This window comes from Phalacrocorax carbo, chromosome 5, assembly GCF_963921805.1.
Source record: "Phalacrocorax carbo chromosome 5, bPhaCar2.1, whole genome shotgun sequence".
Classification (NCBI taxonomy): domain Eukaryota; kingdom Metazoa; phylum Chordata; class Aves; order Suliformes; family Phalacrocoracidae; genus Phalacrocorax; species Phalacrocorax carbo.
The window spans coordinates 11087590-11141802 of NC_087517.1; the positions used below are offsets into that span (position 1 = coordinate 11087590).

Below are 54213 nucleotides of genomic sequence, written 5' to 3' on the forward strand. Positions count from 1 at the left end.
ACAGCCTCTCCTCTTTTTAATGCTACATCCTCTTCAGTAATATTTCTCTGATGTGTTTGCACAGTGTAGCACTTTAAGAAATTGTGCTATACAAAAAAAGAAATATCACTTTCCTCTGGCAAGGTGGGCAGGGCTTTGTTAACAGAAGGGAAAAACTGGGGAAAATAATGTGGTGACTAAAGCAACCAGATGAGTGCAAAGACCCAGAGGGAATGGAAGTCAGAAGATGCCCATGCACCACTGAAAACAAACAAACAAAACAAAACAACCCCCCCCCCAAAAAAAAACTCCAAAGCCTCTGTGTTTGAACAAATTCAGAATAACACATCAATCCCTTCCCAGCAAAGCAGCAAAAACCAGTTCTGTTTGCCCACTCATTTTCTGTTCTAGTTTGGTTTTGTGCACTAACACTACACGTTGAAATAGTCTGGTAAGAGAAAGATGCAAGAAAATTAAATATAGGCTAAAACAACTTTCAAAATACCAAGAACAAGTATTCAGATGTTCAGAATAACAGGGATCACATTCCCATTCGGAAGTTTGCTTCCATACCACTCTGGCCCATTTTGAAGATTTTATTGACACCGTTACAGGTCAAAATTCCTCTGTATTCCCACTGCAGAGGTCGCTGAAGAAGCAGTCTTAGCATGCTCTACTAATTGCAGTATTAAAAGCAAGACACACATTAAATTGCAGTTTCTAGATCCATCTTCCATAGAAGCACTGCAAAAAGACCAGGCAATCATAGCAAAAATATATTGCAGCCATGAAACCTTTCTACCACAGCAAATACAATCCCACCTCTGCCTGTTAGTTTTAAGCTTCTCCATCTAGTTTCTCACATCCCCTTTTCTCCAGCCTTTGCCCAGTCATTCTCTGAACTGTTGTCTCAATTTTACTTCTTCACAGCTCAACCACTGGCACCCAGCAGTTTACCATTTCTTTGTCTGTGCTATTAAATGGCTTCCCTAACTCTGTTACAAAAATGACATTACAGTCTGTTCTCTGTTCACATTCTAGCTGAAAAGCCTTATACCCTCTCAATTGCCTTTGCTATTTCATCCCAATTTAGTCCCACTCAATCATATTCCCAGACTTTTACCTTTATTTTTCTGGTAATAGATCTTCCATGACAACAGGTGAGAAATCACTTTCTAAGTCTGATTCTGTGAAACATCTACCATATTGCTCCACACTCATGGAAAAAATAAACAAATTGAGAAGCAGCTTATGAGACAAGTTGGCACCCAGGCTGCCATCAGCAGTGAAAAGATGGCAATGACAGGGTAGGGAGATGAGAAGATTGACTGAGAAAAGTTCTAGACCAAGGACAAGAATGATGTGTACAAAGAAATGAAGAGAAAATGGAAGTCCTAAGCTTTAAGATGTGAGGTAAAGCACCAAGCAAAGAGGAAAAATGCGATGGCATTATATACGATGTTGAGACAACAAAGTGGTGCTGGATTCTGGAGAGAAGGAAGCCGAAACAGGCACAAGGCGAGAGACAGGTCCAGCTGAAACGTCTTGCACTGCCAAACAAAGCAGAAGGAAAAAAATCTGACTCTTACTAGCACTATGTATGCAGAATAGTGCCACTGCCATTTCATCACCACAATACGAGACAGACAGTAGAGCATAAGAGATGTCGAAAACATGAACCTGGATGATTCACACCCTGAGGGGAAGGTGAGGAACTTGGCTTTGGTTTTTCTGTGTGAAAATTTCCACGCAGCTAGCACCATCCCACTCAAAGTAGGCAGCCACTTACCTGGTGTAACAGGTTTTAAAGTTCCACAGTGGTTTTCACCCACATTATGTTCAGTCCTACACAGCACAATCAGGTGCTCAGCCACAATATATGCCTTGGGAAAAACTACACTGATGCTCTAAGTGATGAAAGAACTACCAGCAGGGATAGGCAGCACCAGGAACACAGCTGTCTTCCATAGAATCCCCTCATCTAGCCATAGCCACAGATATTAGGGGGAGGAATGTCCAAATTCAAACTTACAGTTACCTAGATTTTAAGACCTTACGTAATATATTAAAAATAATATTTATGCTCAAGTCCTTGCCACTGACATATCATAAATCTTAATCACTAACGCTTTTTTCTGCTTTCATTTTGCACTATCTGTTTCACCATCAGCAAGAACACAGAATGAAATGCTTGGCTTTTTTTTTTAAATAGGCAAATAAAGTCTATTACCACTCACACGTATTAAGTAGGTTTCTCATTCAGTTCTTTGAATCACTGTAGAGGAAGGAGTTTGTCAACTCCAAGAATATGGGAGACAGAGGATCACTTGCACCAAAAGTCCAATTTCAGACTTGCCAAGTTTAGGAAAACATGTTACTGACATCTGAGTTAAACTCCAAGAAAGGAAGTCATTTAGTCTATTTTGAAAGTATATTCTGTCCCGAACAGATGAATTCCACATGTTCATGTCAATCTTCACAAAAAGAAACACATAGCTTTACATTAGAGGATAAAGTCAGCTAAATTTCACACCAGGCTATTTCATTCTGTCAGCTTGTATTTAAGAGCTTTCATATCTGCTTTGAGCAAAGTTCCCCTGGTTCTCTTATATTGTGTAAACTACTTAAACTATTTAAATATATAAGCCTTAAGCATTTTCCATTTACTGCCTTCAGGTGCCACTTCACCATCCTTTCTGACTTCACAATTAGTAAATAGATACTGAAATACATAAGCACATAGAGAACTACAATTTCAAAGCGTTTGAGATCACACGATGCTCACTAGAGTAAAAACAGAGTTAAAAGGCACTTACAAAAATAAATTTTAAAAAAAACAAACAAAAAACCATCAGTACCAATTAGCAAATAATGTATGCAGCTTAATTAAAAAAAATACAGAACTTTAAAATAATGGTCAATTTCTGTAGATGTGATCCCAGTGACATAGCCCCAGCTAAAAGAGCTGGATGGAGTTGCACATGTAGGCAGGTATACTGCCACTAGCATAAGTATTTTACAGCAGTTGTCTTCTAAATTGCATAGAAACTGGTATAAGATATTATGTCTGCATTTTACAGGACAAAAGAAAAAACCCACATACCGTACTTGTAATTTTTGAATGGAGGAGGAAGTTCTGTTCTTGAAGGCACATCTATTAAAGTAAAAGCACCCAGTTAGAACAAATGTATCTCTTTTTTAATTATTATTTCTAGTATTATATTTTCCATTATTTTATGCGTGCATCCTGGAAATCCTTTTCATCAAAATAAACCCACAACACAGGAAACTTTTTTGAGCATCAAATATTAAAATACATTTGGCTCAGATTCTGTAGTTACTCCATATCTGATTAACTTGACTTAGGCATCAAGTCCCTCTGAACAAAAGGACCCACAATGAGTCCATGCAATTAGGATACAATCACAGGCATCTGATCCTTCAGAAATCTGCCAGGAACATCTTGTTAATGGTTTGCATAGCATCTCTCTCCACCTTATACAAACAGCTGACAACTGTCATTTGTAAGTGAATTGTTCAGTAAACACAGCCATGTGAACCAGCCACAAAAAGGAAGCCAAACTATAGAAAATTAACTCTTTAGCCGCATGCAGGACACAGCCCACCAGCAACTGCAGGAACACTAACACTTTCCCTGGTGCCAGTGTTCCCAGTGACACCCAGGCATTTAACCCGGGCCTTGGAAGGCCCAGCCACTCATGGGGTGCTGGGCAGCAAGGCAGCTGGAACAGTAATTTCATCAGTAGCTTAACAATTTGTCTCAAAGCCCCGCTTCAAAATATAATATAGTAAAGGAAGGAACACGGCTCCTTTTGGGCCAGGAACAGCACTACCCATCCATCTGTGGGATGAGTTCCAAAAAGTCTTGTTCAAGACACTAGCTTTGTCTCAAATACCAGCAAGTTGCCACACTGCACACATCAAGAGAAGTTTATTAGCATTGGTTTTTATTATATTTTTCATAACAGCAGCTGTACCATATGCTCTGAAAGTGCCTGTAGTTTTCTAAAAGCATCCTAAAATCTTGCCTATCACTGTCTAGAAGCATGGAAGTTGCTGAAAACACAATACAGCTTGAGGCCCAGGGCAATGTCCTAGGAGTTGCTCAAATGTTATCAGCTGTAACAGTTCAAGACTTGTTTAAGCTGACTTCATGCAAAAATTCGAATTATATTATTCTGCACCCTTTGAATGTCTCCATTTAGTGGGTAGAACTACACCTGCAATACCAGGGTAACACCCTAACTATTGAATTGCTGCGTGGGCTGGTCTACATTCATTAACTTTTAGATACACTGTCACTTTCAACCAGGCTTCTACAACATAAAACCCATAGATGAGTAATCTGCACTATAAAGCTCAAGATTGAGACAGAAACTCAGAAGCAAACATGCACAGTGAGATCTCACAGTGTCAAAAACAATTTTTCAAGATCCTCTCTTCTCACAAATAGCAAACAGACTTGCATTCCCACATTCCACATAATGGTATAGTTCCTAAGGATCAAAGGCTCTCTAAAGTCTATTAATTTACTCCTGTTAATTTATGAATAGGTGCCTGACAGCACCACTCAAGGAGCCTGAGGCACTGAGCCAGATGCAGCAATGCCTTCCTCTCTTTTTGTCTGAACATGGGGATTTGGGCAGGGGAAGCAGTGTTCCCAAATTTAGGCATGGCGCACTGACCATGGAAGCTCTTATTAACTCCAGACCTCTCACCCAAGGGAGGAGAGCACACAGGGGATGCAAATACAAATCTGGCATCACTACCAAAGCCACAGAATTCCCATTCATTTGCTTCCCTCGACTTTCTTGCGCAGAGACATTAACACATGGGACTGAAGCAAATGAATACAACAACTGCCCCTTACCCTTCCGCACAAAAGTAATGAACTGCTTTACTGTCTGATCCAAGTTAATTCCATGATACACCACAGGTCTGAAGTTCCGGTGTTCAAAAGAGCGAACGAGACGGACTGTGATGGTTGAGTTTTCTGCTGACATGAGAATTAATTCTCAATAACCTGGAAAACATTAAAGAGAGGAATTATTGCCTTTCCTCTGTGTACAAGCACAGCTAGAAAACAAGGTGCAGGTGGGCCTCATGCAAAGATTAAAACAGGGCAAGAAATTCAATAGCGTTATGTCTTTCAGAACTTAACTTCTATTATTTCTACAGAAGCAGTAACAGGATCTCAAAATAAGCAGGGTTACCCACGATATTATTGATACTGCACATCAAATAATCCAGTATTTGTACCTGTGCTGGGCACTACAGCACCAGACTCCCTACTAAACACACAAAAATGTCATGGATAAATGCAAGTATGTCGCTTGCATTTTAAGTGACTGAAGAACTTTACCTGCTGTGTGAGTAACCTTGTGTTCTGAAAGAATGCACCAACATGAACAAAGCCAAAACCTTTTTAATATACTTATGTTGCAGAGAGCATTAATACCCTGAAAAATGCCTAAGCTGTTACACAATACTCATTTTCACTTCCCTACAGAAAGTGGGAAAAAACCTCCCCCATATATACATGCAAATAATTCTCCTGGTATATTACTACGTAATTAAGGGGTTGATTTTAATTTATAATAGTAGGTCTTTAGAATGGCTCTACAGGGCTTATACTACTTTACCAGATAGCAGAACCTACAACAGAATTGCCTTATCAACCCGAGCCCTGATTCAAACAAGCCCACACATTGTTCTGTTGGGTTTTTTCTCTCCACAGGAAAACAAGCTATTTCATACTCTGACAATCTTCTCTGGTTTTGGTGCTAGGTATTCTTCAACAACCTTGTTTTCCAGTCACACACTAAATTGCCACAGCTGTGGCAGTAATGAGCAAAGGCTGCTGTCTACGTGCTGCAGCATCAGCCAGGGGCACAGCACGACCTCTGCATCTCCTGTCCCTTAGCAGACGTTTCAATCACCATTTCCAGTCCCACAAGGGATTTTCTCACCTGTTAATCCCTTTGGAGAGCTGGGGAAGTGACTTTTTTGTTGTGGGGGGACATTGTTTAAGTGCCCCACCATCATGCAGGTCTCCAGGTACCTCCCACTTTTTGCTGTGTTTTTTCTAGGTGTATCCTAACAAAATAAACCAGCAATATTTTCTGCAGAACGGGGGGGACAGACCTTCCACATCACAAGGCTACTTGTTTTTGCATCTCCTTAGTTAATAATTCACAGAGCTCTAATTCCATTTTCATTGTAAATAAGCTGTGATAGGCAAATAAAAGATGCCAATCAAGAAAAGCATGCTCCTCTGCACCTGAAAATAATTAGATTTATATTAAACAGCAAAGATGGATATTTTCTTGATGCTATTCCACAGGGGCTTGAGATCTGGAGGGCACAGAAAAGGGGACAGCATTCAATTCACTTTCTCCTGAGTAGCATGGAAGAACGTTGTAGAAATAGAGACTTGGGAGCCCGGACAATTAGAAATCGCCGATTTTCATATTTTCTGGTCAAACCCAACCGGCCGACCGCACCTAAGGCTGGGACCAGGGACTACCCACCGCCTCCTCAGGGACAACATGGCAGATTCTCCTCCTCAGAGCACTAACAGGCGACACCTCTTGTGAGGAAGAGCCTCCCCCGGAGCGCCACCCGCCCCAGCACATCTCCCCAAGACAGAGCGCCCTCTCGTCTCCTCTCCTCCCCTCCCTTCAGCCCTCACACCGCCACCCCGCCCGAGAGGGACCGTTAACCGCCCTCAGCCGTACCACCGACTTCCCCGCCGACACTTCCGGGTCTCTCTCCTCACCCCACCTCACACAGCCCCACCAATCGCGTTCGATCTGTGCCACCCACCGCCCCGAGGGATTGGCTGCGGGACGCCCTGTCCCCGCCTCCTCCCCGCCTCCTCCCCGCACCTCGGGGCAGAGAGGGGCCGCCCGTGCCCCACCCCCGGGTAACATCTAAGGCGTCCCCTCCCCCCGAGCCCGCCCATAGCGCGCCGCCCTCGCATTGGCTCTTTGCCTAGCCTCTCCCCGCCCCCGGAGGGTGCTGATTGGCGTCATGCTGCCCGCGGCGCTGGGATTGGCCAGCGAGCGCTCTGGCGACGGGTGAAGGGGACGTGCGGCGAGGGCGGCACGGCAGACGCCGGAGGGGTCGCGATCGTTCTGGGTTTGTCGCCATGTCTGAGGTATGGGGTGTGCTAGGGGCGGCTGTAGGGAGCTGGGGGGACTGTAAGGGGCTGTGGGGAGCTGGAGCGTGGTGGGTACCCTTCTCTTCCCCCCTGTCGGGGCAGCGGCAGCCCGCAGGTGCTCACTCCACCCCGCCCCGGGGTCTCCCCTCCTCTCCAGGCCGCGTTCCAGAAGGCCGCCGAGGAGGTGAAGCAGCTCAAGTCCCAACCCACGGACCAGGAGATGCTCGACGTCTACAGCCACTACAAACAGGCCACGGTGGGCGACGTGAACACGGGTGGGTAATGCCTTGAGCCCCCGGCGGGCGGGGGCGATGCCGGTGAGGCCTGAGGCTGAGCTGGAGGAGCTTCGGGAGGCAAAACCTCTCCCCTGTTGCGTGCCTTGCTTCGCGCAATCCTGTGGTTTGGCAAAAATGACTCAGTACCGACTTGGCATGGATTTGTAGGCAGACAGGCGTAAGCTAACCTGATAAGGGTTTGTGCAACTCTTAGTTTTTAAACGAATCCGGCTGAAGTTATCTAAATCGTTTAGCAACAGTCTGAGAATCCTTTGTGTTAGCTTTGTGCAAGTGTTAGGTCTAGGATTTTTGGAGACCTGTCGGTAAGTAGACGCCTAGGCCAAGGGGTGCTGCTTTAATACAAACACTTCTCAGTTAAACAGGCTTAAACAGCACTGCAAGCTGTACACGTGTGGAACCGCAATACTTGGTGGGGGGCAGTTGAATTGGCTACTAAAAATAGTATCAGAAAGCCAAACGTAAGAAAATGATGCAGATGTGTGTAACAGGAGAAACTTCTGTAGGATCTGCAATTAAGTATCACATATTGGAAGGACTGTAGTAGAAATATCCCTGCAGGTATGCTATGCAAACCCTTTCCTGCTCCTTCTGTTGCTATACTTCTGTCGCTGGCAGCTCACACTTCAAATAACATTTAGAATGAAGCTCGGCTCTATTGACCTTATGTAACACTTGAGTAACTAGAATTAGAAAGGAAAAAGGTCATTTGTTTGGAGCACTGGCCTCCTGACCCAGTTGCTTGTGAAATTTAGTGGGTGCTGACTGTATTCAAAGCCGGCACCAAAGTGTGCAGGAAATGGTAAGTATGGGTGCCTGCAGCCTCTTTTCCCCCCCCCCCCCCCCCAAGATGGGCAGCATTGAGGGAGAAAAGAACTGACTTTGGTTTAAGATATGATCCTTTTGGTGTGGCTGGACCTTAGCATTATTAATGTTTGACATGGTGAAATGGTCCTATAGAGCTGTAAATGTACCAACATTCTGTAAGTCACTGAATTCCTGTGAGGTAGTAGCTAACAGGAGTTGTCTAGGAAAGGAATCTGTGTAAGAGTGAACTAGTAGGGATTTTGTTGGAGAGAAGTGGAGCTGCCAACTAGCTCTGCAGGTCACGCTGCCATGGGAGTAGCACAAGGGTATTTTTGTGGCTAATGTACAGGCTACTGTCCAGTTCCATCTGTTAATGCTAAGAATTGTCTTTAAGGAGACGAAGTAGAAACACAGAGGGGACTTTATGTGAAGAATAACCATATACACATACATATCTCATTCATATCTTCTGTATTTGGCTACAACGTGGCCTGTAATGAAGCGAGTTAGAACTCAGTGCTTATACCCCTAGATGACAGAAAAAAATGAAGAGTTAACGTTAGAAACATGCCATTAACTTGATGATAATGAGTTCTAAGCTGTATGCTACTAGCTTTTTATTTGATCATCTCTGTGTGTAATGGACCTTAGGGCATTTCTGCTTTACTTTAGAGTCAATGATGTTCTTAATCGGATAACTGTCATGCAACTGCAGTGTCTTCAGAAAGTGCGATAAAACCCGGCCACACAATTTGGTGCTCTTCTGTTCAAATGCTGCTGACTTAAGGGAACTCAACAGAGAATATCTCTGTTGCCACCGAGAGCATGCCAATGTGCTCCCTTCAGCATCAGAGATGATCTCCTGACTAGAGGTTAGTCAGTAAGAGCTGCAGAGGTGAACTGCTGTATTTTATTGTAGTTAAGAGCTAAACAGTCTTCAGGAAAGGAGTAGGTATTACCTACACCCAGGCCACACAAACTAATTCTGCTGCTTATCCTGTCTCTCAGACCGCCCTGGTATGCTGGACTTCAAGGGCAAAGCAAAGTGGGATGCCTGGAATGCATTGAAAGGTAAGTGTCTGCTTAAAAATAAAAATGAGTAAACAAAAGCACAGGCAAGCTAGTCAGAAAAGCGTATGTGGTTCAGCAAGAAATATAATACTGTTGCCTTATAAGACAAGAGTTCTAGAAGTCTAGAATGCTGTGATAATAAACCCTTACTTTTGATTACCCCTGCAAGGCACAAGCAACAGTGAAAAATGTAGCCTTGCGTGAAATGGAATTAAGGTGCAAAATGCCCAGCTGGCTCAAGATCTTACACAAAAGAGAACTGTAGCAGCAGCAGAAACCTAAATCTGTTTTCCAGGTCCCAGCCTAGTACCCCAGAGACAGAGTTGTCCCTCCAGTTACTGTGTTTCTTCTAAATCTTTCCTAACTGGAAGGTGCAGCTGGGTCCTCTGCTCTAAATGAGGAGCCAAACAAGTGGTCTAATCTATGAAAATGGGATTTTTCTGGTGTTTTAAGGAGCCAGCTTGACATCTAAATGCAGTCTAAGTTGATTGAATAGCTTTCCTGTAATAATTGTGAATGGTGTAAATAAACTAATACGCTGTTTTGTTGCTGTTCATACAAATGTAACTTTGCTTCGAAACACTGTTTTCTCATGACCGCTGACACACTTGTTTAAAACTTCAATGCTGTGTTCACAGGCAAGCGACCACCTTCTTTCTTCTCTGGTAGCATGCTGCTATGTGCTATAGCAAGGGATTGTGGCTTACGTGTGAAAGGTATCTGACTGCTTCCTGTGTTCTGTCCTTCAGGAATGTCCAAAGAAGACGCAATGAAAGCTTACATATCAAAAGTGGAAGAACTAAAGGGCAAATATGGCATCTGAGGACTGGATATAGCAGCCACTTGCACACCTGAAACATGCCTTACTTCTAATACTGTGGAAAACTGGTTTCTGCAAATAATTTTAAATACCTGGTATATTACAGTCGGTTCTCCTCATGCCTGTAGTTCAGGGGAAGTTGTGTACCCGCCTAATGTACTGACATGTTATAAATTCCTTCTGGGAACAAAATCTGGAACTCATTAAAGTGCATTTGGTACTTTAGCTGTTGTGATGGTCATCCCTTGGCGATTATTCTGAGCTCATCCCTTACTTGCCGCGCTGCAGCTGTCACACTTCCTTGCAAGGCACAAGGCAACCTCTGCAGTCCTTGTGCCACTAGAGGGGGCTCAGCAATCTGTTTCCTGCAATGCGGACTCTCGTCCAAACCAATCGGTGATGTCTGATACTGCTTTGCCTCCTTTTCACGTTAGATGAGTGGCAACCCACAAAAGCTGGAGCACCGCAAAGATTATCTTGAGGAGACTAGGTCTAATGCTGTGTATACCAAGAGCAAGGTGCTTGATATTTGTTGCCTGGGGCTTTCAGAGATTTAGTCAACAATTGCCAAATCATCTTTCGTAAAACACTTCTTGGAGATGTTATTCCTTAGCAACAATGTCAGGGTTCTGGAGAGAAGGCAAATATTTGGCAACTGAACACAAAGCCTTCCCTGTGAAAGAAAAGGTTCTGGAGACAGCGGAGTTGTTGATGCCCTTCATGTTATACCTCTGTAAATACAGAGTGCTGGTGTTGCTGAGTACTGAGGCTACAATAAGGAGTGAATCATGTATAGGTGGTCTTAATGCTTAAAGGCTCTTCAAACAGGACGACTTACAGAGAGAGATCAGCAAAAGTTTTACATGAAACACGCAGTTGTGACCATCTCTAGTAGGCCTTTAGCTATTTCTGTCTGTTGAGCGTAGTCTGTTAGAGTTGCTGAAGCCAGAAAGGGACACTTTGCTTTTAAAATGTGGCACTGGACTATTCCAGCAGAGATCATGTGAGAATAAAGTCACAACCTTATACAGGAGTAAGGCATTTTAATTCCTGCATCTGAACAGCTGAGGGCCTCAAATCAAACTGCCTTCAGACAAGCAATTGATTTTCAGAAATACATAGGGATGAAGTCTGTCTAGGTAATTACATAGTTCTGTAGTAAGTTACACGAGCTTTGCTGTGTGTAGTATCTAACTTGTGTTTTCTTATGCCACTGGTAAGAGATGGAGGTAACTTTACTTCGCATGCTTTCCAAAACCATAAATTCCCCCTTTGCTGCTTTCAGTGGGAAATGCTCTTGGAGCTACTTGTTCACCCTTTAAAATGTGTTAGGATAAAAAATCGTTTGTTCCCCGTAATAAAGAAAAAGGTTGCTTATTCTCATTCTTCCCTGTTCTAGATAAGTAATATAAGCATGTGGGGTTTTTTACCTGCTCTTGTATCCTCTGTTAGTTACTTGAGATTGTGCTGATTGCATTCACCTTGCAAAAGGGGGGTAAGAGCAGGTGTTCAGCATAAGAAATGATTTTAGCTCTTATCCAGCCCTAAATTCCACAACCCGCTTCACCTTCACAGCTGTATATCCCTGGAGGATTCTGCCAATGGCAGTGGAATGTAACTCATCCTGGTAAATGCTTCCACTTCTGCTCTTGTTTGCTGGAAGCTGATGTGCTGTGAGCGTGCGGTGCTTTGCTAACATGCTTTCTGTCAAAACAGGTTTTTTCAGAATTTTTCATTGCCAAAGCAGTGGAATTGGATTCTGTCTAAAGAGTGGGCTGAAGAGAGCAGCAAGTTCTATATCCTACTCCTTATTCAGCTTTATTTTCCCCGTGAGACTTAACTAATGGTTACAGTGCTGCTCTCCTTTCTCGTACCTGTCTGGCATTAGGAAAACGTTGCTATGTATGCAGCGCTTATCCCAGAGAGGGGCTGGTCTTGGCCAGACTTTTATACATCACCTTGTACTTAAAATTAATGCTGTTTGCCACGCTATATGAGTGACAGAGAACTCTGCCTTGAATGTCTTTATTTGGATACTTAATTTTTACTGTAGTAACACTTTCTTCCTGCTTGCAGCTTCATCTTCCTTAGGAAAGTAACATCACTGGTCTTACCACACGGAGTAAGCTGAAAAATTCAAGTTGTGGAAGCAAGAGCTCTGCAGTAAGAGACTGTACAAAAGGCACTAAGGCAGAAACAAAGGTACTGATGTCTGTGCAGAGTGTTAGTGACAAAGCAGCAACACAAAGTCATTAACTGTGGGTACTTCCACTGCAGGGAGAGTGTTGAAAAAGACTGAACTGAGTGGAGGGCATTGTTCTGTAGCAGCAGGGTGAACATCTGTAAATGCGTGGGATGTTGGGCTGTTGGGAAACATTGCTGACTTACTGACCACAGGGTGTTTGCTGGTCTGGAGTGAGAGACTCCTGGGCTGCATAAATAACATATTGGCAGTAGGGCTGATAGAGCAAGAGTGGCTTAAGGACATCTAAACACAGATTTGTAGGTAGGGGTAATTGCTTTTATTAAACTAATGCAGTGGTATAAATGGACAACTGTTAAGATATGTAGTCTTGAGATTTGAAACAGAAGTAGCAAGCCTCGAACCAAAATAGACCTTCAGAGCCATTGGTTTGCCTGTAGTAAGGTAGTCTGGATGGAGGAACAGATGCTTTTGATGGCTGTGCTGCAAAACGGGATTGTTCTGACACCCATTCAGGGAGTTGCTGCTATTTCCTCTGCGTTAGATCAAAGAAAGGACAGCAACATCCTGATCCTTGCAGCGCTTGCAAAGGGGAAAAGACGTGAGCTGAAACAAGCCCAACAAGCAGGAGGTCAGAAGCCAGCTGGCACACACGCACTCAGGTCTGGCTTGCTGAGTTTGCAGAGCATGCAGGACGGAATCTGGACTTTGGATATGGCAATAACAAATGTTAACTTGTGTCTGTGATAAGACAGTGTTCCTTTTATCATGCTGCTTCTTGCACAGAGAAACTAGTTGATTGGTACCCAGTGCAATTAGAGATAAGCTGTAAAGGAGATGTTGTTTTCCTTGGGTTTATTTTTTTTCTTGTGGGTTTTGCTTGCTCTTAACAAACACATGTGAAGGTGCAACACCCCTAGCACAGATTTAACAAATCACTATTGGTGTGCTGCTTATGGCCCATAACAGATTTTTCAACACTGCAAAGTTCTATGACTAAAAAGCACTCCGAGGCTTTTGAGGCTCTGAGTCTGCAGTGTGCAGCTATCTTTCAGTCAAAATTCTTCAGTCCTCATCTGGAGTGACCTTGTTTCACAGTGGAAGTATTTTAACCTTTGAACTTATTTGACCCTGATGATACTGCTAAAAATAAATTACAATTGTATTTGCTGCTGTTTAAAATATTTGCTCTGCCCCCTGAGTGGTGGGAGTAAACAATATTGGGCAATACCACTTTGGGGCGGTTGGGTATCTGAGCTGTCTTGTGGGATTGATTATAAACTGGGGGAGACAAAACAGAAAATGCTTTTTGGCTTGGATAGGTTTCTAAATACCACAGCTGTCACCCAAAAGGCGTTATGCAGTCTTCCAAGTTGTCAAAGCTACTTAGATGTAAGGCAAGTTGATATTACATAGACATAACCCATTTGAGTGAGAGTCACAGTAATAAACTCAGAAGTGTGAAAGCTGATAGAACAAAAGATAGAATCTGACTTTTTTCCCCCCACCCCTTACCCACAAGTATGTGAAGTATCTTCAGACTCAGATAACTGATCTAGAAATTGGTCAATCTTCAGATGCTCATTTAAAGTGCAAATAACATTGATTCACTCTAGGCATGAGTCTGTCTTCATGGTTTATAAGATGAGCTTATATTTCCTCTAGAACCAGCATATCTGGGAAAGTTAAACCCAGCTTGGTTGTGTTAAAATAGAGAATTCACACAGAGTTTGGCCGCAGTGGTCTTTTAACTTTCATTGCCCTTCCCATCTGTGGCTTCTAGATTTTTTGTTAATCCCAGTACATTAGTACATTTATTTTTCAAGGTCTGACCCTCTTAATGCTTGGTAGAGCTGATTGATCTCTTACAACCATCCCGCCATCCAGTGTAGTTCTAGAGCAATCCTTCGTTATCTCAAGAATACCTGAGGAAGTACACAGAGTTGTTTTCAAAATCATTCAGGTTGTCTTGCCTCTAAAGTTTGAAAACCTTCCTACGCTTTAGACTCCCTAGAATAATGGAGAAGCCATTCAAAATACAGTATTGTTAATGAGCAGGGGCCTGAGGAGGAACAACTGGTCAAAATTCCTGGAGCTTGTTGAGCTTATGAAAGAGGTGATACAAAAAAACCTGCCTCAAAGTGGTATCAGTGGCTCAACAAATCCCTTTCAATCCTTATTTTAGCAAGGATTACTTGATCTCTAAGCACTGCTGCTGCAAGGAAAAGCTCCTTACTGTTATGTAAAAGAGCCCAGAGCCCATGCTGGGTTATGGAATGATATCTCTGCCCAGTCTGTCCTAAGCCAGGAGCTTGTTCTGTTTGCAAGCCTGGATTGCCTTGGACAGGTGATTCCACACCTGGGAAGAATGAAGATGACATTATTTGGCCAAGGCAGCCAGGGAGACAGCTTGGTTGTCTCCACCAAAGTGTGCAAGGACTTGCACCATGCTCCCCAAAAGGCAGATAGCGGTATGCCATCTCCTCCTAACACACCCTGCACATTTGAATGAGTTCTGCATCTGGAAGGTGAGCTCACAAGTTTAACGTACTTGGTATTTTTAAATCCAACTATTTAGCTGCATGATCTGAGCTTTTACTGAGAGAAGAAACAAACACATAACGGCTGAGAAACTGAATAGCATGATTTCCCCCAGCTTACGTAGTATTGAAATATGGACCCAGATTTTCCTAGCAGTGCTAAAAGGGCCAATGTCTTATTTTCTATATTGAATGTGTATTTTAAAGCATCAATTTGTTGCAATGGACAGAGGAAAATTGTTTGAGGCATGTCCTAAGCCAGTGTAACTGTTGCCAGAAGTCCCTGAAAAGGGCCAAATCCAAGCAGAATGAGGGAGCACCCATGTTGGGTCTCTGCAATATGATGCTGAGGTAAGTCCAGAAACTGATCAGAAGTGAAAAGCCAATTCTTTCCAGGATACAAAATGTATTCCTTAAAGCCCATCTTCCTGCTTAAAGTCTCTTCTTGCTCTTAGAGTTAGCCGGGGTGGGGGTAAAGTCACTGTAATGAACTGGCGTATTATCAGCGTGTTTCTAACCCAGTTGTGAGTGCCTTAACAGGCACTGTTTGATTCAGATGGACAGCAGGATCCCAGACCTCGGCAGCGGGTACAGTTGCAATGTCCAGCAGCCCAGGTCTCTCATGCAGGTCCAGCAGCGAGTGGGGGAGCCTGGCGCTGCGGGGACACATGGCAGCCCCTGGCTGGGTGTGCAGCCTGCCTTCCGATGGCACCCGAGGGGCGTCCAGGCAGGAGGCAAAGTGAAACCATCTGGCCCAGGAGCTGCCGCCTCTTTATGTGCTTAACTACATCTCTTTTGCATGCTGGGAGGAGGCTGTCCACTTGGCTGCAGTAACCTGCAGTGGTGGGAGGGAAATTGTGAGCTAAAGTCGTTGTGACAAGGGGTTGGTCCGAGCTGTAGGGCCTTGCTACAATCCAAAACCCCCCTATTTCACTCGTGCTGCCTGGGGCACTGTTCACTGAGGATGACTGTGCCTGTGTTCCCAGAAGCTGCTGGTCTTGAGCAGCTTGCCAGCAACTTGCTGACATTTTGCCCCATTCCAGAAGCTCTGTTTCAGCCCAGCTAGGCTGAACCCAGCTTGAGGTGAACGCAGCTTCAACTTGGATTTTCAAGGTACTGCTAGAAAAAAAAGCTCTGCAAAAGAACAGTGGCACAAGCAGCTAGCCTCATCCTTCTTCCTCATAAAGTTTTCTACATGCTCCCTTTTTTGGGAGTACACGAGTAAAACCATTTTGCCCCTCATACAGGCCTTGGGCATGTCCCAAAGTCTCAATCCACAAGATACTGAAGGTCTATTTGCCTCCAAGATCAGGTCAGACACCTTGAAATAGGGATCTGATAAAAAAGAATATTTAAATGCCTAGCCAGATCAGTTGCTATGCCAAGAGTTAAAGATATGACTGGAAAGAATTTTATTCAGCAGACAAATGCATTTACAGAAGTAACCGACTTTGAGATCAGCTGAACCTGTACGCGTGGTGACTCTGTCACTTGCGTTCTCCTTTACCCTGAAGTGAGATACTTCATCGGGTAACCGATCCCTAAGCCCCAGTGACTCGGGCTTCAGTCCTGAACCTTCTCCAGGCTTCTGCGGGAGAAAAGCTGGAACACATTCTCCAGTGTCAAGCTTCTCATAGTTTTAAATGAACAAGATAAAACTATTTCCATGTTTTAGAGCAGTCTCTGGTAATTTCCATTATTTATGAACACATTTCCCTGAAAACTTTCTCTCCAGGGATAGGATGTGAAATACCCACTTAAACAATAGAGAAAAGGGACTTTCTAAACAAAATAATGAAACTGGCAGTATACCAAGAACTCTAAATTAACACAGCTGAACCAAAAATACATCTGAAGTGCTTCAAAGGTCATTTACGATGTCGCTATGATGTAGGTAACATATGGGGGAGGAATCTTATTTTTCTTTTTAGAGCACTAAGCTCTTTTCATTGTAAAACACTGCTTTCACAATTTTCAAAAATAATCTTAAGTCATTTTTCCACAGTTTGTCTTTTTCTTCAATCAATTCTGTTCTTTTATCTTGAAAAGATGGAAAATTTATTTGGTTTGTTTTGTTACAAAACAGTGAAGATAAACTCATTTTTCCATTTGCAAAAGGCACATGGTTCTAGCAGGCTTCATAAATCCAGATGACTTTACCTGAAGGTATCTCCAGCCAAGCAACAGCAGAAACGAAGAGGTCATAAGCTGCAAGTAACTGTTCTATTAACACAGCCACTGCAGTCGTCCTCCCCTCGGTGACTTCAGTGAAGAGTAAATCTGAAAGTACCAATAGATTCTGATATTAATTACAGGTCAAGGTTAATTCTGGCTTGTATTTTATATTTGGGGAAACTAAATTAAGTACAAAATATTAAAGCAATTTTGTGTTTGCAGCAAAAGCGCCATCCCCAAACCGTCCTTTTCCTCAGTGAACCAGCCTGGTGGATAACGACGTATCTATGAAAGGATCCAAGTACGACAGGGAGCAATTTAGTTTCAAAAGCAACCACTAAGTTATTCATTCTACAAAGCTGCTTATGCACAATTTACTCATGTGAGCCTTACCACGGGCTTTTACAGAAAAATATTATCTTGTTCAGCAGGATACACCTCACTATTTTTTTTTAATTGCTGAAGTGCTTAGGATGACTCACTTGTTTTAAAGGCAGATCTATGCTTAATAATTTTGCTAATTGGGGGCCAAATTGCCTAACGTTTTTGCCCAGGACTGAGCCTATGTTACAGAAAGTGTAAGTCGTGAGGTTTTTGCCAGATAGGAGTTGGTGTATTTTGTCTGGCCTGAGCCTGCATTTGCTTAGTGCAGTTACGTGCAAGCAGCATTTGTTCAGTTCACGCAGCGACTGAGACAACAAGACCTGCCTGTGCTTTTTGAGCCAAAAGTACGTAAATATTGTTAAATTTGGAACTTAGAAGTGGAGGGGTGTAACAGCAAATGCATGTGATCGATCCAAACACAGGGATACAGAAATGCTGTTCAACCTGAGCCCAGGATGTTCATAAACTATCATCTGAAGAACCTAAAATGAAAGGGGTGTGGCAAGCATCAGGTCTGCCAGCTTGGATAACATGTCCAGAAAACAAAAAATGTGGCAGACCACAAACCCACAAAAGAAGTTTTAACAACAAACCTTGCAAAAATTTTTATGTTGCAAAAGCGGAAAATCCCAATTCAGTGTTTCATAGAAATATAATCTAATGATGTACACAGCTTTGAAGAGAAACAAACAAAAGATTTTGCAGGAAGAAAGAAAGAAAAAGGACAGGGTTTATCATTAAAATGTAAAGTACAAAAACCAAAGTAAACACGTTCAGAGCACTGGCTCTTACTAGAAGTAGTGTTACAGAAAATACACCAGCCAAGTCAGAGCAGTTATGTATGTATTTTTAAAGGAAACATAGAAAGCCCTCGGGAAATTGCGTAGAGATTAAACTAATGAGACAGTCTGTGTTGACAACTGATTTGTTCAGAAACAGAAGCTGGAAGAGGGATGAAGTTAGGATAACTTCTACCACCCCACGTTGGAGAAGGAGATCCTTCCAATTCCTTTCAGCTAGAAAGGGAATGGGCAAATTCTGACCCTGGCTACCCATGAGGGGGGCCCAGAACGACCCGTGAGTCCACCCGCTGGAGCCCGTGCAGTCGCTGCAGACCTCTCTGCCAGAACCGAAATCAGAATTTGGCAGTAAAACAGAGTTTCTGATGACACAGCAAAACCCAGCTTCCTCGGGCTTTTTTTTTTTTTAAGCTGTTTCTGACAAAAAAAAAAAAAAATAAAGCAATCAGTAATTCATTAGAGGATGGCAAAACATGAGTGAGAAAAAAAGCAAGGGCATAAAACTTTATGAGCACAGACCTTTTGCTGACGGCAAAGGTAGAGATATGTACGGTTGAGTACTCTGGTAGCAGATAAGAGCACGCACAGAGCTCAAGGTGAGAGGCTGCAGCACGGCGGGCAAGGAGGAGAGCCGGTGTCCCGGTGGCTTCGGAAACACACCCCCGGGAGCAGATGCCGCTGCAGGGGAAGGGCAGGAGGGGGCTGGAGGTGTGCCCTGCGGCGGGGTATCGCTGTGCACGCCGCTGCGGCCCCAGGAACTGAACCGGGGAGCGGTGCAAAGGGGCTCCTTTGCAACGTGCTTCTCAAGTGCAATATCCGCCCCGCAAAGTGCTGTGGACCCTGGGGGTGGGCAAGGAGGCCTCGGGTTTGGTCCCCATCCCGCGAAAGCCTGGCAGCGAGGTGATAAGCCCTGCCTCGAAAACAAACCTCCAGCTCGGTGGCAGCCGGTGGTAGAGGCGGGAGGGGCTGAGGCTGCAGCGCGGCGGGCGGCACCGCAGCGGCCCGGGACACCTCCTCCCGGGGCGGTCGTGCCCTAGAGCGGGCATGGACAAGGCTGTGCCCCGGGCGAGGGCAGCAGCGCGGCGCGGCGCGGCGCGGCTCAGCTCCGCCCGTCGGGGCCGCGCTGCTGACTCAGCCGCGGGGGGGCCCGGAGGGCGCCCCGGCCCCGCGGGCGGGGCGGGCGGGCGGGCTGCCCCTGCCGCCCTCCGGGGACATAAAAACCCGCGGCCGGATCCCGCCCGCGCCTCTCGGCGCTGCCGGCAGCATGACGGCCATCGGGGCGCAGGTACGTGCCCGCCCGCCCCGGGGGGAAGGCTCCGGGTACCGGGGCCCCGCATCGCCCCGCCGTGGGGCTGTTGCCTCGGCTTGTCCCTGCGCGGCCCGGGGCCGCCCCGACCCTCCCCGAGGCCGCAGCCGGCCGGATCCCACCTCCCCGGGGTCCCCGCTTCCCGCCGGCGGGGCTGCAGCCGCCCGCCCTCGCCGGGCTCTCCGAGCACCGCCGCCCGCCGTGCAGGGTTGGAGGGGTCTGCGGAGTGCTTGGCTTTTAATTAAATTTCGGCCCCTCTTGGAGGGGGCGGGGGGGGACTGTGCGTTGCTCACACACGTTCGCGGGGGCTGCACACGGAGGGCCCCCCCGCAACCCCGGGGAGCCGAGCTCGCGTCCGGACCCCCGGCGAGAGGGGGAGAGCCCGGCTGGCTGCGGCCCAAGAGGGCTGTGGGAAAAGAATGGCAGCGGTAATTGGGCCCCCCGCCGAAGTCCCCCTTCTGCCTCCTCCCCCGTCCCAGCCGTCGGCCTCCATCCTCCCAGGGGCCGGCGGTTTCCTCCAGCCCTGCCAGAACAGGAGGCTGTGTGTGCCACGGGGGCCGTGGGGCAGCGATCCTGCTCAGCCCACGGGCTTTTGTGATCCCGAACCCGGCCTTGGTACGGGGGCATTGTTCGGGGAACCGGGAGAGCTTCACCCACCCTTCCTTTTTCCTGGGTGCAGCCAGTAACCGCGTTGCTTTCCACTGGGAGAAGGGGTTTGTTGTGTGCAAGCAAACCACTTCAAATGCTCAAGTCCCTCAACTTTGCCCCTTCGGTTTCATTTCAGCCTGAAGCAGTGTTGTTAACTCAGGTGGTTTTCTTCCCCCCGCTATCCTTTAAGGCACAGAGGCTGCTGACACACCGGAGACCGCAGAAATCCTTCTTTGAGACGCTCATCAGGGGCCTGATCATCTTGTGCGTGGCGATAGCAGTGGTCTTGTCGTCCATCTCCGTCTGCGACGGCCGCTGGCTCTTCGCGAGGGGCCAGCTCTTCGGACTGTGGCACTTCTGCACCGTTAGCAACAGCAGTGTCCTGAAGTGTGTCACTGACCTCAGCCTGGCCAATGTGGAGGGGCTGAGCGTGGGGGTGATTCCCATAAGAAGCATGGTGTCCTTTGCTGTTGTGGTCGCCATATTTGGCCTGGAGCTCCTGATGGTGTCTCAAGTCTGCGAGGACGCCAACGCAAGGCGGAAGTGGTCGTTGGGCTCGGTTCTCATCCTCGTCTCGTTTTTACTGTCGGCCACTGGTGTTCTGAGCTTCTCCATCCTTGTGAAGGATCATCTGACCTTCACAGGCTTCACGCTGACGTACTGGTGCGAGTTCATCGCTGCCTTTCTCTTCTTCCTTAATGGGATCAGTGGACTTCACATCAACAGCCTCACACACCCCAGGAACAGGGTAGGCAAAATTTAGGTGCAAAGGGTGTACCTCCGTCTTTGTGTAATCAGCTTTGCCAATTAGACTGGAAAAAAGGGAGTCTAATGAAGTTTGAAGAGGACACCCTGTCTTAAATTGTCTGCAAGCGTGAGTCAGCCTTGATGCCTGTAGAAGAGAGACCCACCCACTGGTCAGCGCAGAGGGCTGCGCAACACGAGCAAAGCAGAGACTGAGACTGGCTGCCGCTGAAATGTGTTTTTCTGCAGGAGTGGTTTAAAGAAGAGGGTGTCCCGTTACACGTGTGGAGGGGTGGCAGACTATGACCTGCTCGCGGGCTCAGTTTTGAGGCTTACACAAAGCCTGTACTGGTGTGGGTTTGGTGTGGCAGGGCTTCTCCCCGTACTCTGAAGCCTGTGAAGAGCATGATGCAGCCTCGGTGTATCTTATGGCTTTTCTCTGCTCAGGGACAGATGACTTGCACCTGGCCATGCTCACTGGCTTGAAGTATTGAAAATCTTCACTGCATCTCACTCCTCCATTTTGCTTTCAAAAGAGAAGGCACACAGGTCTTGATCTGGTCACCCATTTTGTTTCCTGCTGGCATGTTCCCTGTATTTGTCCTTTCCTCTCAGTTTTTCTGGGACACCTCTGACACAGGTGCAGGGAGATGTAGCTGTCTTGGGACCAAGGACAGGTGCTGGGTGATTCAGGTGCACAGGGAAGGGTTGTGGTGCCTTCCTTGGGCAGCAGTACGCATTCATGTGCCCATGGCCTCTCCCTGCTGTCACCCCACTCCTCTGCCACCCCTGTAGGACACATGACATCAGTTACCCAAACTGGCTCCCTCACAGCCCTTACAAAGTTCTTTTTTTAATGTAACGGAGCATTGATCTCCCTGGTTTCTTTTTTGTCCCTTTGGGGAAAAAGGGACGAGCTCTGCAGGGGCTTTGGGTGAGCGTTGTGGCTGGGCAGACCATGCTGAGACCACCGCACCCTCCAGGGTGTGTTTTGTTTGTCAGGGTTTCCTGCTGGGGCAATGAGAAGTCTTGTCCGGTAGCTGAGAGTCTCTGGCAGCATTTTTTTCTGGTAGGAGAAAGCTCTAGATCCTCCTGACCAGACCATGTCCTTCTCACCCCCTGGTTAACAGTGGGCCTGGGAGGAGAAGCAGCCCAAGATTACCTAAGAAGGGGCTGATGGGGGCAGCTCTAATCTGTCACAGCTAATGGAAATACAAAGGGACTTGGCCAAATTATATTAAGGCTGGTCTTCCTCCTGCCAATGCCTGAGTCAAGATCTCTACAATTGCTGCAGCTTTAAAGTTACTTATGCTGTCTGATGTAAAAGGAGAGAAGACCTCAGCAGGAGACCCTCAGAGGTTGGGTTGCCCCACGTGTGTCCTCCCTGTCCAACATATATCACTCCGTTGCCCACAGATTACAAATGTCTTCAGAGTATTTTCTGGCCTCTGTTCTAACGTTTGTTTTGTATCAGCTGGTAAAACTGCTTGTATTTTTGTTTTGGGACAAATGTTTCTACATGTTTCATCTCTGTAGCTTGTCAGATAGCTGTTGAGCAAGGTTTTCATTTCCCGTGCAGCAAGTTTGGCACAGTTTTTCACCTGAAACAAAAGCATCATAACACAAAGGCCAAGAAGGCTGCGTAGGCGAGCCATGAGTAAACAGCTTTGTGTTTGAAAGCCAGGAGTCATAAGTCCTGCCTGCCTGAGTATACATCCACACTTGCTGAATGTGCTCCTGTGGACTTGCTTGCCTTTATAAGGGCTATCTCCATTCCTTCTCAGATTTCTATAACTTGTTAAGATAATGCTCCTAAACCTGTTTTGTGATGGAGTTTCACACCAGGGTTGCTCTGGACAGTGTCAGTTGTGCTTTTGCACATGAGTCTGCCCATCTTTCTGGTGAGACAGTGCATGGAGCTGTGCTACACAGCCAGCTCCTGAAGCTCTTGCAATGTTTGGGGCTCTGTCAGACTTTATTGACCCTCTCTCAAGGACAAAGACTTGTGCCCTTAACCTGCCTCTGGAAAGCTGCACTGTGATTGTGTCTCTCTTTTGTGAAGGTGCTTTTGATTTGCTGATTTGCACTGTCAAAGACATGCTGGTGGTCTGAACTTGCAGGTGCTTGTATGAACAGTGCTGTTGGCTTTAGCAGAGCTGCTTACCCAAGAGGGCGTCTGCAAGGCCCGGTCCCAAATTGTTGCGCTGTGGTGTTACCGGGTGGCAGAGTGCCTTAACTAACCAGCGAATCCATTGTGGTGCGTAGGGGTACCCATGTTCCCCTACGTGAGGTCAAGGGTGTCCATGGCTTGTCTAGAAACATGGATGTAACTTCAAAGTGCCTTCCTGGTGACATTCAAAACTGGAAATGATTCTGCATGTACTCCTTTTCATGATGGTGGGAGGCTGTGCCTCCAGCCCCTTCCCTGGGGGAAGGCAGCTGCCACCAGACTGGAGTCCCAGGCTGGTGCCTCCCACTCACGTTAGGGGGAGGCCGTGGACAATTGGGCATTGAGTTCACCCAAGACTTGGTGCAATTGTGAGTGATTTTAGGATGCCCTCTGGTAGCTGAAGAGGCCTTTTGTTGGGGGTAGGGAATCCTCTAGGGAAAATACCATAACTTTTTTTTCTGACTGTCTTTGTATCGTACTGCTTGACTTACTAATGCTTGGAGAAGATGCATTTTGATGGCTAAATACTAGAAAACAGGGTGGATTATCTCGGAAACATCCTTATATACAGCAACTGGTGCAGCAATGGGTAACTGCCTATTTTCTGAAACCTGTGGAAGTGTCAAGCAATATTGCTGAAGTTTGTTAAATAAATTTATTTGAAATAAGGTATCTGTAATTATCTCTTTTTCTATTTAGATATTGGGGTGCAGATTTAAGGGGATGAGCAGGGTTTATGTAATCTCCCAGGCACCAATTCTGTGTGTTTACCCAGCTAGACTGATGAAGAAACATCACCTTGGCACTTTGCCGAGCTCTGACCAAGGAAGCCGAGGCCAGCCACGTAGCTGCTGCACGCTTCCCTCTCCCTTCCAACATGTCCATACCAAATGAAGCAGCCAGCACTGCTTTCTTGTCTTGCAAAACAAGAGGGGCAGTCAGCTGTGTTGCTTTGTGGGAATTAGAGATAACCTTGCAGGCTCTTAATGATTTCCTGCTGCTGCATGTGCTCTGTTTACCAGCTAAAGAGCTCTTTCCTGTGTCCTTCACTTCCCTTTTCCCACACTGCGCCCTGTGCCTGAAGCATCCTTGCTCTTTTCCCCAGCTTTGCTTATTTGGCCTGCAGAAGTGGTATCAGAGCACAAATGTATTTATAGTTCTTCCCCAAGCTCACTGTACTAACAGGTTTAGTTAAATGTCAGGAAAACAGATTTCCAGCTTCACCACTGAATTAGTTTATGTAATCTCAAGTAAGTTAATTGGCACCTGGTGTCCTCTTTCTGATGAGAGAGGCCATTGGCCTGTCTCCGATGGTTTAATATCTCTTAAAAGCAGGATAATGAACACCACCTCTTGTTGAGGAAGTCTAAACAGCTCATTAGTTACTAACTTTAATTGGAAACTTGTGTACAAATCATTGCTTGTGGATAAGAATAAGGAAATAATGGTACAGGACATGCTAACTAGGGAGATATCCTGGAATGTTACTGGTATTTTGATTTTAAGTCTACAGTACCTTCATCAGCTTGCTTGGAGGAACACATAGTTTGGGGGTTGAGCTTTGCTTGCTTTTGTGTCAGGGAAAGGTGATTATAGGAAGACAAAGGTCCTCACCTGCCTTCTCTTTCCCTCTGCTGAGCCTGTGGTAAGCAGGTAACGGCCCTTCTAAACCATCCACCACAGCTCGCACGTGTAAAGAAGGGTCTTGTTGCTGGGTGAAAGAAAGGTCTACCCCGGGGGTGTCCTGGAAGGGCTGTTGGCTGGATTCCGGGGGCTCCTACCTTCACGTGGGTCTGACCCCTCCAAATTGGCACCATCCCCTTCTGAAACAGTTCTTCAGCTCCCCCCCCACCCCCGATGCCCCGCGAGGCGTTGCCCACTGTAATTACTCACTGCACGACAATACTGCTTCTTGATTCTGACAGTTTTGCTGGGAACTTCCTTGTTGCTTTCTTGGGAGAGATGATCCATTAATCACTTAGTCTTAAATTTAGCCTTAGGTCTTAGACCGCTGATGTTCAGGCTGCTGCCTTGCAGAGCTGCAGCTGGCTCTCAGGGGACCGGGAGCGAATAGCCAGAGGCTGTCACCAGTGTCCCAGAACAATGATAACTACTTGTCTGAAAGACGGTACTCAAGTCCTATTTACTGATAAGAAACGCCTGCTTTACACTGAATACCCGAGAAAGGGAGGCTGGTGAACTCTGAATACAGAGTTTGTGCTCAGCCAGTGTCAGTTGTTTCAGGCCACTGACGCAGGAGTCTGCGTGCCTTGCACCCGCTCATCTCCCACTTTTTGCATTGCTCACTGAGATTTACTTCCCCATTCCTCTCCATCTGCTTATAAACATGTCAGCGTTCCTGGAGCTAAGTAGCTCTTTTCTTCAGTATTCCTCAGTACAGTTAGTCAAGAGAGATCCCCAGCAGGGAAGGCTGCTTTTGCATAGCCTGTGCAGAAGATGGGCAAAGTGAGAACCCATCACACTATGGCGGTGTTTGGCTGCAGCTTTCTACATCCTGGCCCCAGCGCCGTACTGCCTGGGGCTGCCTGCTTCTGGCACCCGCCTGAGTGGATGTGTTCTTTCCAAAGAGGTGAGGATTCTGAATGCCAGCTGACATCTGAGGGTTGTATGGGAGCCTCAGCTCTTCATACAAACCAGGACAGCACTTGATACCTGGAAGCAAACATGTAATACAGAATCTGGGAATAATTCCTTCTTTTGATTATTTCGGGCAAGTCAAACAAAACCAAAATGGCCACGTAATACAATAACTCATGCTAGAATTTTTTTTTTTTTTTGTAATACAAAACCCAGCAGCGTTTTATTTTGGGGCACATGGTTTGCCCCTGTTTCACCAGGAGCCTTGTACAAATAGGTATTACACTCAGCCTGGGCTCCACCCAACCTTGTGCCATCAGTGCTGGCACTATGTGCTACAAGGCTTTTACACTGGCTTGTGGGAGACCAAATACTTGCATCAGATCTAATTAATTACATGTTATTGTATCACTGAATCTATATTTCTTAATTTATGCTGGAAAAAGGCACTTGCATTTAAAACAAACATCCATCTGTTTTGGCTTGACTGATAAATATTCAATTCTCAGACAGGGAGTATTAAAGTTGCTTCACTCTTCTTGGTCTTATTTGTAGGCCAGAGAGAAAATTAGGCCAATTATTGTATCTTTTCGGAAGTATCTGACTTGCTAAATGCGCTGGGGCAAGGTGAACCCATATTCAGGGTGGTTGGAGGCTCAGCTTGGCTTGGGTAAGTCAGCAAGAAGTGAGATCTTTCACCCAAATGTGAATGGAGGGGCTTTCACTTCTCCCTCGGTCACGGGACCAATCCTGCTTCTGCTCTTCCTTCCACTTGCTTTGGCTGAGTTTTAAAGGACAAAGTCGACTCAAAACCTTGCCATTTCCAAAAATAATGTAAGTTTAAAATTAATTCCTGGAAACGCTTGCCAGTTCACTGCTTTATATTTGATTTTTTTTTTCCCTTCTGGTTTTAAAGAGGTTCAACTCTCCCACTACGGGGTGACCTATATCAGCAGGCAAAGCTGACCGGGCAGGGGAAGCCAGAGCAAACCTCCTGCTGAAGTGCCTTTCCTCGCCTGACTGCTGCACTGCTGCCTGCTGTGCCTGCTTCATGGGGAGGATACAAGCTACATGGTCTAACTGTCAGCACCGGCAGCAAAAAAAAGACATTTTTCTTGATCTCCGGGTTTGAAACAGTGCTAATAGCACTCCGCTTCTGCACAGGTAATTTAACTTTGAAAGCATCCTTTGAATTTCTCTGTGTGTTTGTCTTCTGGTAAAATGGCAGAAGTCTACCATGAGGGTTTGGTGTGAATAAAAGCTTGTTAGAGCGGTCTTGGCAGAGCAGTTGGGGAATGCTGCTCGGTCAGCATTTGACATACCATGCGTGTTTTGCCAGTGTCTTGTAGGTGACCAGGAGGGAGAAGTGTGATAAACACCACTTGCTTTCTGTTCAGTCACCTTTGCAAGAACTGCCCTAACTGGGGAAATACAGGTACAAAATCAAGTAGGAGGCTTGATTGCATTTGTTGGATGAATTCTTTTATCCATTTCCAACTCAAAGCAGGGAAATTTGCTTAACAATTTTATCCTTAAGAACATAAAGCTGCAATAGAAGCTTGGATACCTTGTGACAGCGTATTACAGTGCACAGTCTTGCAGATTTCAGCATGCTAAGTGATCATAGACTGTAAAGAGATTTTTGCCAGCCACCATGGTGTTGTTTTTCATAAGATACCTTGTACTGTCCGGTTCAATTGAGTTTTAAATGTCCCAACGGCTTTCATTGCTTCCCTTCAAAGACTATCAGGACAAGTTTCAGAGGTACAGACACAATAGGAAAGAGGCAGCTTACTAAAGTTTTCTTGGTCAACCTTGGAATATGCTATGATAGGGGGTTTTTACCATTTAAAAAAAAACATACAAAAATCCAGTTCGGACCACTGTTATTTCTGAGATCTCCACCATTAGAAGAGGCAAAGGAAGAAAACTCTCTGAACCTGCCACCACCACTGGAGCATACCTGAGCAATGCATATGCAGCTGGATAGGAAGCATTAGCTCAGCCATGCTTTATGTTCTCAGTTTCCATAATCCACCAGCACAACAGAAAGACTTTGAATCTTGGTAAATTGTAGGGATTAATTAATTTTGCATTTCAAATCCATGAGCTGTGTTAAGGGATGGCACAGAACCTTCATCACACAAAATTTAATGTCCTTCCAGCTTCAACAGCAGAAGACATAGAAAACATCTAAAACTCACCAGCCTGGCTTAACCTGGAACATGTTGGAGACCCACATGGAAAATGAAAGGTCACATTTAAGGTAGAAATAGCAGCCTTGGTGTGGAAAGAAACACAAATTACTGTGGCCAGAAACCCAAGGAAGAACATAATATTTTGGCCCATTTTGCCTTGCAAAATAACTCTGGTGCTACACAGGATATAGATGAACAGATGTGATTCAAGAACCATTGATCTACAGCCAAGTCCCACTTCTGGATACATACACAAGACTCCCAGCATGGTCCATGGGGCTTAACCACGTGTATCTGAGCATGGAGGTATCCTCCAGGCACAGTGTTAGAGCACGTTTGATCTTTGAAGAGTTGCTCTCCTGTGTTCTGGTGGGCTTGACTTCACCATCTGCATCTCTTGAGTTAAGCCACTTCCTCCGTTACTTGCTGAGGTGCTGAGATGCTGACGCAAGTGTTTGCTTAAATGCCACTGCCTCCATTTTCGCTGAACTTCCAGCTGAACCTAGGTAGAAAGGTCACAAAATACTTAGTTCAGCTAGTTTATCTTGGAGCCCTGCATTGCAGAGAGCAGTATAACAGGAAAAGGAGAGCAGGTTACCTTTGCCAAGGTTTGGATTTATTTATTTAACCCCCAGTTTAAGGGGTTAGGTTAGGGCCTGTTCCTTGTCACTTCTGGTGATACTGTTGTTGCAGCTACACAATTTTCTGTTAACCTGTTTTTCTGTTTAATTGCTGGTGAAATTGTTCACAGAGTCTAGCTTGCCTTAAGTGCTTGGTTTAAATTTTTCCAAGATTTTTGAGTTATAAAAATTAGACATTTTGGTACTCTAAGATTAAAAAAAAAAATTCAAATCAGCTTTTTCTAAACCCTGTTAAAGCATCAGTCAAAGCATTTTAAACCACCTCCGTTTCAAAGTCACTCTTTCTTCAACCTTTAAGCACTAGTATTTTTTGCTTCCTTCCAGTAACCTCAGGATCTCCCAGGTTTGGACAACATTCCCCCCACCTATACCAGCAGCAACATTTCAGTGTGCAAGTTCTAGCCCAGAGTTATAAATTATAAAATTACTATGAAGGAAACGATCCCTATTCCAAAAGCTCTACCTTATGAGAGTCCGAATAATACTGGACTAGATACAGCTTTTGATACATTCCCTCCCTAGGATCAAGCAAAGAAAACAGCCATGGAATGACAGATAATAGCATCATCTGTCAGAACCAGTTGATTGTCAGTGTGACCATGTGCAGGATGGTACTCCTACCCTCTGTTCCCATACAGCAATAATGCTATCTGATTTACGAAAGGGCTGCAATAGTTCAGAGTTGAAGTTTGCATCTGGCATACAATTACTTAAGCTTGCCAGGTCTAGGAGGTATTTCACGAGTGATGTTAGGTAGCTGGGAAGAAAAGCTTCAGATAAAATATGTAATTCATTGGAGAGTGTATCCTACTGATTAATAAGGCATGCTTGAGCAACAGAAAATAATGTTTTATGCACAAAACTCACCTCACCATTAAGAAAACAATAAAGTACAGCCACGACAAAGCCCTGAAAGATAAAAGAACCATGGTCACAAAATTAGAACTGCAGTTTCAGCTTTTGAATGGGGATGAGGCATCTCAAGGGAAATCAGACAGCTTGGTTTTGCCATTTGGACTCCGCTCTGTTGCAGAGTTACATCTGCCTTTCTCATTTAAAAAAAAAAAAAAAAAGCAGCTTGTCAAATATTACCTGGAATGATCCAAGAGCCAATTCAAAAAACAGCTGAATTTCCATTGTGCCACTGCTTGCGTCTTCAGGGAAAAAAGCGAAGATGATGTAGTGGACCCCAAAGAGAGGGATGAGGAGAAGTGTTGACTTTGCAAGTCTCCTGAGAACGAAAACAGAGGGGAAAGCCTGTGTAGAAGGAGCAAGAGGAGCTTGGGTGGGCTCATGTTGCATAAAGTCACGATGTAAGGGACCTACTTGTATTGGTTGAAATCACTGCTTCGTCCTTCAGGTGAGCTGAGCTTCCTCATCAAGATTCTTAAAATGTTGACAAAAAGAATGAAATTAATCTGAAAAAAAAACCCACAAGGAAGGATGTGAGGGAAAAAAACCCAACCCAAACAACAAACCCAAGTAACCACTTATGTAACTGCCAGGTATCAGCAGAGCCGGTTTGGGGTATTTTGGCTGAGCAGGCAGAATAGAGGGGCTGGGGTTGGCCTGCCCGTGTCCCTGTCCCTATTCCAGTCCCTGTCCCTACCTCTGCAGTCTGCTCAGCCACCCTGGGCCCTGGTGCTGGCTGCTTTCCCTGCCAGTTTGCTGCAGCCTTAGTTATAGGGATGATCAGGGCTTATTGTCCAGGCAAATAAGGAAAGGGCAGGGAGACCAGGTATACTGGTAGGATCCCTTCTGGCTGTGGAGTTCAGCCAGCCACTGTGCAGTCTGGCCCCACTTTGAATGCCAGCAAGGGGACAGCACCGGAGGTACTGCTCACTAGCTGGGACTCAAATGCCATTTCTTTCCTGCCAAAAGACACAGCGTGGTTTGGGATGATGGAGGCAAAAAGGTTAAAAGTGGGGGTAGGAAAGAGTTGACTGAAGTGCTTCCTTTTGCATTTTCCCCCTCTTCTAGGGTGGATATCAGATAAAAATGCTGATCTGCTGCTCGGTTTGGGCAAAGGTAAAGCAATAGCTCTTTCTGCTCATTTGACCCTCAGGCAAAGAGCAGGAGTCAAAGGGGAAGGAAGCAGAGCCAGCCCAAGCCCCTTGCTCCCAAGGCATCAGGGAGCAACCTGGGCTTTATCTGCCCTTTGCATCAGGGCTCCAACAGCACCCTGGCTCCTCCTGCCCCCGGCACTGCCCGCTGACCTGCAACTGCAGCCCTTTTGCAAGACCCTGCACCGTGGCAGGCCCTTAACCCTTCCCCACACCTGGAAACACCATTGCAGCCATGCAGCCTCTTCATGGGGGCTTTGAAGCAGGGCTCTGAGGTGGTGGGTTTCCTTAAGTGAAGTGGGTCTGCTTTAGATGGGAGAGACCCAGGATGTCCCTTGGATTCCTGAAATTATTGGATGAAGAGGGAGAAACTGTGGGTGCGTGGTCTGGGCTGCTGTCTGGAGAGTTTGGGGAGCTGGAGAGGGGTGAGGAAAGGAGCAGAGTTGGGGGGAGCTGGGGTTGGGGAACATGGAAGAAAGATTGCAATATTTTGGGGTGTTGGGGAGGAAAGGAGGTTCAAGTCTGAGGATTCTGGGGTTTTTAACCCACCAGGCCAGGCATGAGCAGTGTAGGCTGAGGAGGACTTTTTGCTGATGAAAAACTACTGCGGAAGGGGGGACGGTGGGATTCCTGCTGGGAAGGATTGCCCGTGGGCAGCACAACAATGAATGTTAGCCTAGGAACACAAAGGAGTTTATCGGTGTTGATTTTCTGCCCTTTGAACTGCTAAGGACTGTGCGCTGTGAGGAATAAAGAGATTAAATCTGAATTCTAAAAGGACTGGCTGTTTGTCTGTGGCTATGGGCTTGAGAAAAGCCTTTTTTAAGTTAAGAGGCAGAGCCAAGCAGGCAGCTCCTGCCTTAGGTGGCTAAGCTAGATGTGATCAGGATTTTGAGGAAACTTGGAAGGGGATAGCGGGTGGCCCTCAAAAGATAAATTAAGATTGTGGTTTTCGCCTTGCAGAATGCCTGGGCCTTGTTGACATTTAAATATTGCAGAGTGGCTCCTGGAACATAAGGGTTGATTCGTTACAAAAAATAAATGCTGTGGCCTCATTAAGTTGATCATGAATCACTTGTGTGGTCTTCTGCTTGTCTTGTGGGGGTAGAGGATTGCTCAGTGGTAAATGGGAGCAGAACTTTAACCCACCATCTCTGCTGCTTGGGTTTCCAAGACAGCATGCAAATGTCACAGTTTGTGTTTTGCAAACATAATGGCTCCTACCGGCAACGCAAATACCTCAACCAACTCTTGGGTTCTTACTTGGAGAGTCAGCAGGTTATTTGAGAGTAACTAGCATCTTGAGTGTTTCTGTATTAGGGTTTCAGATTGACCATTGCAGAGTGGTCTGCCCCAGAACATCCCAGTTGGGCAGAACAACAATCTCCAAGAAGCAGCTCCAGCCCCTTGGTACCTAAGGCTCTGAAGGTTAGCACCAACAAATGCTCAAACCATAGGCATTGAGTATTATTTGTACCAAAGTACTTTACGTCGCTACTGCTTTGTACTGGGCAGGTTCACATTGAGTTTCAACGCCTATACCTTATTTCAGTGAGCAATACCATAATAGTATAATTGCAGTCCACTAACATATGGTGCGTGCAGCCTGTAAGCTGCTTTAATTGCTGAAAACAAAAGCTAATGGTCATGTAAGGCAAGTTGGTTTTGGCTTTGCTGAGAGGGTCATTGACCGGGAGACACAAAGGCAATTGTACTGAAATGTACAGGCACTTCGTTTCTCCTCTGGAGCCTTCCTTGAAACAGTCCAAAACAAGCTTCCACAAGCCAGCCAAGTTCATATGAAATCAACAGGATGTGGAAACCTGATCTTCTTCAGGCTTGCTTCTTGGGAGGACACTCTAGCTCTCCTTGTGAACTTAGCTTCGGGGCATTAGTTACTGACTAAATCCTGTTGAGCAGAAGTTGCTTAAGCAGTAATTCATGTATCACACCAGTTCGGGCACATGTCTAAGATCAGTTCATTAACACATTTCTAAAGCATATTGAGTAGATGATCTCTGACTTCACAATATTTGAAAAAACAGTTTGAATCAGTCCTGTCCCAGGAAAGACTTACAAAAATAGACAAAACTACAGGGCCTCTAATGATCCACCAGGTATTGGCATTAGTGTTAATGTCCCAACACCTGTAAAAATAGAAAAGAAGGTGAAGTCAGTTATGAAAACACCGGTGTCTTTTCAAAGGGGTTTAGTCTGTTTTGCACTTCAGGTAGGCCCCATTCCCTTCTTCTACAAAATCAATTTCCTGTTCTCACTTAGCTGCACAACATTTCTGACAGACAACCGTCCACCCGCACAGGACAGAAGTACATCCTGCCCTTAAAGTACAACTGCTGTTCAAAAGTTTGGAAGGGAGAAGAGAAAGGAACAAAGTTTCACCAGTCAGAAAGTCAAATACAGATGCTGAAAGCGTTGTGGGCTGAATTCATACTTGAAGGCTGCCTCCTACCCTTGAAAATGCTCAGATGAAATTTGAGGCTTGCTCTTAGGTTGCACAGCTGGATCTCTAGTCCTGCCCACGCTAGGATGCAGGCTTGCACCACAGCGGGGTGGTGGTTGGTTTGCTCAGCTGCCAGCAGTCAGGAATGAGCAGACCCCACAGAGCAGCCTGCGTGGGGGCTACGTGCTCCCTCCGGTGTGCCACCTTCCTTGCCTCCATGCAACTTACCCAATATTTTCATGGAGTTGCCGAGCAGTTGCCCATGCGGCCACAAACACAGTTGGGGCACCTATGATTGGAAAAGCTAGTTACTGCTCCACAAGTCCATCCCAAAGGCAAAACAAACCCACAGTTATTCTTACTGAAAGGAGAACCAGTACCCCATCCGAGGGCGATGAACCGCCAGAACTTCCTTTCCGAGAAGAAAGAAATAACCAGGAGAGTGTGGAGGTACAGTCCCTCCACAAGGAGCCAGCTGTAGTTAGACATGATGCAATACTGAAAGAAGACCATGGTGAGCTTACACCCAGCCTGAGGGAAGATAAGATAATTAGCTTCTGCCTGGGTTTGTATCTACCTTCTAACAGAGAGAGAGCTGTAAATAAATCTTGGCAAATAGAAATTTCATAGCGCTTAGGGGACTAATCAGGTGGCCTTGAGACAGGCGTTCATATGACAAGAAAGGAGGACTGGCACTTGTAAATGCATTAATCAGTTGCCTCACCAGCAAGAACCAAATGTATCATGGGTTTGGGTTACTGTCTCACTTAGAGGAGTTTCACTATTACTACCTTATTAATATCAGTAGCACTAATATAACCTTAGAGAAGCATGTAAATGTATTTGTCAGGCTTTTTTCATAAGAAAAAGGGTCGATAAAGACAAGTTAAAATTTGCTTAAAATGTTCTTGTTCAGCAACAAAAATTCAGCAAAAAAAAACCCAAAAGCTTTTTGTTTGTTTCCTTCCCTCCCTAATGCTTATCTTTTGGTTTAAAGCATTGAACATTGTCTCCAGTGCTCCCCCTTCTCCAGGTTTCAAGATATTTTGCTGCCAATAAAAAGAGAAAGGAAAAAACAGTTCAAAAATTGGGAGGTTCCTCTTTCAGGCTGTCTGGGCACAAAGCCATATCTTACTACAGGTCTCACACTGAGGTATAAATCAGCAATATTTAATGTGTTCTTTTACTTTTACTGCCAGCCCTATCTACCAGGATGTAAAATCCACATAAGAATCTCAACCCTGGTGGTGTATTCTGTGTTCGCAGCCTGAGACACCCGTGTTTAGGCATTTATGGGTCAATATCCTGAACTCCTGGTGTCTTCTGTGGCCGCCTAGTCAATGCAATCAAGATGATGAATCCAGGTACCTAATTCAGACTGACCTGGATGCCCTCTGCTCCAATACTTGTAAGGGCATCTATAGCCAGGAGGAACCGCACACAGGTTTCTGTGTGTATGCTCCAGCCTGGGCTGCTTTTGTGTCCTCATGCCACCATCACCCATGCAGAATCCCCCCAAAAGGGGAAACTTCAGCCAGGAACAACCAACATGCAGGATGGAGTGATGGAGAAGGGACAGGGCATACCTTTCCTCTCCCATAACCCCTCATGCTGAATGGAAAGCTGAGACAGAGATTTCCTTCCCTGCACACTAACTACTGCTGGGATCCTGCTGGGAAACTGAGGTGTGGGGCAAGCTGGAAGGCACAGGGTTACCGTGTGCGCCCTGCAGTAATTAGCGTCTTCAGAGGAAAACAAAACAGCATCCTTGATGAAGTTGGATGAGGCTCGCAAAATGAACGATGTGAAGAGATGCATGTGGATGTAGTTCCTCGTACATCGAAGTCTTCTGTTACAAAAAGAGAGAGAGATCCTGTGAAGTTACATTCCTAGCCAAAGTGGGTAGCTGGTGGCTGTAAACAGAAGGTTTCAATCCTTATTAATGCTGAACTGGCAAATTAAGAATGCTGTTTTTCTGTGAAAGGAAGACTAACGCACTTCCCAAGAGGGATAAGCACTTCCCAAGAGGGATATGTTAGAGAGGACCTTAAAAAGCTGAAGTCACATCTGCTTCACTCAGGTACTAAAACAAGCTGAATGGTGCCAGAAGAGCTGTGATTTCATGCCAGTATGCTTCATCTAGCCTCCATCCCTCCTTCCTAGAGTAATGTGAACCCAAGGTGTTTACCCACACCTGTGTGGATTTATTTGTTTTGCCTGCAGAGTGCACTCATGCCTGCAGTGCTTTCTCTATTAAATTTCCACATAATCTGGGTCTGGAGGCTGCACAGCCTGAAGATGAGTTTGGAAAGTAGTTGGGGTTCCTTCTGCTCAGAGGTGCTGCCCTGACACTTACTGCGAGGGAAATTCATTTCACTGAATAAACGGCAAAGTACAAATTCCACGTTGTAAGGATGCATGAAGATAAGCTGACTGTCAGATCACTGCTGTAAACCTGAAACACCTTCCCAGAAGTCAGTGCAGCAGCACTTATAGCAAAGTTTTAGCCACAGTCTCAAGTGAAGAAAAGAACTGCAGGGGGAAAGACACTCTGCCAGAGGGACACTGAAGTCGTGGGAAGACCTCAGCAGGGAGGTGGTGCAAATGCCAGTCTGCAAAATACGTCCAGCTACATTTTGGAAAGGACAGGAGAGCACAATATGAGGAGCAGCCCTAACATTTTCTGGGAGACAAGACTCAGAGAAAATTTCTGTCACTGACTTCTGTGAAGGTTATCAGAAATACTTCAAATTTTAACTTGCCCTGAAAGCCAACAGAAGGATCTGTGTCAGCTGACATGACCAGAAATCCTGGCCAAATGCAAACCAGAGATGCTTCTCCTCACCTAAAAGAGACCAGGACCGCTAAGGCTATCGTCAGCGTCACAAGGGAGGTGCAGTATCCGATGGTGTACATGGTCTTCAGCATCATGAAATAGGAACGCTACAGGGGAACATATATGCACATCTTTACCTTTGACTGTCTGGTAGAAATCAGCCCATACCAAGAGAAAGGTGTCACCTCCTATTTAACAAATAAATTTTCTTGTAAAATCAGCTACTGAAGTTTTACCCTGAGCAACCCATTCTGATCATTTGGAGGAAGCGTTTGTGCTGAAAAACACCTGTAACAATAACACCACCTGAGTTAAATCGCTACATCATTCAGTCTCTTCTTAACATGTTCCTCCCCCAGGGCCCCAAAGCAGCAGATCTGTGGTCACAGACACTGAGACTCACTCTCGCCTCATTTGTTGTGTCGTTGACATTGTAGCCACAAGCGATATCAGGTCTGGGATATGGGTCTGACCAACCCTCGCTCGTACAGTTTCGGTAGACAAAACCTGTGTGGTAATAACAAAAAAAGGACAAAACCAGGTGTGATCATTTCCAACTGTATCTTTGTTCTCCTCGGGGGTCAGTCACAACATGTAGGGTTGCTCCAAGAGCAAAGAGAATATTTCCCCCAGGCAGTGCACTCTGCATAGCTGGAGGTGAAATACAGCTGAGCTAATTATGTTGATATTTGCCCAGTGTACTTGTGTGGGTCATAATATTGTTTGCCCACTCAGGGATGACCGTGATGGATGTGTTTTTATTAATTGCAACATAAATAATACTGTTCAGTACATCTGGTATTTCTTGGCCAGTATTCCAAGATCAGCAAACACATGACTTTTTCAATCACAGATTCATACTCCATGCAAACCTGATACTTTCCTGAATGCTCCCACCTCCTTACTGTGGTTTGTCAACCTTTGAAGAGAACATAAAAAACTTTAGATGGTCACAGATTTTTGGTGAGATTTAAATGAAAACAAAAAGGCTTGTCCACACAGCGACGTCTGGGCATTACCTTATACTGTTGATTTCCTTGCTTACTTGCAAACTAAGGCTAGGATGAGGTTCACTTCACTTAAGTTAGCCATCTGAAAGCTAAAAGCTTGAGTCCAGCTGTGTCCCTTGTGGCTGCCTTTCTAGTCAGTGGAGAAAAAGAGGCATTTGCAGAATTCACCTCATTTTCAGACAGACATCTGCAGAGGGCAGTTTGTCTGACCCACTTCTGCTGGGCTGTCTGATTTTTAGACTCCTAAAGCTGAGTGAGATGGATCCCCAGCAAGTTGCACATAGTCGAACAGGACAGGTTTGAACACATCCATATTCATGTTTGGCACTAAAATGGAAGTGGGAAGCCCTGCCCTACACACTTTACAATCTCATTGGAAGAAAAAGACCCTAGCAGGCATGTAGGTTATGCGCTGAAGAGAAGAGAAACTTTTACAAAGTAGTAAAACCACAGCCCGCTGTCCCTATCACATTAATCTGTCAGGTAGGAGCCACACTTTAGAAACATGGAGTGAAATCCTGGCTTTGCTGCAGTAATGACAATACTAGGAAGGACTTAGAAAGGACCTGAAATCAGCAGCCCTTCTTAGTAGAAGCCTTGCCAGAAGGCACCATAAAAGTCTATTTTTGCCCTCACATTTAGCTATAGGGAATCTAGGGCATCCAGTTCCTGCAAAACATCCCTGCAGTGTTGAGGGAATGGAAAGAGATACATATGCAGCAGTCTTTGGCACTGTTCTATGCTCTTTGGCGCCCTGCTGGGACCGTCAGGACAGAGTCAAGGCTTGTGCTACCTCTGGGCTAATTGTGGTGACCTGATGGCATGTCTGCACTTGATTTGAACTCACCTCTGTAAAACTGCAAGGCACAGCAAACCTGCTGAGATCTCCAAGTGGGAAGAGTATGGGTGTGTCAGTGTCAGACTATTATTCTGATGCTTTTATGAATATCTTGTTCCCACTTAGCACCTTTGGAAGGGCCAGGCTCAATTTTTAAGCCAGGTGTTCTATACCCTGTTGCAGTGCAGCAATAACAGGAGAGAAATGGCTCTCCCAAACAGTTCTCCCCAACCTGCCTTGGCAGCCAGCAAAGGAGAAGTATAGTGGCAAATTCTTTACTTCAGCTTCAATTATTAAGACATGTACTTAGCCCAGAGCAGTGTGCTGTGCTTCTAAACATGCCCGTAACTGGTTTTGCCTGAGGATGTCAGACAAGAAGAGGTGAAGTTCTGTGTTGATATGTGTGTGAGATTGTGTTATATGCAAAGCATGGGAGATTATGCAGGGCATATTATACTGGCAGATGTGAACACAATTTTAACAATGCTACTTGCTTATGGGTGACACACACACTGGGGAACCTGCAGCATGCCCTGGTCAGAGCAGACTCGGGGGCTGCAGCTTGTCTAATGATCAGTGCCTGGTGTTAACTGAGGCCTTGGAGGCTTCTGGAATTGCCTAGGCAAGGGGGAACACTGGGTAAAGGGATGACCGTGGAACTAGGGTCATTCAGTGGAGCCTTCTCCTCTGCCTCTGAATCCTCACAGTCGTCACACCTGTCCTCATTTCTTGCCTGAGACACAGTGTGCAGGTCTGGATGTAAACTTCAGTTATGCTACTTGGTTCCAGATTATTTTGTTTCTTTGGTCTGTTATGTGGGAAGGGGCCAGACAGTCTAGGCTTCAAATGCAAGTCTAGATGTCAGCACAAAGCTCAACAGCACAGAGACCAGAGTTTGGTCAGAGCTCAGGGCTATCTGCGTCCCTTAACATATGGGTCTTTGGCATTTGTGGCTGCCCATCTGCTTTGCAAGTGGTAAGGACAGAAAACTTTTGCTTTTTGTTCAAGCAAACAGATCTTTGTTTTCCTTTTGCAAAATTGCTTCAAACAGGGCAACGACTGTAGCAGTAATTAAATGCATGAGTCACAAGCCAACCACAGTATAAAATAAGAGAATAATGTGGTTATGAGAATGAGAAGAAACTATTGCTGACTTTGACCCAAAATGCCAGATGCAGAGACTGACATAAGATGCAAATGCCAATGGACCACGTCTTAGGTTTCTGTTCTGAACACCATCACTCTGATTATTGCTTATCAGAAGTGGTTCAGGTCTCAGCTTCTCGATAAGGAGGGCAACTAAAGTTTAAAGCTGTTAGACTATCTCTAAGATGATGCAATGCACATTTGAGATGTAATTATGACCTTTGGATGTACAAATTCCTGTTTTCCTCCCCAGTGCGAGGGCCGGAGGCAGGGAGCGGTTCCCTCTAGTGGCGGTACCAGCAGGGATTTAACTTAATACATTTAAGAGCTGGTATCACTATGCAAAAGATTCGTGAGTGCATGCCAGAAGGATGATATTCTCAGCGATCTATGTCTCTGTGTAGTTTATTCTCTGTCAGGTTATAGGATTCAATGGGCAGCTACTGTTTGTGTGTACAGAAAGTAGCATGGTATTTATTTTAATTTTAATGGATCATGTCTGATTTTATTTAGAGAGCACTAAGTGCTTCTCCTCTGACTTATCTGATCTTTATTAGACAATCTAATACTTTGTCTCCCAGTCCTCCCTCCATAAAATGAATCTGTCTGCTTTTCTGTAAGTGCTGGACCTCATTAATCCATGTCCTATAACCAAAGAATGCAAAACCCTCTTCCAATTTGAATCATTAACTCACTAAAGAGAAATGTAAGCACATTTCTTGGGCATTGCTGAAAAGTAGAATTGAACAGAAAGCAGGCAGAAAATCCTACTTACTGGATCATGATTACTGTAGTATACTGGAAATAAATTTATCTTTGGTTCTAGTTTAGAAATCCCAGAGAAAGGACAACAAACGTTACTTGAGCTCATCTCTTTATGAGTAAATTGTTTGGTGAGCCATGAATCCTGAGTTCCCATGAATTCGTGCCACTCCTGTGGAGCCTCTCACAACCAAGGGAAAAACCCCCAGTGCAGATTTCCTCTTGATGGAGGCAAAAAAAGGATCTTTTCCCCCTACCTGGCTGTCTGTTTGGCCAAAACTTGTATGAACACAATGCTGTGTGAAGTTTTGTCCCCATCAAGCTCATCTGAAATCAGCCACTGGCTCTAAGAGTTATTAGAAGAGGAAAGACAGGCAGAAATACATAAACACAGAGGCTAAGAGGAGAAAACACTTTCCTTTAAGAAACCATGCTAAAAAACTGCTTTTCAGGATAACATTTACTTCCTGCCCTTTTCTCCACCTGGCTAAGAAAAATAAGAACTTAAAACATCTTGCTACTTTAATTCCAGGCTTTCTCACATTTAGTTCAGTGCTGGAAACGGAGCTGCTAAGTGACTGTCGATCTTTGAAAGAAGCAGGGACACCACTTCAAGCTCAGACCTGACAGTGGCATCTTTGTAAATAACACATTTTAAAATAAAATAACAATAAAAAAAACCTTGGCAAGAAAAGCGTATTTTTAGTGTTACCTTTTTTCCCAGTCAGCATCTGGAAGAATTCAGGGCAGTGAGCGTTGACAGTCTGTCCTACCGCAGATGAAGGCCAGCAGCTCATGTTATCCCACATTCCAGCACATCTGCCTGGGGGGGCAACAATGAAACACCATGCAGCATCTCCCAATGACAAAATACCATGAAATTTTTCCCAACATTGAAACACTATTGAACATCTCCAAGCAATGAAACACATGCGATGTCTCCCAAGGACTAAGGCAGATACCAGAACAGAGATGCTCAGTACTCTGAAAAGCCAGCTGGATGGGACAGAGCAAGACTTGCTGAGACCTGCCGAGACCTGGATAAGACAGAACAGGACCTGCTTGCTTCAAACGAGACCCAGCAAGCTCAAGGCCCATCCCATTCTAGTCCTTGACTCTACTGGTCTCTTCTAGCTAGACAAAGAGCAACCTGGGCCATTGTGAACTTTGCATCAGGCCCTTGGCTACCCATCTGTCTTCTGGTAACTATTTAATGGCCCTGGAAAGATGAAGGAACCCAGATGTGAAATTTTTAGCTAACTTTTCAGTCTTTCTAAAGCTTCCACTTTGAGTCACCCTGACATTTTCCTTACATATTCCTTTTGTAAACAGAAGAAGATACAACTTGACTAGGAGTTTAAGCAGCTTCAGAATGATACTGGGGAAAGGACAGAGAGGAACACTATCAATGTCATCCTTGTATCACCATAAATATTCCTCCACTTCTTCATCTCTCTCATTATGCCAAGACTGTGCTGCAGTGAATAACACCAAGGGACCATTTGCTGGGCTTGGCTATGGGTCTCAGTGGCTGCAGGAGAACAAAACTTTACTAAGTTCTGCCAGTCCCTGAGACTGTAAAGGGAAGATCATCACATTTACAGGCCAAGGGAAAAACATGTGTTCACACCAATATGATGGCACAATCTGCCTGTACTCTTGTTCTTTCCAAGGTCAGGCCTCTGACAGTGTGACCTGCCTGTTGGAGAGTGGAGAGCAGCCATTGAACCTGGAGTCCTGCTGGATTCTCCGCAGGCATGAGCCCCTGGCTCAGTTGCCCTCCCTGCACCTTCAGCCAATTGAGGCCTCCATCACCTGCACGGACTGACCAATGCTGCCCAGATTCACCCCATTTCCCTCAGTTAGGTGCAGGGGCTGTTTATTTTAAGGCTGGGCTTGTCATGGTCCCCTTCTACAGTCAGGGTGTGAGGGAGGCTTCTCCAGCTGCGCCCTCAGCTTGGCTGTGTTGTCTTCTGGCAGGGCTGGTAGAGATGCCTCAGGGAGCTGATGGTCAACAGAGCACAGCATGATGGTGATCTCAACTTAGACACCTTGCTTAGGTGCTGGATGAATTTTGGCCTGTGGTGCAGATTGTTAATAGAGAAGATGAACAGCTGATGTCCCTTGTGCTAGAGAGAAACTGCAGTCCTGGTCTTTCTTACTGTGCTCTTCTACAGACATAGGCTGAAATCATTCAGACCGGCTCTCTTTTCCACTGCTCACTGTCATTAGTTTTAGAAAAACTTTTGGTTTTGTAACATGACAGGGAAAAAAGAGGCCACTGGAGCATGCCAGGACCACCCCACGCCTGGCGAGTCCTGGTGTGTGACAAATGCCTTGCATGCTCGCTGAAAGCAGTGGGGAGGAAGTGCTGAGCACTCTTTTCAAATGCTTCATGCTTTATAAGGCCAGCCTCCATTAGCCTGACAAAAATATTTACATTTCTAGAAATGTATTGATTTCCTCCTGCACAACAGTCCTAGCGCCTGGAAATACAGAGCTTTTCACAGCTAGGGCACCTCAGCTCTGGTGTCCTCGCTGTGCCAATGTTTATAGGACTTGGTAACCATTTACTTCAAAACAATAGTTTAACAGCAAATGAAACATCATCTTGGGTGATATTTATGCCTAGCTGGGCTGCACTGTTTAGGTTATCATACTTTCATGCCAATACAACTGGCATAAAGCCCCCAAATCAGACTGTGCACAGAAAAACCTGGCAAAATTATAATGTTGGGATGGTCTTTTCCCAGGAGGAGAAAACAAAAGCCAGCCAAGCGGTTCCTCCTACAGGTAGGCTTCTTGCCATTCCTCATGGAGCAAAGCTTGTGCCACCAACCCCTACGTAGCCTCCTGGGTGGAGGTAGAACATAGCAGCACCTCCCTGACTCTTTGTTCCTGTGCTCTTTGGGACCTCCCTCAAATACCAAATAAAGCACTCCCCTAGCAGTAATACACAGTGTCACCATGACCAGGTCCCAGACCTCCATCAGCTTCCCTCCGCTGCTCCCTGCACCTGAGAATTATGCCATCTTTGCTCATGCACAAAAAAGAGCATAACCATGACTCATGTTACATTGATGTAACACTTCTCCCTCCTCCAAGCTAATGGTATCACAAAGGCAGAGTCCCTTTTTCCTTACACTGCAGGAGGACAAGAAACACTGCTCAGGTACTTTGTGCCTGATTCACCCACAACTAAACCTGTGTGTCTGTGCCTTTTTCACAGAGAAGCGTTGCAGCAGAGATGGCACCATGGAAGCTTGTCCCCTGCTTTGCCATTCTTCCTGCCTGCACCAGACAAGGCTTCTGGGGTAGGTGCAGGAAGGATGGGGCTCAGAAGGTGATCCACACCCTGCAAAGCCACCTTTCTCCTCTCCCTGCATGACCCGCCAAGGACATGCACTGAATCCCCAGAGCTTTGTTTTGGTCTTCTTCAAACTGAAGTCCCTGTATGGGATTTTTCTGTACACAGACCTCAGACATGCAGATAATAAAAGGCCAGAGATATTTTCAGATGCATTATTTCCCAGAATGAAAGTATTACTCCATAATTTACCAAGGTATCAAACCCTCCTCAAGTAAAGACCAGCAGAAGGAAATTCCTGGGCTCTCTCTTCAGAAACCATTACTTGGAGAAAGACGTGCATCTTATCCATGTTTATTCTTCTGGGGTTCTTCTGCCAGGAGAAGGTGGCTTTGCAGACAGAGAGGGGCTTAGTCACTCTGGCCACTTTAATCTTAAAGCTTTCTGCTACATAGGTAGCCCTGAGCCCATGGCAGTATGCCTTGGTTTGATCTGACCTGTAGGGTTAAAACAATTTTGACAGCCATTGGAAATATTCCTCAAAGGTTTAACACAATCCTATACTTCTAACTTATCTTTCTGTAGATTTGGGGAAGGGGCACAGAGGGTATAATTATCCTATTTAAAAATTTCTAGCAGCAAAAGGCCCTGAGAGAATTTTTAATATTTGGATCCAACTTAAAAGTGTATCCAACTTAAAAGTCTCTGCTGAGGAGCTACTATTTGACTGAGACAAAACGAGACCTTCTGTAAAACAGTACTGCCTGCTAATGGTAGCGCTGGTCCACACCTGCATGGTCCTGTGAAGTTTAACTTGTTTGCATCCTCGGAGCTCTGGTAGAGAGGAAACACAGAGCTCAACATTAGAGCCATGTCACAGGATTAAGGCAGAAAAAATAGGCTGTCAAACCACCCTCCTCTTTGGTGAAGGGCACTGAGGATGGAAACAAACAATACTGATTTATTCATATCATCAAACGTCTTATAAGTAACAGGACAGATCTTTATTCTGGAGTATCTGGCAACCTCCCATGAGGTACCCTGTCACTGCTACATTGGCACTGTGCTGGTTTTGGTTGGGATAGAGTTAATTTTCTTCATAGTAGCAGGTATGGGTCTATGTTCTGGATTTGTGCTGAAAACAATGTTGATGATACAGAGATGTTTTCATTATTGCTGAGCAGTGCTTACACAGAGTCAGGACCTTTCCTGCCTCTCACCCCACCCCACCAGTGAGCAGGCTAGGGGTGCACAAGAGGTTGGGAGGGGACATGGCTGGGACAGCTGTCCCCAGCTGACCCAAGGGATATCCCACACCATATGACATCTAGCTGGGGCAAGAAGAAGGAAAGGGAGGATGTTCAGAGTGATGGTGTTTGTCTTCCCAAGTAACCGTTATGCGTGATGGAGCCCTGCTTTCCTGGAGATGTCTGAACACCTGCCTGCCCATGGGAAGTGGTGAATGAATTCCCTGTTTTGCTTGCATGCATGGTTTTTGCTTTACTTATTAAATTGTCTTTATCTCAACCCAAGAGTTTTCTCACTTTTACCCTTCCAATTCTCTCCCCTATCCCAGCGGAGGGGAGTGAGCCAGCAGCTGTGTGGTGCTTGGTTGCCAGCTGGGGTTAAACCATGACAGGAGTAATGTCCTGAAGCTGTGCTCATGTCCATCAGTCTGCAAGGCTCACAGGGATAAAACAAAGACAGAGAAAAATGCTAGGCATCCTAAGAAACCAGGCAATAGATCTTCCTTCTGAGTCCTGCCTTTGGGCCAGGTCATAGTGAAACAGTTCTGTGTCTCCAATACTCTCTGCTAGAGAGGAAGACTTTGAAGCTAAGAAAAAGCCTCAACTCTTGCTCCACAGAGTACCTTATCTCTGGCCAGGACACCTTGCACACACCACATCTCACAGGAGCGCCTTCACTTTGCACACTGATGCGGATCTTGCCATGTCCACAGAAGACACCCAGAAACAGGTCAGTCTGCAAGATGCTGCAAATGACTCAAATGCATCCTTAGTGGCAATTGCTGGCCGCGTACAAAAAATAGTCACATCTGTTGCCTCCATCCAATGTACTCTGCAAGATGCTGACCCAGTGCTGCCTGGGAGACTAACACTCAGTTCATAGGCAAGCTTCAATAATTCCTTGCAGTTATCTCTCTGAGACCCCTTGCACATGAACACACTTGCTTAGCTGGGAAAGTAAAGTTGTCTCCGTGATGAGGACTCAGAACCACAAGACCTTCCCAGGACAAAAAACTCCTTTATATGATGATAAATCCTCTCTGAAATGCAAGAGCCCTGTTATGTGACAGTAAGTTAGAGCAAGGAGGAAGCAATGAGCACCTTCAGGGCATGCAATTTAAATGTTCACTGATGGTATTCATTGATTTTGAAGCAAATATAGTTAAGTAAATTTGCACTTACTGGGCTGACTTCATAAAAATATCCTTGTCCATGATGAGAAGAATTCCAAATCCTCTGCAATTTGCAAGATTTTGTTGCTGATGTGCTCCCTAGTTGTGAGGACTGCAGTTGAGCAGCTAAATTAGAAGGCTCTTACGACCCTTGCTATTAAAGTGAAGTCAAAATCCCACTCTTGGAGCCTTATAACAGATCTTAACTAGTTTTCTGCTCCTAAGTGAGAGATACATACGAGGTATATGCCTCCTATGGAACGGAATGTGGGGGTATCTGATTTTGAGGCCACCCAGCTCACTTAAGAGCGGTTTTTATTGTGCACACTCATTCAGCCTTTACCTGAGCTCAGGAGCAGATCATTTTCGGGCGTTCTGTTCTTTGCCTCCAGCAAGAGAGTCTCAGCACAGTTTTCTTCCTCCTTTTTCAGCACACTCAGGAGGTCGCAGAGAGGTGGGACAGCTCTGATCTGGAAATTTTAAAAGCAGTGGCATCACTTTTACTCTTAAAACTTACATCCCCTTGACAGGATTTACCCTCCTTATGCTCACATTCCCCATGCAACCCTATAAACTGATTGTGGGCAATATTTCCTTGAAACACAGTCAATTTTCCTAATTAAGTCTGCTTTTTTATAGTAGCAGCAGGCAAGCACAGAGTTTCTGCCTTCTCCCTTTTGATGACATTACTGTTATTGAGAAAAATGAATGTATTATTTTGCTAAATTAAGTACACGAGCAGGATGTTCTTCCAAAAGACTGCCGAAACATCCGAGGCACTGCTGGACTCTCCTAGAGCAACAGAGAATTAGTTACTTGCCCCTGACAGTGTTAAACCATAGACCTGGCAGGTCATTCTCCCGGGCCCATGTGATCCAGATATGTCCAGTGGTTGCAGACCACCCAAGCTTGTTTCACTGCTACTGATCAGGAAGCTGCAGGAGCCAAGCTGAAAGCAGAATCTCACCCAGATTTTTGCAAGAACCTAGACGGTAATTTGTCATACGGTCATTTTCTCACCTTCCCATCTTGCCCCAGCCTCCTCTCTCACAAGGCAGTGCGGAAATGTCCTGCTGCAGCAATTAAAGGTGAGTTTATGTTATATGCAGCTGGACCAAAATGAACATACAAAACAGCTACTGACCACTGAAATGGCATGTATTAAAAACCATCGCAAAATTATTTGCAGGACAAGGTCCCAGTTGTTATGTCTTGTAGTAAAAAGGTACTTTCACCATTTCTATTATTTTACCAGTTTCTATTATTTTTGACAGTAAAAATACTGAATATAAGTGGGTTCCCATTATAACAAATTAGATAATTGCTCCCTTACGAACAAAACCAAAAATCTTTATAAATTCCCACTGTAGAACTTACATGTGCATATATATATGCATATGTATATACACACACATACTTAAAAGACGAAAAGCAAGTAATCAGGATGTATTGTTTGAAAAGTATCAGACAGAATTTTTTAATGTACTTTGTGAAGGAGAAGTTAACCCGGCAGCATCATATTACTATTCAACCTAATCAATCTTGTAGCATTGCTGATCACTTTCAGATTAGATTCAGGAGAGAGAATGATCGCTGAAAACCTTGTAATGAGAACTATTGCTTTTCTACAATTAAATTTTAGCCTAACAGACATCGGCAACTGTATTCCCACTCATTTTGGCTGGAAGTATTCTAGGTATTATATTTCTGAACAAAGTTTGATCTTTTCAGCAATGTATCATGCCTCATCTAATTGGTCTGTTGTGTTTAACTCCAGCATCTTTCTCCCTTGTTGCTGTGTGGCATGAAATAAATAAATTGAAACCCATTTGGTTTTGCATAATTGAATGAATTTTCTGGAATGACACATGCAAAAAATTCAGATTAAATAAACTATCCTCTGATGCCTGGATTTAAATGAGTTTTTAATCCAGGTAATATTTAAAAAAAAAAAAAGATTTTTAAAATCCATTTAATCTTTGGAAAAAATTAGAAATATCTTACTGGAGTAATATGTCTAAAGAAATGTAATTGCATTTAGTAAATTAAGTTGTTAGCTGAAGGATTTGATAATTTCTAAATACTGACAGGTTTTTTAAGCGTGCATTATTTATCACTCTCTACCATTATCTATTTCATTACCAATAGTAAAGCAATTTAGTACAATTTCAGAGTTCACAAGTACAAATGTGACAGTTAAGACATACAACATACTTCTGCTGTTGTATCTCTGTCCAAAAGTTGCCTTGAAAATACAGTAAAAACCAGTATGAGTGCTGAGCATTTCCTTTTCAGAAATGTAGGTCCTAAGAAAGCTTTTGTTCTAGAACGAGATTTAAAGACTGTTATTTCTTTTTTGCTAGAATGAGGCCGCACACTTTCAGCACACTGAGCTGTGAAGAGAATTATTTTCTTACACAAAATGTGTTGCTCAAGCAGAAATATGGTGTAGTTAATGCCTTACAATTACTGTTTTACCCTGCCAAGTGATGTCCACCCTACCCTTCCCATCAGATACCGCTGCCTGGTAATAGAAACACAGGTAACCAGATTTTAAACACAGAGAAAGCAGAGAGCCACCAGGTGCTGTTTTAAAGACCTTGTTTTCCACAAACACTGTCCCTTGGTCGGTCTTTGCCAACACTGGCATCTGACGGGGCAGGCTCCACACGAGCGGGGCCATCACAGGTCCGGCACGGCTGTTTGCTGGGCAACGCAAAATCTCATTTCCCGTGCCATGGCCAGATAACCCCACTCCGCTACTGGCTGCGCTCAGTCTCGCTCATGTTTACCGTCCGCAACTGGGAGCAAACAGCCTGCCTCCAGGCCTTGAAATCAAGGAGGAAAATGGGGTCCTGTACATGCAGTTTCTTTGCCTCTTCCTGAAGAGTTCACTGAAACAGCTCCCAGCTCCCAGGCTGTCAGATTTCAATGAAGGGGCAAGACATCCTCATATTTTGTTTAAAGAAAATATAAAGTACCAAAACCATTCCAAACAGAAATAACGGTGATAACTAGATGTCCAGAATGGGCAGAAGGATACAGTTTGTGATATTGTTAGCAACAGCCAACTACTGTTTTTAACCTGTGAAATTAATGGATCTAAACACTATTCAATATAAATAATATTTGCAGCCGCAGAATCCACAACCATTTAATTTGAAAGTAAGTGGTTTTAGTTTAGTGAGAGGATTTAAAGGAGAAAAGAAGATGCCTGACAAAATCAAAATAGGCATCTTGAAGGATTAGGAAGAGAACAAGTAGAAGGAGATGCTCTCAGTGGCACCCTGAGCAATGACATCTATTTACAGAACCCTTTAGGTAATACCTAAGAATAAGAAAACAAAATGACAAGAAAACCATCACAGTCACCATTGTTATTGTGGAAGATGATCAAAAGGCAAAAAAGTTTGCAGACTGCATTCACTCTGCAATCAAAATGTCTAGGCAGAGGTCAGGTTTTCTCAGAGTTTGAATCAAATCCCCTGCTGGGACAAATAGATTGTTTTTTCCATTAGCTGCAATGAAACAGTGATTTTTTTACATTCACTGAGAGTTTGATCCTCTCCCAACTTCTCACACACAAGCTGGACATATTTCAGTCTTGGTTTTATATACTTTCAAAATACAAACAAGCTGAGCAGCACCTGGAGATCACATCCCAGATTCAGCTGTCCTTCCTGACCAATCTGAGTGCCCAGAGCTCAGCAGTGACAATCTGCGACATAAATTCCCAGTGAAGTGATAAAGCTAAAAGAATGAAATCAAACTTTGTGGGTCAAACCTTGCTTTTCATTCCTTCCATCTGAGTCGAGGGAGGCTTTGGTAGTGGTGGGCATTCCCCCTTAGGGTATTGCTTGCTGGTGTCAATCAGCAAAGCTTCTCTAAATGGCATGCATTTTTTCCTGTTCATCACAGAACCTGCTATTAGTACCAAATTAGAATTAGAACCAAAGTGGATTAGTAACACTGCTGTCTTTATGTAGGTGGGGAAGCTGAGGCATGCCACTGTCTGTTATAGGTGGGGAAACTGAGGCATGCCACTGTCTGTTATAGGAGGGGAAACTGAGGCATCCAGTATCTAGCCATCTGGCCACTGTCAATTAGTGCAGGAAGCAGCAGAAGCAGGAATAAAATTTAAAAATCCCAGCTTCTACACACACCTTTTTAAACAAAGACACCACAACTTTATGGAGTAGAGGTGCACTTATCCAGACAACATGTGATTCCATGCAATTGGGAATAAATAGTTCTGAGCACCTACCAGGACAGTTGAAATCCAGAAGATAATCACCCAGATGGTCCACATAGTCAATCACAGGCTGTTTCCTTCATCCCTCACGCGCCAGAGGTCACTGGGCTGTCTGTACGCTCTCTGGCGTGGTTCTTAGCAACTCTCACTTCATCCCTTTCCCTCCTCGCTTTTTTCCCTTCCCAGCTTTTACCGTCCTTAGCCAATGTTTCTCTCCAGCTGCCGAGCCCTAGAGAGCATCAGCAATGACAGGACCCCCTCGTCCACCGTCCAAGCTCTCCTCCTCTGCAGAAGCTTCCTGTCCCAAGAATAACAGCACCTCTGTTGAGCATGTCCCTACTATCGTCTGCCTCCCTTCCTGGCTATTATTCACTGTTATCGACGGGTGTCGCTGGGGAATGATCGTTCCTCACGCTCCCATGATAAAAGACCAAGCAGGGCTCCTGTGTAAGATGTCAGCCCCACAGTGGAAGAGGTAATCAATCAAGGGAAAACACAGCCCTGGAATAAGAGCCCTGCTGAGAAACAGGGGGGTTGGAGGAATGTGATTCAGGCTGCCTGCACTGCTTCTGCTCCCGACAGCTCTGCACATGCTTCCCACAGTGAGCACACATCCCTGAGAGCCAGAAACAAGGAGGCTGGCAGAACCTGCTGCAGGACAGCCGGCTACCCGCGCATCCCACCCAGCCCAGGTGAGCACAGCTGCCGGAGCTGAAGATGACCTCAAGTCTGAGGTAGGCACCGGAAAAAGGGGAAACGAGATCTTGCCTTCCTACCCCTTCCAAAGAGGACTCTAAATGCTCCCTGGACTTCATCCTCTCATGCAACATTCAGAGGAAACAGCCAGTCTGCTTTTTGTCCCAATGCTGCAGGTTGCAAGATGTCATCGCATTTGGATACCTGTGGTACCTCATGGTGGGATGGAGATTTGAGCCATACTCAGTTCCCCCTAGGCAGCTCCTCAGCAGTTCCCTTGCCTGGCAGTAGAACACTCTTTGTTTTTTCCAGGTTTTGTTTCCATGGCAAAACTATTGTAAAGGGGCTGTGTGCTTACCCTGGGTGTGGGCTACCAGCTACCAAGGCAGGTGCTCCAAATCCTTGCTTGCCAAGTTTGCTTGTAGCACAATAATGAATACGGCCTCAAAAAAGGGCCAAAGTTTGCACTGTGCACGAGTGCCTTTTCCCAAAGCACTGCAGTCCTCAGCTTGGTAAAGTGTCTGTCAACACCTTTTACCATTTTTTCCAATTTACCATTGCCCGTCACCCCAGATGGGTCAAATGTGATGAGGGGCTGCCCAAAACTCAGGGTCTACTCTACAATCTACTGAAGGTATGCTCCAGATCTACCAGTAAAGTCAAAGACTATGGCCATAAAACACCTGGCTCGTTACCTGTGCACTGAAAATCCAACTACTGCATTAAGCAAGTCAACCACTGAGCAGCACAATGAAGGAATCTATGTTTCCAAGTGAGCATTGCCCCTTCCCATGCCCACTCTGACCACAGTAAATCCAGTTCATCTCTATATGGGCTGCTTAGGACAGTTGAATTGCAATGTTCTCTGTTTCCCTCCACACCACCCTCATCTCTCCCCACATACCCAGAGCAGGAGTCAGGCAAGTAGTAATATTTCCTCCATGTGATGTCTGTCCTGCCCAGCTGCCTGGTTTGCATGTGCTGACTGCCCATCTGCCCCACTCACCCAGCACTGTTTCCTTTGCAAAGGGCAAATGTTTCAGTCTTCTTTGCCCTTGTCCACACTAAACCTGTAGTAAGTTTCATTTCTTGAAAAGCTCTACTTTCCCACAGAGTTTGGTTGCAATTGGTCAAAGGGTTAAACACATTTTTATAAGGGGGTCTGAGAGACAGCCAGACGATGTCATTACAGTAGTCTGAAGAAACCACATTTGCAATGCTGCATCATCTCGGTAGGATGCCACGTCATCCTCACTCGTCCTTTGGCTCAGAGAATATTTTATTATCCCATTCAAATTGTAACAGCTTCCTCTGAAAGCCACCATTTTTTGCTCTTGTTTGTGAAATCAAAGGAGCTTTGCTCCTGAATGTGCTTCTGAACGCAGGGCATTTTCTGGAATAGGCATTGGCTGCCCAGGAGTTTCAGAGAGATGATATTGAGTTTAAACACCAATGGTATGAAAAAAGATCCTAATATTTTGTGACCCTCCTATTATATTCATGTGCAGCCTGAGCATTTGCAAGAAGCTGGATGCAAAATAAAACCCAGAAAATTCTTACCTGTGCAAACCGTTGCTTGACCTGCAGCACAGCAGATGTCAGCACAGCAGGACAGACACCGTGGGCTGGGACATCCAAGAGCAGCAGCAGACTACAGAGAATTACAAATAAGAATTCACATATCCTGAAACAAGGTGTTTGTTTAATTAAACAATCACAGAATCATTAAGGTTGGAAAAGACCCCTAAGGTCATCAAGTCCAACCGTTGCACTTGGTTGTGTGCATCTACATTAATTCCTACTTGGTATATCCACTTTATATTTGTCACAGCTGCAATTTCTTTCAAGTCTGTAATCTAAACCAGAAATGAAGCGTCAGAATTTGTTCATGCAGTCTTGAAAGACTTTTAATTGTAACTCTAGTAGTAAATAAAAGAAATTGCTTTGCATAACTCTGATTGTAGGATTGTTTACTTATCAAATGCTATCCAACTTTGATATTCAATATTCATTTATTAATACATAAAATTTCCATTAGTGCCTCAGTCTAATAATTCATCTTTCTCCCTCCTTTGATAAATAATTCAATTGTTTGCAATGCCTCTATTAGAGCTTGACAATCAGGCCACTCATTTTTCATCTCATGTTTGGAACATAAAGATAAAACTGAGGTGAGAATCACCTATTTAAGTCTTGGTTCACAATCTTTATTTATACTAGCCATCCCAATGAAATCTGCAGATTTGTTGGCTGATAATTCCCTCTTTTCACCTACCTTTTCCACTGATTTGCTACCTCTCAGGAAACCTTACAGAGTGCTTTTCCAGAGATGCATCATGTTCAGCTCCTCTGATGTGGAAGTGGAGATGGATTCTGGTTTACACGCAACTATCACTGTCCAAAGAGACAGATGTACATGCGAATTGTGTTTCTGTGGGAGGAGAAATACATTAACGTGCTATTTGCTGTACTATGTTCCCACGGCCTTTTTCTTGGAAACAGAAACAAAAACCCAGCAAACCCATAGACCTAAACAAGTTCAGCATGGAATACTGTGATTAAGCTCTGGAACTGGCAAGTCTATTTTCAGTGGCGAACTGTGCCGTGCAAAATATGTAGCATTTTGCAGAGTTGTTTCCCCTTGCCCCAGGGAGCCAATTCAGGCAGCCCAGCCCCCTGTGAGAGCTCTCCAGCAGATCGATACTGCAAGAAAAAATCATTTCAACAATCTCTCCAGCTTGTCTGTCAGGTGGAGAATAAACTGTCTGCCTTGGTCCGTTTACTCAGCTGAAGTGAATGGATAGTTTGGAAAAGCACTAGCTTGCTTTGTCCCCTGGTGTTTGAAGAGGTCAAAGCTCCACCAAAGACAGCTCCGCACATGGAGCTACAAGGAGGAAGAGGTGTATGCACCCAGGAAAGGAATGCTGAGACAGGAGGTTTGGCAGGCAGAGGTGTTTTACTTACCTCTCTGAGGATTTACGTGCCTTTAGAGTGAGGTAGCACACTGGTGCAGATACAGAGGTGAGGTGAGGACCAGCTCGGATGGAAAACATGCTGTGAAATGGTGTGGTAGTGAGCTGCTGGAGTTCACATGAAGCTGGTGTGGAAGCTGATCCTGACCTTTCTCCTAAACCCTACTTGAATGCTGTCATTGCTGTGCATCTCTCCCCAGCCTTGTCAAGGGTGTAGGCAACGTTCTTTCTTAATCAATAGCAATTACATATGCTAAGTAAGGGAATTACTTTCTGTGAGCTGAATATTATAATCTGAAGTTTCTCATCCTTTCTTTTTTATTCAAACTAAGCACCACACTACTTTCGGTCACATTTTACCTCTGTGTTGGAAATGCCAAAAGAGAAGAATTTTATTTTTAGAATATGTAAAAAAAAAAGTTATGTGAATATTTCTGGTGTTCTGTATGAAATGTCCTTGAGATATCATGAAAATAACAGCAAGACTATGAACATGGTTTGTCCCAAACGCACGTTCATGCCCGAGACAAACATAATACACCCATGGCAGAAGAAGCTGGGACAGTCAATACTCTCAAATTTATTTTTTATATCAGTGCAGATTTCTGTGGTGTTAAGCCTTCTCTTTGCTCCTCCACCGATGCTGTTGGGAGTCTGGAGGGCTTACTGGTTTGGGATAACACTTACATGGGATGCCAGGGTGTCTTTGGCAAAATAGGTTGTGTCTACCCAAGCCAGCAGCACTGCTGTGCTTAATTCACCATTTCTCAGTCTCGACAATCTGTCCAGACCTCTGTCTGGAGGAAAAAAAAGAAGAAAATTGTACTTTCCCTTCTCCCCTGTACATAGGCAGGTAAAAGAAAATTAATTTACTGGTGGAAAGAGCAATAC

The 54213-nt window shown here is 45.0% G+C and overlaps 4 protein-coding genes and 1 long non-coding RNA gene across 13 annotated transcripts in view; 3 read left to right on the forward strand and 2 right to left on the reverse strand.

Annotated features, from left to right (window-relative positions):
* The window catches only part of C5H2orf76 (chromosome 5 C2orf76 homolog), a 10769-nt gene extending 3973 nt beyond the window's left edge, over nucleotides 1-6796 (reverse strand). Inside the window, exons 1-3 of one of the 5 annotated variants that reach the window (XM_064451131.1) lie at nucleotides 6738-6796; nucleotides 4902-5023; nucleotides 3088-3133 (exon numbers count right to left, since the gene is read on the reverse strand). In XM_064451131.1, the coding sequence (XP_064307201.1) occupies nucleotides 3088-3133; nucleotides 4902-5003 (148 nt within the window). In that variant the 5' untranslated portion in view covers nucleotides 5004-5023; nucleotides 6738-6796. The other 4 variants (XM_064451126.1, XM_064451128.1, XM_064451130.1 and 1 more) reach the window with 4 other exon arrangements.
* Nucleotides 6797-7040: 244 nt separating this feature from the next.
* Nucleotides 7041-10378, forward strand: DBI (diazepam binding inhibitor, acyl-CoA binding protein). Its single transcript, XM_064451134.1, has 4 exons — nucleotides 7041-7159; nucleotides 7320-7437; nucleotides 9271-9333; nucleotides 10083-10378. The coding sequence occupies exons 1-4, from the start codon at nucleotides 7151-7153 to the stop codon at nucleotides 10154-10156; spliced, it is 264 nt and encodes an 87-aa protein (XP_064307204.1). The 5' UTR covers nucleotides 7041-7150; the 3' UTR covers nucleotides 10157-10378.
* Nucleotides 10379-19428: 9050 nt separating this feature from the next.
* Nucleotides 19429-23791, forward strand: TMEM37 (transmembrane protein 37). 2 transcript variants are annotated; one of them, XM_064451133.1, is made up of 2 exons: nucleotides 19429-19540; nucleotides 20346-23791. In XM_064451133.1, exons 1-2 carry the CDS (start codon nucleotides 19520-19522, stop codon nucleotides 20970-20972), a joined length of 648 nt encoding a protein of 215 aa, XP_064307203.1. In that variant the 5' UTR covers nucleotides 19429-19519; the 3' UTR covers nucleotides 20973-23791. The 2 variants fall into 2 exon arrangements, with proteins under 2 accessions (XP_064307203.1, XP_064307202.1); XM_064451132.1 differs by having other exon boundaries at nucleotides 20400-23791.
* Nucleotides 23792-25931: 2140 nt separating this feature from the next.
* On the reverse strand, nucleotides 25932-53269 carry SCTR (secretin receptor). 3 transcript variants are annotated; one of them, XM_064451136.1, is made up of 14 exons: nucleotides 52626-53269; nucleotides 51911-52001; nucleotides 45746-45872; nucleotides 40389-40499; nucleotides 36324-36427; nucleotides 35930-36027; nucleotides 34801-34933; nucleotides 33465-33615; nucleotides 33313-33373; nucleotides 32701-32770; nucleotides 29887-29978; nucleotides 29653-29791; nucleotides 29428-29469; nucleotides 25932-28421 (listed from the first exon to the last, which is right to left on the reverse strand). In XM_064451136.1, the coding sequence occupies exons 4-14, from the start codon at nucleotides 40483-40485 to the stop codon at nucleotides 28245-28247; spliced, it is 1164 nt and encodes a 387-aa protein (XP_064307206.1). In that variant the 5' UTR covers nucleotides 40486-40499; nucleotides 45746-45872; nucleotides 51911-52001; nucleotides 52626-53269; the 3' UTR covers nucleotides 25932-28244. The 3 variants fall into 3 exon arrangements, with proteins under 3 accessions (XP_064307206.1, XP_009507145.2, XP_064307205.1); XM_009508850.2 differs by lacking the exons at nucleotides 51911-52001; nucleotides 52626-53269 and adding an exon at nucleotides 49667-49955; XM_064451135.1 differs by lacking the exons at nucleotides 51911-52001; nucleotides 52626-53269 and adding an exon at nucleotides 49667-49955 and having other exon boundaries at nucleotides 28253-28421; nucleotides 29433-29469.
* LOC135313348 (uncharacterized) lies at nucleotides 26452-43384 on the forward strand. Of its 2 annotated transcripts, none has more exons than XR_010372976.1 (3): nucleotides 26452-26555; nucleotides 26638-26885; nucleotides 42906-43384. It is a non-coding gene; the product is annotated as an uncharacterized LOC135313348 (long non-coding RNA). The 2 variants fall into 2 exon arrangements; XR_010372977.1 differs by lacking the exon at nucleotides 42906-43384 and adding an exon at nucleotides 40209-40414.
* Nucleotides 53270-54213: the final 944 nt, after the last annotated feature.

Excerpts from the sequence above, each read along its gene's own strand:
- DBI (XM_064451134.1), top strand. Across the intron at positions 7,438-9,270 it reads GGTGGGCGACGTGAACACGG|ACCGCCCTGGTATGCTGGAC; the intron begins GTGGGTAATGCC and ends CCTGTCTCTCAG. Across the intron at positions 9,334-10,082 it reads TGCCTGGAATGCATTGAAAG|GAATGTCCAAAGAAGACGCA; the intron begins GTAAGTGTCTGC and ends TCTGTCCTTCAG.
- SCTR (XM_009508850.2), bottom strand. The coding sequence starts at position 49,711 with ATGTGGACCATCTGGGTGATTATCTTCTGGATTTCAACTGTCCTG. Across the intron at positions 36,428-40,388 it reads GATGCTGACTGGGAAAAAAG|GTTTTGTCTACCGAAACTGT; the intron begins GTAACACTAAAA and ends ATTACCACACAG. Across the intron at positions 32,771-33,312 it reads CAACTCCATGAAAATATTGG|GTGTTGGGACATTAACACTA; the intron begins GTAAGTTGCATG and ends CTATTTTTACAG.
- TMEM37 (XM_064451133.1), top strand. The coding sequence starts at position 19,520 with ATGACGGCCATCGGGGCGCAG. Across the intron at positions 19,541-20,345 it reads TGACGGCCATCGGGGCGCAG|CCTGAAGCAGTGTTGTTAAC; the intron begins GTACGTGCCCGC and ends GTTTCATTTCAG.